We start from the raw sequence: 55,333 nt of genomic DNA on the forward strand, positions 1-55,333 counted from the left end.
TGTGTTATGGAACTGGAGAAGAAGAAGCCAGCCTTGGCTGTTGCTTTATCACTTTTGGGAAAAGCGAGAGAGACCCCGATGGGAATTTTGGTGGAAGACTTGAACAAAGGTGATTGTATGAATATGCTAATAAATACACTTGACTCTGTTTTCTCAAAGAAAGGAAAGGATCAGATTTATGAGGCATATTCCGACTTCGACAAAGTTTACAGAAACTATTCAAAAATATGGCTGATTATATTATTGATTTTGACCTAAAGTACAGTCACATGCACAAATACTAAATAGATCTTCCTGACACTGTATTCACTTTTAAATTGTTGGATACTGCATGTCTGCATCCTTCACTGAGCAGAAACAAGAGTATAGTAAGTGTAGATCCAAGAATGCACAGACAAGGGTACCATTGCTTGGCATAAATCCAATAAACAAGGATGGTTGGACATCGAAATGTGCGGCATCGAAGTAATTATCACTGGGCAAGAAACTATCTGCACAGAACTGAACAAGTTAGGCTAACTGAAGAAAATAACAACTGTAGAAAAGTGCCATATCACATTGTTTGTGAAGGGATCACTTACTAATGTAGAGACATCTGAGGCAGATATTTGATGATAGGATCTGCTGTTATTGATACAGCATGCACAGGCACAGTGTATGGAGAAAAATGACTTGAAAGCTATGTAAGTGAAGTAAACTAAACCAGAATGAAATGCAGAAACTGGTAAACACAGATACACCTAGTACTAAAGCATTCAAATTTGGAGATAGAAAGATTATACATTCCACCAAAACAATGAAAATTCCTGCAAAAATAGGGCAGACAAGATGTTACATTACTCTTGAGAAAAGAAAGCAGGAGCAGTACTGGATATGGAGATTGACCAAGCAAAGATGGTTCATCAGCCAGTATCTCTTGAGCTCACTAGCTCTGGACATCACTGTGTGAACATTCTAGATAAAGACATTATTGAGAATCAATGTGAGAATGAAGTACTAGCTGTCACAGAAAACATGACCATAGATGAGATATGCAAAAACATTACTCAAACTTCATAAGTAGTTTGGAGACACTTCAACTGATGGACTTCAGAAACTGCTCAGAAGTTCATGAAACAAAGATGCCGATTATTTTTTCCATTCTAAAGCAAATCATGAACAGCTGTGAGACATGCCAAAAGTTTGGAAAGTCCAAGCCCGAGCTTCTGGCTGGTCTGTCACTGGTATCTGAATATAATAAACAGTAGTCATAGACCTACATGAACTGGAGCAAGGAATGTGCTATCATTGATGAGTTCACACATTTTAGTTCTAGGAGCATCGTAAATAGAAAGAGACCCCCAGAGGTAGTAAAAAGCTTCATTTATTCCTGGATAAATGTGCATGGTCCACCTCAGAAAGTATTCAGTGATAATGGTGGTGAATTTAATAATGATGAATTCAGAGACATGGCAGAGAACTTCAACATTGAAATATAGACAACAGCGGCATACAGTCCTTGGAATAATGGACTTCTGGAGTGACACAGTAAAATGCTTACTGAAATAATGCAAAAGGTAAAGAAAGGCAATGGCTGTGACTGGAACACGGGCCTGGACTGGGCCCTTATGGTGAAGACAATGTACATGGCTATAGCTTGTATCAGTTTGGTGTTTGGCCAGAACCCAAACCTTCCCTCAGTACTGGCTGACATACCTCCTGCTCTAAAAGGAACTACAAGGAGTGAATGGGGTGGGAAACTTATTTCAGCATTGCATGCTTCGAGGAAGGCTTTCACTTAAAACTGTGCCCTCTCGTGCTAGCCATTTCAGCCCTGAGAAAATGCCTCTGACTATCCATATGATCAATGCCTCTCATCATCTTGTACACTTCTATCAGGTCACCTCTTATCCTCCGTCGCTCCAAGCAGAAAAGGCCGAGTTCACTCAACCTATTCTCATAAGGCATGCTCCCCAATCCAGGCAACATCCTTGTAATTCTCCTCTGCACCCTTTCAATGGAATTGAGCACCGTACTCCAAGTGGGATCTGACCAGAGTCAAATATAGCTGCAACATTACCTCTCAGCTCTAAAACTCAATCCCATGATTGATGAAGGCCAATGCACCGTATACCTTCTTAACCACAGAGTCAACCTGTGCAGAAATGTTGAGTGTCCTATGTACTCAGAACCCAAGATCCCTCTGATCCTCCACACTGCCAAGAGATTTATCATTAATGCTATATTCTGCCGTCATATTTGACCTACTGAAATGAACCACCTCACACTTATCTGGCTTGAACTCCATCTGCCACTTCTCAGCCCAGTTTTGCATCCTATCAGTGTCCAGCTGTAACCTCTGACAGCCTTCCACACTATCCACAACACCTCCAACTTTTGTGTCATCAGCAAATTTACTAACCCATCCCTCCAATCCAGGTCATTTATAAAAATCATGAAGTGTAAGGGTCCCAGAACAGATCCCTGAGGCACACCACAGGTCACTGACCTCCATGCAGAATATGACCTGTCTACAACCACTCTTTGCCTTCTGTGTGCAAGCCAGTTCTGGATCCACAAAGCAACATCCCCTTGGATCCCATGTCTCCTTACTTTGTCAATAAGCCTTGCATGGGGTGCCTTAACAAATGCCTTGCTGAAATCCATATACACTACATCTACTGCTCTACCTTCATCAATGGTATTTAGTCACATCCTCAAAAAATTCAATCAGCCTTGTAAGGCACGACCTGCCTTTGACAAAGCTATGCTGTCTATTCCTGATTGTATTATTCCTCTCCAAATGCTCATAAATCCTGCCTCTCAGGATCTTCTCCATCAACTTACCAACCACTGAAGTAAGACTCACAGTTCTATAATTTCCTGGGCTATCCTTACTTCTTTTCTTGAATAAGGGAACAGTATCTGCAACCCTCCAATCCTCCAGAAACTCTCCAGTCCCCATTGATAGGTAGATAGATAGATAGATAGATAGATAGATAGATAGATAGATAGATAGATAGATACTTTATTCATCCCCATGGGGAAATTCAACTTTTTTTCCAATGTCCCATACACTTGTTGTAGCAAAACTAATTACATACAATACTTAACTCAGTAAAAAATATGATATGCATCTAGATCACTATCTCAAAAAGCATTAATAATAGCTTTTAAAAAGTTCTTAAGTCCTGGCGGTAGAATTGTAAAGCCTAATGGCATTGGGGAGTATTGACCTCTTCATCCTGTCTGAGGAGCATTGCATCGATAGTAACCTGTCGCTGAAACTGCTTCTCTGTCTCTGGATGGTGCTATGTAGAGGATGTTCAGGGTTTTCCATAATTGACCGTAGCCTACTCAGCACCCTTCGCTCAGCTACCGATGTTAAACTCTCCAGTACTTTGCCCACGACAGAGCCCGCCTTCCTTACCAGCTTATTAAGACGTGAGGCGTCCCTCTTCTTAATGCTTCCTCCCCAACACGCCACCACAAAGAAGAGGGCGCTCTCCACAACTGACCTATAGAACATCTTCAGCATCTCACTACAGACATTGAATGACGCCAACCTTCTTAGGAAGTACAGTCGACTCTGTGCCTTCCTGCACAAGGCATCTGTGTTGGCAGTCCAGTCTAGCTTCTCGTCTAACTGTACTCCCATGCAACGATCATAACCAGAAGCTCAGCAATCCCTCTCTCGCTTCCCACAGTAGCCTGGGATACATCTTGTCTGGTCCCAGTGACTTATCCAACTTGATGCTAGATCTCTATCATTGCCTAGTTTTTTGAACCTTTTGTAAGCTCTTCCTTTCTTCTTGACTAGATTTACAACAGCCTTTGTACACCACAGTCCTTGTACCCTACCATTCTTTCTCTGTCTTATTGGATCATACCTATGCAGAATTCCACACAAATATCCTCTGAACATTTGCCACATTTCTTCTGTACGTTTCCCTGAGAACATCTGCTTCCAATTTATGCTTACAAGTTCCTGCCCTATAGCCTCATATTTTCCCTTACTCCAATTAAATATTTCCCTAACTTGTCTGTTCCTATCCCTCTCCAATGTGATGGTAAAGGAGATAGAATTATGATCACTATCTCCAAAATGCTCTCCCACTGAGAGACCTGACACCTGACCAGGTTCATTTCCCAATACCAGATCAAGTACAGACTCTCCTGTTGTAGGCTTATCTACATATTGTGTCAAGAAACCTTCCTGAACACACCTAACAAACACCACCCCATCTAAAGACCTCACTCTAGGGAGACGCCAATCAATATTTGGGAAATTAAAATCTCCCACCACAACAATTCTGTTATTACTCCTTTCCAGAATCTGTCTCCCTATCTGCTGCTCAATGTCCCAACACTATTGGGTGGTCGATAAAAAGATACCCAGTAGAGTTATTGACCCCTTTCTGTTTCTAACTTCCACCCACAGAGACTCCGTTGACAACCCCTCATAACTTCCTCCTTTTCTACAGCCATGATGCTATCTCTGATCGACTGTGCCACACCCCCACCTCTTTTGCCTCCCTTCCTGTCCTTTCTGAGACATCTAAACCCTGGTACTCAAAGTAACCATTCCTGCCCCTGAACCATCCAAGTTTCTGTAATGGCCACAACATCATAGCTCCAAGTGCTGGTCCACCTCTAGCTCACCCACTTTGTTCAAAATACTCCTTGTATTAAATAGATCACATCTCAGACCATCTGTTTGAGCATGTCCTTTCTCTATTACCTGCCTATCCTCCCTCTCGCACTGTAACCAGGCCTTCTTTATTTGTGAGCCAATTGCCCCTTTCTCCATCACTTCAGTTCAATTCCCACCCCCTAGCAATTCTAGTTTAAAGTCTCCCCAATAGCCTGTGCAAACCTCCCTACCAGGATATTGGTCCCCTTGGGATTCAAGTGCAACCGTCCTTTTTGTACAGGTCACACCTGCCCCAAAAGAGGTCCCAATGATCCAGAAACCTGAATCCCTGCCCTCTGCTCCAATCCTTTAGCCACACATTTATTCTGCACTGCACCTCATTCTATTCCTATACTCACTGTCACGTGGCACAGGCAGTTATCTTGAGTTTACTACCTTTGAGGTCCTGCTTCTCAACTTCCTTCCTAACTCCCTGTAGTCTGCTTTCAGGACCTTCTCCCTTTTCCTACCCATGTTGTTGGTAGCAATATGTACAATGACCTCCGGTTGTTCTCCCTCCCACTTCAGGATATCGTGGATGCAATCAGAAACATCCCAGACCCTGGCACCTGGGAGGCAAACTACCATCCATGTTTCTTTCCTGCAACCACAGAATCACCTGTCTGACCCCCTAACTATAGAGTCCCCTATCACTGCTGCCATCCTCTTCCTTTCCCTACCCTTCTGAGCCACAGGTCCAGACTCTGGCAGAGGCGCGGCCACTCTTCCTTCCCCCAGGTAGGCCATCTTCCCCAACAGTACTCAAACTGGAGTACTTATTTTTAAGGGGACAACCACTGGGTTACTCTAGCATCTGCCTCTTGCCCTTCCCTCACCTGACTATTACCTACTTATCTGTCTCTCAAGGCCCTGGTGTGACTACCTGCCTATGCTCCTCTCTATCACCTCCTCCCTCTCCCTGACCAGATAAAGGTCATCAAGCTGCATCTCCAGTTCCCTAACGCGGTCCCTAAGGAGTTGCAGTTCGATGCACCTAGTGCCGATGTGGCCGTCCAGGAGGCTGGGAGTCTCCAGGACCTCCCACATCTAACACCTCACACACATACTTCCTGTTTGTATTCTACACAAGAAACCTACCTCGCCTCGAGCCATTGGGCTAAAGCCTTTCTACTCTGTGGCCCATTCCCCTGATGCCTGGTCTGTAAAGCTGTCCTCTTTTTAAACTCTTCTCTCTGTTCTCTCTGGCTGACCTCTATGCATTTGCATAGTCATGCCCCAATCAAACTGGTGAAGTAATTTCAGAGACTTCGGCAAGTCAATCAAAACAAAGGATTTATTACAGAAATTAACTAGCTACACTAACAAGTGTACACAGAAGAACTCAGTTAGGGTTTCACCAGACAAGGACCCACAGCACACAAGCAAAGAGGGGCTAGCAAGCACTCCTGAAATACACCCTTGAACATGAAGGAATTCAAGACCAATTAAATAGCCCTTGTGTCCAAATGAAGTAATTAGCCCCAAAGACAACAACTACAATGCAAGGCTTTGCAAATCAATTGCAGCAAATTGGATAAAAGTGATAAATCAAAGAGAGCTTATGAGACACCTATAAATGAGACACCTATAACACCAAGTGAAAACCCAAAGCTATACAAAGATATCTATAAGGTTACACCAAGAAAATACAATCCACAATCTAACAGTGAAAAAATCTTATTTTTAAAATAACCTCTGTTTATGACAGCTAGGTAATGAACTGTGTCAGGTGACAGAACTCTCAGTAGGTGAACATTTCAGATACAGTGACCACAACTCCCTGACATTTACCATAGCCTATGACTGGGATGAGAGCAGACTGTATTGAAAAGTATTTTGTTGGGGGAGGGGGAATTATGATACTATTAGGCAGGAATTTGAGAGCTAAATCTGGAATGGAGGCACTCAAGAGAAAAGCGCAATGGAAATGTGCAGATTGTTCAGGGAGCACTTGAATGGAGTTCTGGATAGGTTTATACCATTGAGGCTGGGAAAGGAGAGTAGGGTGAAGGAACCATGGTTGACAAGAGATGTGGAGCATCCAGTCAAGAGGAAGAAAGAAGCTTACTTACAGTTCAGGGCTCGAGGAAGTTACTGTTCAAGGTAGCCAGAAAGGATCTTTAGAATGGACTTAGAGAGGTAGAAATGGACATAAGAAGGCCTTGGGTAGTAGGATTAATAAAAGTCCCAAGGCTTTCTACACATATGTAAAGAAAAAGAGGGATACTAGAGTGAGTTAACACTGATCAAACTAACGGAGATGGGAGTAGACTCTCACATGGTGGATTGGATAGTGGACTACTTGACAGATAGACCTCAGTATGTGCGGTTGGGAGACTGTAGGTCTGACACGGTGGTCAGCAGCACAGGAGCGCCGCAGGGGACCGTGCTCTCTCTGGTCCTGTTCACCCTGTACACATCAGACTTCCAATATAACTCAGAGTCCTGCCATGTGCAGAAGTTTGCTGATGACACGGCCATAGTGGGGTGTGTCAGGAATGGACAGGAGGAAGAGTATAGGAAACTGATACAGGACTTTGTGATATGGTGCAACTCAAACTACCTGCGTCTCAATATCACCAAGACCAAGGAGATGGTGGTGGACTTTAGGAGATCTAGGCCTCATATGGAGCCAGTGATCATTAATGGAGAATGTGTGGAGCAGGTTAAGACCTACAAGTATCTGGGAGTACAGTTAGACGAGAAGCTAGACTGGACTGCCAACACAGATGCCTTGTGCAGGAAGGCACAGAGTCGACTGTACTTCCTTAGAAGGTTGGCGTCATTCAATGTTTGTAGTGAGATGCTGAAGATGTTCTATAGGTCAGTTGTGGAGAGCGCCCTCTTCTTTGTGGTGGCGTGTTGGGGAGGCAGCATTAAGAAGAGGGACGCCTCACGTCTTAATAAGCTGGTAAGGAAGGCGGGCTCTGTCGAGGGCAAAGTACTGGAGAGTATAACATCGGTAGCAGAGCGAAGGGCGCTGAGTAGGCTACGGTCAATTATGGATAACTCTGAACATCCTCTACATAGCACCATCCAGAGACAGAGAAGCAGTTTCAGCGACAGGTTGCTATCGATGCAATGCTCCTCAGACAGGATGAAGAGATCAATACTCCCCAATGCCATTCGGCTTTACAATTCAACCGCCAGGATTAAGATATGTTAAAGTGCCGGGGTTAGGACTCAATGTATTTAAGTAAACTACTTAAGAACTTTTTAAAAGCTATTATTAATGCTTATTGAGAGGGTGATTTTAGATGCATATCATATTTTTACTGAGTTAAGTATTGTATGTAATTAGTTTTGCTACAATAAGTGTATGGGACATTGGAAAAAAATGTTGAATTTCCCCATGGGGATGAATAAAGTATCTATCTATCTATCTATCTATCTATCTGATCAGGGATAAGAGAGAAAACTTGTGTCTGGAGTTGGAGGTGGTGGAGGAGGTTGTTAATGAATACTTTGCTTTTGTAATTCAACAGTGAGAGGCGTTGTGTCTGTGCAAAAACATTACAATGCATGCAGGAAATGGCTTTGAATGGTTGTATTCACATGAGAGCGAGAGAGAGTGAGAGAGAGAGAGAGAGAGAATGAATCATATGTAATGCTAAAGGGAGTCATTGCTCTAAAAGAAATAGATCTATACATTACACTTCCTCCCTCCTTAGATTAATGAAATAAAAACTGTATATCTACAAAACACTCAATTTCCCTTTCACAAGCCATATTCAAGTTAACATATTTTCACAATAACAGCCCATAATTAACTTCACTATTCTAAAGATTCTGTCTTTTGGGTGGTACTGTTTCTTTCCGCGTAATGCCCCTGGACCTGTGGAGTAGCATTGGGTTTAGCAGGTGTTTTGTTAATGACTACATAACGTAATGCCCCTGGACCTGTGGAGTAGCATTGGGTTTAGCAGGTGTTTTGTTAATGACTACATAACGTAATGCCCCTGGACCTGTGGAGTAGCATTGGGTTTAGCAGGTGTTTTGTTAATGACTACATAACGTAATGCCCCTGGACCTGTGGAGTAGCATTGGGTTTAGCAGGTGTTTTGTTAATGACTACATAACGTAATGCCCCTGGACCTGTGGAGTAGCATTGGGTTTAGCAGGTGTTTTGTTAATGACTACATAACGTAATGCCCCTGGACCTGTGGAGTAGCATTGGGTTTGGCAGGTATCTTGTTAATGACTACATAACGTAATGCCCCTGGACCTGTGGAGTAGCATTGGGTTTGGCAGGTATCTTGTTAATGACTACATAACGTAATGCCCCTGGACCTGTGGAGTAGCAATGGGTTTCGCAGGTGTCTTGTTAATGACTGTGTTACGTGGTGCCCCTGGACCTGTGGAGTAGCATTGGGTTTAGCAGGTGTTTTGTTAATGACTACATAACGTAATGCCCCTGGACCTGTGGAGTAGCATTGGGTTTGGCAGGTGTCTTGTTAATGACTGTGTTACATGGTGCCTCTGGACCTGTGGAGTGGCATCAGGTTTGGTAGGTGTATTCTTCTCGGTTGATGGTGTTAGGTGTGTGTCAGTAGCATCATAACTAAGAGGTAATTCCGGAGGCTGTAATGTGTCCATCTTGTTGGATGCAGGCTACACAGGTGTTTTCTTTGGTTGAGTGTCTGTTATCTCTTCCACAGGATGTCTCCATGTATGATCTCCAACATCCATCAGTGGTCCAGTTCTTGGAGCTATCCTAATGGGTGTCTACTTGTCTTCTCAGTAATCATGTGCTAGGATGTCCTAACCAATCTTGAAGCTCCTTGCTGCTTCATTTGGCAACCGGTTGAACTGGTTATTCTGCATTTCCCTCTGTAAATTTGGTTTCAGGAAGCCGGTGCAAGATCTCAGATTCCTGCTCATGAACAGGATGTTCCTGTTTGACTTGTCATCACATGAACAGAGTTCTGATACACAAAAAGTAAATTGTCCATCTTGTGATGTAGAGGAATGTCCTCTGTAATTGATATATTGAAGGTTTGAATAACCCATTCATTGTTGGATGATGAGAAGCTGGCTTGAAATGTCTGATGCCATTTTTCTTCATGAACAGTTGGAATTTCTCTGATGTGTATTGTGGTTCGTTGGCACTCATTATTTGTTCTAGTGAGCCATTCTGGTGAAGTTAGTCCTCAGGGCGGAAACAGTCTTTGCTGAAGTAGTTGGTATAACCTCCGGCCACTTCAGAATCAGCAATCAGAAACACGGAGTCCATGAATGGCTCAGCAAAGTCAATATATACTCTTTGCCATGATGAAGGGGTGCATTTTTGGCAACTGGAACAGCTTTTGGCCAAGTCTTCAATCAGTTTATCTGTTCCTGGCCACCAAACATAGCTCCAGGCGAGACTCTTCATGACTGTAGGCAGGAGTCCTTCATGCAGATTTATTAACACTCTGGTGCACAGTTTTGAGGGAATATCAACAGAAGATCCACACATTTATGTTCTTTGACATACTGACATAGTGTTAGGAGTTGGCCATCCTTACATGGTGATTTCACAGACTTTTGACAATGTTGGGTCATTCCTTGTTTCCCCTTGAATTTTTGAATTTGTTACTGGCAACTGATCAGCCAATGTGGTGTGAAACACTTCTGCTGGGTCACAAAATGAAGACTTCTTTTCTTCAGTTGCCAACAGAGGAAGACATGACAACTGTCAGTGTTGCTGTGTTGTTTGGTACCCTTGAACTCTATAAGAGGGGGCTTCTGGGAAAAGTGCCCAATGTTGTAACCGGGTAGCAGTCATCACTGGAATTCCCTTCCTGGGATTGAATGTAGACACAAGGGACTGGTGATGTCACTAGTGTAAACTTTTGTCTAGAGGAAGTGGTGGAACTTCCTTATTCCCCATACCTAGACTAAGGGACTCTTGGCCGATCTGTGCGTAGTTACATTCTGCGCTCATCAGTGATCTTGAAGCAAGCGCAATCGGACGTTCAGATCCATCTTTCACAATGTGTGACAAAATAGCTCCAATGGGCAGCGATGGGTCATAATGGGTGAGCAGTTCATCCGATGTTATTAGTCTCTTTGTTTCCTTGAATGCTCTTTCACATCTTTCTGACCGTTCTCAGTTTGCTCCTGTCTGTAACAGTGCATTCAATGGATGCAGCACTGTAGCAATGGTTGGGAGAAACCAGTGGTAGGAGTTTTCAAATATGACCTGAATTGTGACACATTTTTCAGTTTGGGTGCCAGTCGCCCTTGTGACTTATATAAGCCATGCTTGTCAATGGCATGTTCAGATATGAGATTTAATTCTTGAAGAGCTCATATTTCTCTTTCTTTGCATGCAGACTATACTCACTCAGCCTGGTAAGCACTTTACCAAGTTTCTGGAGGTGCTCTTCATTATTCTCGCCAGTCTCAATGATGTCATCAGCATTTGGTCCATTTCTCTTTGCCAAATTGCTGGAGCTGATGTGAGGCCAAAGATGAGATGATTATATTGGAACAGTCCCTTGTGAGTGTTGATTGTGAGGAACTTCCTGCTTGCCCCCCCCCCCATCTCCATTTGCAGATAGACTTGTGACAAGTCAATCTTTGAAAACCTCTCCCCACCTACCAAAGATGCAAAATTGTCTTCTGTTCATGGTGGGGGATACTGCACAGAACACAGCACTGGGTTAATGCTCACTTTGAAATCCCCACATATGTGAGTGGCTCCAGCCTTCCCTTTCGTGACTACTGGGACAATGGACATGGCCCAAACACGCTTCTCAAGCTTGGAGAGAATTCCAGATGCCTCCAAACTCTGCAGTTCAGTATCCACTTTAGGATGTGGTGTGTAAGGCTGTGGATATGCTTTGTGGAGTCTTGGTGTTGTTGCTTCATACAGTTCAATTCAAAGGCCTTCATGCCTTTGAATTTACCAATCCCCTTCTGAAACATCTTTCATTAGTATTAAGTAGCTGTAACAGTCTCTGGTTAATACTACCTTTTGGGCTGTAATTGCCTTTTGATGCCACGTTGAAAGCTTTGATTGACCATAGGATGTAGGAGCAGAAGTAGGCCATTCCGCCCATCAAGTCTGTTCTATCATTCAATAATGGGCTGATCCAATTCTTCCAGTCATCCCCACTCTCCTGCTTTCACCCCATATCCTTTGATGCCCTGGCTAATCAAGAACCCATCTATCTCTGCCTTAAATATACCCAATGACTTGGCCTCCACAGCTGCACATGGCAACGAATTCCACAGATTTACCACCCTCTGACTAAAGTAATTTCTCCGCATCACAGTTCTGAAAGGATGTCCTTCAATCCTAAAGTTGTGCCCCCTTGTCCTGGAATCCCCTACAATGGGAAATAACTTTGCCATATCTAATCTGTTGAGGTCTTTTAACATTCTGAATGTTTCTATGCTATCTCCACTCATTCTCCTGAACTCCATAGAATACAGCCCAAGAGCTGCCAGACATTTCTCGTACAGTAATCCTTTCATTCCTGGAATCATTCTCGTGAATCTTCTCTGAACCCTCAACAATGTCAGTATATCCTTTCTAAAATAAGGAGCCCAAAAACTGCACACAGTACTCCAAGTGTGGTCTCACGAGTGCCTTGTAGAACCTCAACATCACATCCCTTATATTCTGTGCCCCTAGAAATGAATGCCAACATTGCATTAGCCTTCTTCACAACCGACCAACCTGGAAGTTAACCTTTATGGTATCTTGCATAAGGTCTCCAAAGTCCCTTTGTATGTCTGCATTTTGTATTCTCTCCCCATCTAAATAATAGTCTGCTGTTTATTTCTTCCACCAAAGTGCATGACCATATACTTTCCAACATTGTATTTCATTTGCCTCTTCTTTGACCATTCCCCTAAACACAGGCTAAGCAGCTATACAATCGAGCAGCGAGACACGCCAGAAGAAACCATAACATCAAACTCAAAAATAGCTTAACCAGTGGTAACCTTAGCAGCAAGAAGTGGTGGAATGTTGTGAACTCCCTCTCTGGAAGAACAGGCCACTCTGACATCCCTGTCATTGAGCACAATGGGCCCGTTCATACAACAGCAAAGGAAAAGGCCAAGGTTTTCCGTCGGGCTTTTGCAGAAAAAATGTCGGCTCACAAATGCTAATGACCAGCCACCAGTTGTCAAGCAGCTTTCTACCACCTCGCTGAACAAACTCATCTTCAAACCTGAAGATATCAGGAAAATTCTGCAACAGCTTCCACCTGATAAAGCATTGGGCCCTGACCAGATTCCAACTAGGGTCTTAAAGGAATGCAGTGAGAACTTGCAAGTCCTCTCTGCCACCTCTTCCAGCTATGCTTCTCGAGTGGTGTATTCCCAGAACAATGGAAAATAGCATCAGTAACACCAGTACACAAGCGGGATTCCAGAGCTGACCCTACAAATTACCACCCCATATCCTTCCTCAGTGTCATCAGCAAGGTAATGGAAGCAGCAGTCCACAAACAAGTTCAGAACAACCTACTCCGTAACAACTTCATTTCAAGTAAACAGTATGGATTTAGACCTGATCACAGTACAGCCGATCCCCTCACCACCTTAAAAACGTGGAACACCTTCTTAGACAAAGGTGTGTGATGAGATCTGAAGGTTTATTCAATATGGACTGTTCCTTTAAAAAGAGAGAGAGTGTGTGTGCTAATTCAGAGAGAGAATTAGCCTTGGAAACTGAAGGGCGGAGCTAGATGATGGACAGCTGGTGTTCAGTAGCTGTGGAATATATACAAGGTCAACTGGTTTTGTAATCAGACACACAAAAGGCACTGACGAAACAGACAGTGGATGAGCTTTGTGTGACCATGACAAGGGTGGGTTTTACTCACAGTGTGGAAAAGGGGTGACCAGTGGAAAGCTTTCAGTGAGTTTAACCCTTGCCTGGGTTGATAGCTTCACCACATGAAAATGGCACTCTCTTTTGTGTGGTCACAGTTGGTGACTTTAACAGGGATTTTGGAGTACAACGGGAAGATTCAGTGGCATCGGCGCACTGGGAAAACAAATCCTCTTTCTCTCTCTCTCCCTCCAATTTTCTCAAATCAATATCACGAACTGAACTGAGTTCATACCTATACCATCGTAAGACTGTACCATTTACCACCTGAGCTTGAAGAAGTTTGAGAACTTTATTTACTCATTTATATACGCATAAACTCTGCCAACCTGTTTGCCTTATCTTGTTTTTTATTATTATTTTACATAGTTACTAATAAAATAGATTTTGATAACAGAAGACTCAGACTCCAGGTGTGTTCCATTTTGGCTGGCCCTTTTAACTCATTACGGGGTACGTAACAGGTGGAGAAGTGTGTGTCATAGCCCTGGATATCAAAGGAGCATTTGACAACTTCTGGCATAATGGACTCTGTTAAGCTGAGATGCAAAGGATTATCTGGAAAGCTGCTTAAATGGCTGCAGAGCTACCTTCATGAACGGACCATCAAAGTTGTCATCTCTGGTCAGGCTTCTGATTCTTCAACCATCAATGCATCTGTACCACAGGGTTCAATACTTGGGCCCCTTCTGTTTTCCGTCTTTGTTGACGATTTGGTTGATGCATGCAGTAACGAGCTATATCTGTATGCATGACTCCACACTATTTGCACCAATTAGAGCAGGAGAGAGTAATACAGTGACAGCAGGCCTGAATAGGGATCTGGACAGGATGAAAGCCTGGGCAGACGACTGGAATGTCACCTTTGAGCCTACTGAGTTCAAGGCCATGGTGATGTCTAGGACGAGGAATCCATCTAACCTCAGCCTGTATTTTGGGAAATGCAAGCTGGATTTAAAGAAGGAGCTAGTAATCCTTGGTGTTAATATTGACAGCAACTTGGTGTGGGATAAACACCTTTCCACTATTTCAAACAAGGCTGGACAAAGGCTTGGAGCTCTGTGGAAAGTAGCATCCAAACTAGACAAAGAGGGCAGAGCCATGGTTTACAAAGCCCAGGTACGAAGTACCATGGAGTTTGCCTGCTTATCATGGATGAATGCCTCACAGAGTGTCCTCAGCCAGCTTGATTCCATTATTCAAAGAAAGGCTCTCAGGATTATAGGTGTAGGTGAAGCCATAGCTCATGAGAGGCTAGCCATCAGTAGCTTACACCACAGACAACAGATTGTTGCAGCTACTGTGCTGTACAAAATGCACACCAGCCACAGCCCTGCAGACCATGCTGCCTTAATCTTGTGAGAGACGGCGCACCACACAATCAAATTTGTCTATGCCTGCTCATGCTGTTTCTATGCCTGATGCGAGAACCTACACACTAGATAAAAGCTTCCTTCACTGTGCTATCAGAATTTGGAACAGCCTTCCAGATGCTGTGGTTGGAAACATCTGCTACAATGGGGTCTAAGCCTTCAAGAGTCGAGCGCATGAACACCTATCATCTCTGGGAGGGAAGTCACATGCTTCTTCATAAGCTATCATAAAGGGGACCAGGATGGCAATGCTTGGTTGTTGGTAGGTAGGGTTAATACCTGACTTGCAAGAGCATTTGTGAGTTATGTTCCAGTTGGACTTAGTCCTTAAACTGCTGGAGAACAGTGCGGAAAGATCAGGTGCTGTTTTCTCCAGGTAGGGATTAGTTTTTAGTTCCAAGTGCTCCTGTCACATTTTGTCACCCTGTAACTTTATCCTTCAGTCTCTCTGAATTATGGAGGACACGACGTGTATAAATGTCTCTCTCCAGCAGACTTCATCATGATCATCATGACTCCAGTATTTCTACTATTTTTTATTGTTTCTTAATCGTACATATGATTTTTTTTAATGTTCTATCACTGAGCAGCTGTGAACCATCTGATTGGCCTATCAGAGTTCTCATTGGGAACTAGTTGACTTGATCAACATTTCTGATTTGGCTATTGTTCACGATTGCAATAAAAAAATCTATCTAAATCTCTCTGCAGACTCTCTGTTTCCTCAACACTACCTGCTCCTCCACCTATCTTTGTATCATCTGCAAATTTAGCCACAAATCCATTAATACCATTGTCCAAGTCATTGACGTACATTGTAAAAATCTGTGGTCCCAACATCGACCCCGTGGAACTCCACTGGTAATCAACAGCCAGCCAGAATAGGATCCCTTTATTCCCACTCTCTGTTTTCTGCCGACCCGCCAATGGTCTACCAATGCTAGTAACTCCCCTGTAATTCCATGGGCTCTTGCTAAGCAGCCTCGTGTGGCACCTTGTCAAAGGTCTTCTGAAAATCCAGGTACACCACATTGACTGCATCTCCTTTGTCTACTCTGCTTGTAATTTCCTCAGAAAATTGCAGGAGGTTAGTCAGGCAGGGTTTTCATTTCAGGAAACCATGCTGGTTTTGGTCTTCTTTGTCATGTGCCTCCAGGTACTCCGTAATCTTATCACTAACAATCAATTCCAACAACTTCCCAACCACTAATGTCAGGCTAACAGGTCTATAGTTTCCTTTCTGCAGCCTCCCACCCTTCTTAAATAGCAGAGTAACATCTAATTTTTCAGTCATCTGGTACAATACCAGAATCTATTGATTCTTGAAAGATCATCGTTATTGCCTCCGCAATCTCTCCAGCTCCTTCCTTCAGAATCTGAGGGTGCATTCCGTCAGGTCCAGGAGATTTATCCACCCTCAGACCATTAAGCTTCCTAAGCACCTTCTCAGTTGTAATTTACACTTCACAAACTTCACTTCCCTGACATTCTTGAATGTCTGGTATAGTGCAGATGTGTTCCATTGTGAAGACTGATGCAAAATACACATTCAGTTCCTCTGTCATCTCTACATCTCTCATTACAATATCTCCAACATCATTTTGTTTTGGCCATTGTAATGGAATCTTAAGTTTTATTCATTATGGAATGCACCTTTAAGAACCATGTCTGTAAGACAGAGAGAGACAGCGCCATCAGCTTGTTTGAGAGAAACGGAAGGGGGGCGGGGGGAGAGGGGGGAGAGAGAGAGAGAGAGAGAGAGAGAGAGAGAGAGAGAGGGATAGCTGGTGTTCTGCTCAGTGATGTTTAAACGACTGTCACTACTTGTTTCACAGGACACAGACACACAAAGGCTGGTGTCCGAAATTGCCACTGAACTTTTAAGCCCCACAAAGGGTAGGGCTGAGGATCGATTTAGAAGGAATCGATCGGTGACTATTAGTGCGTGTAAAGGGTGACCCTGTGGAATCTACCAGTGTGTCTAACCCCTGCCTGAGTTGGTAGATTATCACTTGAAGACGGCGCTTTTAAGTTGGTCACATTTGGCTGACTTGGAAGATTTGGAGGACATCGAGGAGGATGTTTATTCAGACTACAAGTATCTCTCTCTCACTTCAATCCCATGCATCTGAACTGAACGTTTCTTACATACCATTGTAAGACCGTAACTCTTGCCACCTGAGCTTGAATAAGTTTGGGAACTTTATTTACACCTATGTATGCATAACACAATTAACTCTTGATTTACCTGGCTTAAGTTGCTATATGACGTAGTTACTAATAAAATAGTGTTTTGTTAACAGCAAAACCAGACTCCAGGTGTGTTCTATTGCTGCTGATACTTTTACAGGGTTGTGTGTACGTGACATAAATTGGGTGGCTCATCCCGGATATGAACAAATTGTTTGGAGCCATTTAAAAATTGTTGGGGGCTTAGTTGATTGATTAATGATCAATCTGATTGGAGAAATCGGTTTTGATTTGTTTGAGTAGAAAATCAGCAGCAATGGAGGTTGAGGTTGGTAGATTTCTGGCAGAACCAACCCCTGAAGCATTGGATGATGCTAAGAGGGTTATGCTGTGGGAAGTTGCTCAGAAGTTAAAACTTAAGGTGAACACTAGAATGATTGTTTTTTTAACAAACAGTATTTGTTAACCATTATGTGTACTGTGTCTAGATTCCCTGAAGTGATTCCCCTCAGAAATATTAAGGCTAAAACTGTAGTGAAAGCTCTCATCAAGTTTTTTACTATGGTTGGTCTGCCCAAAGAGATTCAATCTGACCAAGGCAGCAACTTTACCTCGGGTGTATTCCAAGGGTGTGCTCTGGGAGTTAAACAAATTGTATCATCTGCATATCACCCGGAATCCCAAGGAGCATTAGAAAGATTTCATTCTACCCTTAAGACTATGATTAGGAAATATTGTGTTGAGAATGGGAAAGACTGGGATGAGTGTGTCTATTTGCTTTTGTTTGCTGTAAGAGATTTGATCCATGAATCCTTGGGGGTTTAGCCCATTTGAAATTATATTTGGTCACAGAGTAAGACCCTGCTCAAGGAACAGTGGTCTGATGGGGAGGTACAAGTTAGTTTATTGAGTTATGTTTTGGAATTCAAAGATAGACTTCACAAGGTTTGTGACCTTGCAAAGCAGAATTTGCAGAGTGCTCAGCAAAAGATGAAGCTCTGGTATGTTCGACGAGCGCGGGAACAGATTTATCATGTGGGAGATAAGGTTCTGGTCCTGTTCCCAGTTTTGACCAACCCCCTCTAAGTGAAGTTTAGTGGACCATACCAGATAATTAAAAAATTGACTCTCTGAATTATGTTATTGGAACACCCGATCATGGGAAGGCCACTCAAGTGGTTCACGTCAATATGCTGAAGTCTTATCATGGTTCAGAGACGGCACCTGTGGGTATTGTTATGAAAACAAATGGGTCGTGCAGACTGGGAATGTGGTACCAGATAATTCTAACAAGCCGAATATGGTTCCTACCAGGCTGATGAATTCTGTTGTTTTGGGAAACATTAACAATAAAGTAAAACATTTGGAGCCTGAGCAGCAACAACAATTGAAGGGACTAATTTTTAAGTATGAGAATTTGTTCCCTGATGTACCAAAACAATGTACAGCTACCGTGCATGACAGAGTTGTAGGTCAAGCTGACCCAGTCAAGCAGCACCCTTACACAATGAATTTAGGAAAGAGAAAATTAGTTGAACAAGAAATTGAATAAATGCTGAAAAATGGTATCATTAGGCCATCTACATTGGATTGGGCTTCGCCCCGCATTATTGTGCCAAAGCCTGATGACAGCGTGAGATTCTGTACTGATTACAGAAAAGTAAATGCTGTGACAAAGACACATGCTCACCCTATTCCTATGGTAGATGACTGTATTGATAAGGTTGGGAAGGCTAAGTTCCTTACGAAGATTGGCTTATTGAAAGGATGCTGGTGTGTACCCTTATCAAAGAGGGCCAGAAAAATTTCTGCGTTTATAGCACCCTCTGGATTGTATGAGTATAATGTTTTACCCTTTGGAATGCTCCGGGGACATTCTAAAGGATGATTAATTCTGTGATTCGAGGATTAGAAAATATAGAGGCTTATATTGATGATTTGGTTGTATGGAGTGATGTGTAGGAAGAGCATATCTTGGCAGTAGAGAAGCTGTTTGATCGGTTTTCCAAGGCCAACCTTACTGTTAACCTCGCTATAAGTGAATTTGGCTATGCCACTGTAACTTATCTTGGCAACGTAGTAGGCCAAGGACAATTGGTTCCTGTTCAAGTCAAGGTTCAGGCCATCGCTGGGGTTCCTGTTCCAACGGGCAAGAAAGCTCTGAGAAGGTTTTTGGGAATGGTTGGATACTATCGTAAGTTTTGTAAAAACTGTGCAGATATCGCTCTTCCCCTGATGAACCTACTAAAAAAAAAGGTGGAAGGTTTGTTTGGAATGAGTCCTGTCAAGAGGCATTTGAACGACTGAAAACTATTCTATGTTATCAACCTGTGATTTTACACACGATTTTACAAAGCCATTTTCTATAGCTGTAGATGCCAGTGACGAAGCTGCCGGAGCAGTATTGTTGCAAAAGAGCGATAATGATGTTGAACATCCTGCAGCTTACTTTTCTAAGAAATTTAATGAGCACCAGAAGAATTATTCCACTGTTGAAAAAGAGCTATTATCACCCATTTTGGCATTACAACATTTTGACGTCTACATTTGCCCAGCACAGAAACCACTTGTGATTTACACTGATCGTAATCCATTAATATTTCTGAATAAGATGAAGAATAAGAATAGAAGGTTATTGAACTGGAGTCCGAACTTGCAGGAATATGACATGGATATAAAACACGTGAAAGTACTGACAACATTATAGCAGATTGTTTGTCCAAGTGTTAAGTTAAAGTCTATGTACTCTTCTGTAATGTGTAACCTGGTAGTTACATATGTATTGCTTTATGCTTTGTAATCTGTAGATGGAAAAAAAATTGCTGATTGATCAAAATCTTTCCCAAAAGGAGGGAGGTGTGATGGAATCTTGTTTTATTCATTATGGACTGTGCCTTTAAGAACCATGTCTGTAAGACAGAGAGAGACAGCGCCAGTAGCGTGTGCGTGTGTGTGTGTGTGTGTGTGTGTGTGTGAGAGAGAGAGAGAGAGAGAGAGAGAGAGAAGCTACATGATGGACGGCTGGTGTTCATCTCGATGATATTTAAACTACTGTCACTGCTTGTTTCACAGGACACAGACGCACAAAGGCTGGTGTCTAAAATTGCCACTGAACTTTTAAGTACCCACAAAGGGTGGAGCTGAGGACCGATTTAGAAGGAATTGATCTGTGACTAATAGTATGTGTAAAGGGCGACCCTGTAGAATCTACCGGAGTGTCTAACCCTTGCCTGGGTTGGTAGATTATCACTTGAAGACAGTCCTCTTAAGTTGGTCACATTTGGCTGACTTGGAAGATTTGGAGGACATTGAGGAGGATGTTTATTCAGACTACAAGTATCTCTCTCTCACTTCAATCCCATGCATCTGAACTGAACGTTTCTTACATACAATTGTAAGACCGTAACTCTTGCCACCTGAGCTTGAATAAGTTTGGGAACTTTATTTATACCTATATATGCATAACACCATTAACTCTTTATTTATCTGGCTTAAGTTACTATATGACATAGTTACTAATAAAATAGTGTTTTGTTAACAGCAAAACCGGACTCCAGGTGTGTTCTATTGTTACTGATACTTTTACAGGGTTGCAAATACGTGACACCCTATATCTACCCTCAACTCTCTTTTACCCTTTACATACTTGAAAAGCTTTTAGTATCTTCTTTGATATTAGTCGCAAGCTTCCTCTCATAATTCATCCTTTCCTTCTGAATAACCTTAGTTTCCTTCTGCAAGATTTTAAAAGCTTCCCGATCCTCTATCTTCCCACTAGCTCTGGCTTCCATGTATGCCCTCTCTTTTGCTTTTACTTTGGCTCTGACTTCACTTCTCAGCCACGATAGTGTCCTTCTTCCCTTTGAAAATTTCTTCTTGTTTGAAATATATCTGTCTTGTACTTACCTCATTTTTCGCAGTAACTCCAGCCATTGCTGCTCTGCTGTCTTTCCTCCAAATGTCCCTTTCCAGTCACCCTTGGCCAGTTCCCCTCTCATGCCATTGTAATTTGATTTATTCCACTGAAATATCGACACACTGGATTTTATTTTTTCCCTCTCAAATTTCAATGTGAAGTCGAACATAATTGCTAAGGGTTCCTTAAATTTAACCTTAAGCTCTCTTATCACCTTCACATGATTGCACAGCACAGCACGTTGTCAATCCAGCACAGCCGATCCCCTAGTGGGCTCAACAACAAACTGTTCTAAAAAGCAATCCCTTAAACATTCTACAGAATCTCTCTCTTGAGGGCCAGTACTGTCCTGGTTTTTCCCAATCCACTTTCATGACAAAATCCCCAACGATTATCATGACATTGCATTTCTGACACGTCTTTTCTATCTCTAGCCGTAATTTGTAATCCACATTCTGGCTGCTGTTTGAAGGCCTGTATACAACTGCCATTAGGGTCCTTTTATCCTTGCCATTTCTTAACTCAACCTATCGAGACTCTACACCTTTCAATCCTATGTCATCTCTTTCCAATGATTTAATATTATTTCTTATACACAGAGCCAAACCACCCCCTCTGTCTACTCACCTATCTTTCCAATAAACCGTATATCCTTGGACGTTCAGCTCCCAATGGCAGCCATCCTTTGGCCAAGTTTCAGAGATGGCCACAAAATCATACTTGCCAATTTGTAGCTGAATTTCAAGATCATACATTTTATTCCTTATGCTGTGTGCATTCAAATACAACACTCTCTGTCCAGTATTTGTTGCTTTCTGTTTTAACTGCACTATGCCTCTATTGTCCTGTAACTCATGCCACTGGCTTTGATTAATCCTCATCTCCTGCCTGTTCTTTCTGTAATCTCTTTTGCACTTTATCTTTGATTTATTTCTGTTTTCCCCTTCCTCAGCCCTATCACTTTAGTTCCCACCCCCCTGTCAAATTAATTTAAGCCCCCCCAACAGCTCTATTGAATGTGCCCGCTAGGATATTGGACCCCTTTGGATTCAGGTGTAACCCGTCCTTTTTGTATAGGTCGTACCTCCCCCAGAAGTGGCCCCAATTATCCAGGAATCTGAATCCCTGCCTCCTCACCAGTCTCTCAGCCACACATTAATACGCCTGATCATGTTACTTTTGTACTTGCTAGCACGTGGCACAGGCAGTAATCCTGAGAATAATACCCTAAGGTCCTGCTTTTCCCTGAATTCTCTCTTCAGGATTGGGTGCCAGTCTTGTTGGATTTTACTCAACCATTCACATCTGAAAAGTGCTGGCTCTCCACTTCTCAATACATAAATTTCTAACTGCTGTGTTTGGCCTCCATATGTCACATTCACCTTCAGTTTGCCTTTGGAAGATACTGTACAGCCTTTGTAGGGATTTAGCATCACTGACGTCTTCTCTAAGGTATCTTAGAGAACAATCTGTTGTAGTCAGCCTCTGAAATTATGGACAAAGCTGACTCTGATCCAGATCCATTTTCAGTTTTACACTAGATACATCTATTGTGATCCATTTGATTTTGTGAGCTGCTTCAGTAATACTATGTAGTTCTAGGCATGGCAGCTCACGTTTCTCAGACTCTGTGTTTTCTGATTCTGTTTTTCATTTGGTAACTTTATGCATTTGCTTCGTTTTGTTTGAAACTTTTCACTGGGTTGTGCAATTGCCTTGCACACTCTCTATGTGACCTTGTCTGTGACACTTTCTGCAAACTTTTCCTTTGAACCAACAGTCATTTGCATCATGGGATGATCTGCCACATCAATAACATTTTGGGCTTTTTGCACTATTCAGGGACGTTTTGTACATTCCACATTATAAACTTTTTTTTCTGTTGTTCTGCTGCATCCTTTGCTGTAGTCTCTGGCGATATTGCAATGGTCGATGCCCATTCTATGGTTAGGTCTCTACTTACCAGTAGCCTCTTTTGAGTCGTACATTGAAACATAGAAAACCTACAGAACAATACAGGCCCTTCGGCCCACAAAGCTGAGCCAAACATGTCCTTACCTTAGAAATTACCTAGCGTTACCCTTAACCCTCTATTTTTCTAAGCTCCATGCACTAATCCAGGACTCTCTTAAGAGACCATATCGTATCCGCCTCCACCACCATCGCCAGCAGCCCATTCCACGCATTCACCACACTCTGCGTAAAAAACTTACCCCTGACCTGCTTCCAAGCACCTTAAACCTGTGTCCTCTAGTGCCAGCCATTTCAACCCTGGGAAAAAGCCTCTGTCAATCCACACGATCAATGCCTCTCATCATCTTGTACACCTCTATCAGGTCACCTCTCATCCTCCGTCGCTCCAAGGAGAAAAGGCCGAGATCACTCAATCTATTCTCATAAGGCATGCTCCCCATCCAGGCAACGTCCTTGCCACATACAAGCCTGTCCCTTAATCCATCAGAAAGTCCAGCTCTGAAGTCACAGTATTGGTAGAGCTTGCACAGTTTTGCAGTGTATTCAGAAATGCTTCTACCCTTTGGTTCCTCTTGTAAAATCAAAATCTCTCCGCTATTACTAGTGGCATAGGGCTCAAGTGACTTTGTAAAAATGTAACAATTTCATCAAGTGTCTTGCTTGCTGGCTTTTCAGGCTGTGTAAGAAGCTGTACGTCCTAGGACCTATTAAGTTAAGTGTGGGGGCTGTTCACATAACAATGCAGTTCCACTCTCTCGATACACGACTCACAGCCTTCGTTAGCACTATCAAATTCATCAAGTTTCCAGACTGAAGCAATCACCATGTTATTTTTGACATGGTTATGGTGCATAGTTCCTTGAAGGTGGAATTTCATGTGGATTGAGTGGTGAAGAAGGCTTTTGGTATGCTGGCCTTTATAAATCAGAGCTTTGAGTATAGGAGTTGGGATGTAATGTTAAAATTGTACAAGGCATTGGTAAGGCCAAATTTGGAGTATTGTGTACAGTTCTGGTCACCGAATTATATGAAAGATGTCAACAAAATAGAGTACAGAGAAGATTTACTAGAATGTTACCTTGGTTTCAGCACCAAAGTTACAGGGAAAGGTTGAACAAGTTAGGTCTTTATTCTTTGGAGCGCAGAAGGTTGAGGGGGGACTTGATAGAGGTATTTAAAATTATGAGGGGGATAGATAGAGTTGACATGGATAGGCTTCTTCCATTGAGAGTAAGGGAGATTCATACAAGAGGACATGAGTTGAGAGTTAGGGGGCAAAAGTTTAAGGGTAACACGAGGGGGAATTTCTTTACTCAGAGAGTGGTAGCTGTGTGGAACGAGCTTCCAGTAGAATTGTAGAGGCAGGTTTGGTATTGTCATTTAAAACAAAATTGGATAGGTATATGGACAGGAAAGGAATGGAGGGTTATGGGTTGAGTGCGGGCCAGTGGGACTAGGTGACAGTAAGCGTTCGGCACGGACTAGAATGGCCGAGATGACCTGTTTCCGTGCTGAAATTGTTATATGGTTATATGGTTATATTTTCACTTTAAATTTGCTAGTTGCATCTTTCACAGTGTACTATGCAGTGTTACTCACGCGTCCCTTTATTACCACCCGTAATGGGCTTCTCTGTACTGTTTAACTCTTTCTTCTCACTGTTTCGTCCCCTATCAGTGCAGTTCATGGTATTTTCTGACATTCAGGTTTATACTCATCACCAATTTGTTGTGCCTGTGCAACTACATAACAATTAAATAAAAACAATTAAATAGCAATTAAAAACAATTAAATAAAATGGAGAGAGAGAAAACAATGCGCATGTGTAGACAACAGATCATACGTAGTGCTAAAGGGAGTCATTTCTCTAAAAGAAATAGAACCACACACTACAAGAGGGATCTTAGTAAATGTGAGGTCAGTGTAGAACAGGCTGATAGGTCAGTATATATTGACATTAAATTAGAAGATGTTCTGGAATTTTTGAAAAACATTGGGATAGATGTCCCTAAGGCTGGATGGGATATACCACACACTACGACAGGAAGTGAGGAAAGAGGTTGCTGCATCTTGGTGATTTTTGTATCTTCATTGGTAACAGGAAGAGAACCAAAAGACTGGAGGAGAGCAAATGATATGCCTTTGCATAATCCTGGGAATTATACGTAGACCAGTGTGAGTTACATCAGCAGTGGGCAAAGTTTTGGAAAGAATTCTTAGAGTCAGGATTTACAAGCATTTGGAGAAGCATCATCTGGTTAGAGATGGTTAGCATGGCTTTGTGATGGACAGATAATACCTCATAAATCTGATTGAATTCATTGAGGAAGTCCAAAGCAAATTGACGAAGGAACATCAGTCGATGCGGTGTGTATGGATTTTCTACCGTCACTCCAGACATCCTCCGGTTCTTCACATACAAGGAAAATGCTTTGGCAATTTTCTTAATCCTACTCATCAAGGCTTTCTCACGTTCTCTTCAAGCTCTTCTAAAGTCCATTCTTGAGCTCCTTCCTGACAAAATTCAAAAATTGTTTCCCTGATAAAAGGGTCAAGAATAAAAAAAGACTCCCTGCACTTAGCAGAGAATAAGGTAGCATTTTCAGTGGTTCAGTCTTGGCACCGAGATCCCAAAGGTGCTAACAACCCAGTGGCCACACATTTTAATTCCACGTCCCATTCCCATTCTGATACGTCTATCCATGGCCTCCTCTACTTTCAAAATGAATCCAAACTCAGGTTGGAGGAACAACACCTTATATACCGGCTGGGTAGCCTCCAACCTGATGGCATGAACATTGACTTCTCTAACTTCCGTTAATACCCCTCCTCCCCTTCTTACCCCATCCCTGACATATTTAGTTGTTTGTTTCTTTCTCTCTCTCTGCCCATCACTCTGCCTGTTCTCCATCTCCCTCTGGAGCTTCCCCCCCCCCCCCCTCTTTCTCCTGAGGCCTCCCGTCCCATGATCCTTTCCCTTCTCCAGCTCTGTATCACTTTCGCCAATCACCTTTCCAGCTCTTAGCTTCATCCCACCCCCTCTGGTCTTCTCCTATCATTTTGCATTTCCCCATCCCCACACTACCTTCAAATCTCTTACTATTTTTCCTTTCAGTTAGTCCTGATGAAGGGTCTCGGCCCAAAACATCGACAGTGCTTCTCCCTATAGATGCTGCCTGGCCTGCAGTGTTCTACCAGCATTTTGTGTGTGTTGTAACAACTTTCGATCCCAGAATTGACAATAATTAACCATGGTTGGACTGTCACCCAGCAGAGGCGATATTTGACCATTCCATAATTCTAGACAAGAAATATATCAAAACCCAAACTTTGGGAAGAAACCAATTATTTGCCCTTTCCAGCTAATGAGGGCACTTTTGAATTGTTCAGGCACAGTTACACAAATACCACAATTACAAAAATCAGGTCACATGAAGAAAATTGATCACTCAGTTAGTCTTCCAATGTCATTCCACTTGTGGGTTGTCGTTTGTTCCAAATACACAAAATCTGTAAGCTATAATTTCTTCTACTTTAAAACAGTCCAGAGTTGGCTGTAACAGAGAAAAATCAAATCTAGACAGAGACATTTTTTTTGCCTCAGTGGCCACTTTATTAGGTACTATCTGTAAACCACCCTATCTAGCACCAACAAGCATTCTACAGTCAAAGTAACAGATCATATTTCTTTCCCATTCTGATGTTTGGTCTGAACAACAACTGACCCTCTTGACCAGATCTGCCTGCTTTTATACATTGAGTTGCTGCCCTGTGACCGGGTGATCTGCATTAACAAGCGGGCACACAGGTGTACCTATTAAAGTGGCCACTGAGTATGATAAAATCATACATGTTTTGCGATTCTCATATATCAAAGCATGCAGCTTTACATGTTAGTAAACTATGGATTAAAAATTGAGAGCTATTTACAATTGTTTGCTCTAGAAATTGCTCAATGTTGTGATGTCATAAACCCTCCTAAACTGAAAGTGAAACTTAATTACATTTGTTTCCAGAAGCTCGGAGGGCTACAGAAAACAAAAACTTGAAACACTCTTGCAAGAACAAAATGGGGAAAATCTATCAGATATTTGTGAAGGGGCTCAAAGGAGAAACAACCACCATTGATATTTCACATTCAGAAAAAGAATTCAATGAGATGAAGGTTCTGACATTCAAACAGAAACTGCTGGAAAAAATGCCAAATGGAAAAGGTATGTAAGCAGGAAGTTAGAAACTTATTCATACTCTTTAAAAAGTATTAAAAATCAGCTAATCTCGGAGTAGAACGATTTTGTGCTATTTTCTGCATGTCAGCACTAGTATCTTTATTCCTTAGCAGGGTTTCTAACACGATTTTTCTTGTAAAATTTCTGATCATGTGCATACTAGATATGACAGTTTCTATTTGTCACTGAAGTAACCAGGTTTCCTGGAAACCATACTCTATAAATTGCTGGCTCTCACACTGCATTCTTTGTTCTCATTTACTTCTGCGGTTTACTCCAGTCACAGCTCTGTTATCGTACTCTCTTCAGAAACATTCCAAAAACGGTACTGCTGCAGTGAGCAACAGAATCTTGGGTGAACTGAAGGGAATGCAGAAAGAATATCATGGATGAGGGTAGGATTAGTGTAAAAATAGGTGCTGGATATGTAGTAAAGACTTGGTGAGTCAAGCAATCTGCTAGACTGTGCTGTATCTCAATTGCTCTTGAATTTTTCTTGCGGCTTCTAGCTTACTGGTGAGGGAAGAAGGTTGTTTGTCAATCTTTGTTATTCATAGTTTTTTTCCACAAATTCTACTGGATTTTTTATGTGCTCTACCTTCAACATCTTATTGCAGACATAGTCATAGAACTACTTTCTTTGTATGTTAGTGGTGAGCACAGTTAAACCAAGAAATGCTGAAAGATGTAATTGTCCTATCAGATATCTGAGGAGATAGTGTAACAAGAACAAAGCATGAACTTTTGAAAATAATAGTATTGAAAATACACTACATCGACTGAAATTTGCACTCTAGTTTCCCCTAACTGTCATAAATCTGCACTTGAGTGTATTAAATCAGAACTGGATTAGAGTGTTACTGAACACCTCAGACTTTGTTTAACTTTGGGAATTCAGCATTCTAGAAATGAACTACTTAATTTTAAAATTTAAAACAATTGCCTAATGTTTGTATTTAAGATGGATGGAGTTGTGGAGGAACTCAGTGAGCCAGGCAGCATCCGTGGACAGAAATGGATAGTTGACATTTTGGGATGAAATTCCAACCTCTGCTGTCTCTTGTATCTTCACGGATGGAGTTATGTTTGTTTTCCTCTTTTGTTTTCTGTTTAGTTCAAGCGGGTGATCTCCGTCTTCTCTTTGCAAATGATGAACTGCAAGATAATAAAACGTTCTCTGATTACAAACTCAAGGATAAATCCACAATAATGATGGTGCTGCGTCTGCCTGGAGGAGAGAGATAATGCCAAGAATGCGTAGAATGCTGGAGCCAACACCAGATCTGCCACTCTTCTATCAATGCGGATATTTACCTCGATGCTACAATGGCAGAATGAAAATCCAATAACAGGCTTCATATCTTTACCAGCATTTTCTTTTAAAAATACTTTAAATTAACTCTGTTTGTACTTTATGCCCAGGTTAATTACAAGCTGTGTATAATCCATCAATTTTATTTAGTTTCCTTATTCAAAAACTGTACAAGAACTGGCTCTTTCAGTCTACGGTCTATTGGTGCAACATGGTACTGTAGTGGTTAGCACAATGCTTTACAGTACAGGATTCCCAGGTTCAATTCCTGCTGATGCCTCTAAGAATTTTTTACATCCTCCCCATGATCGCATGGGTTTCCTCCCACCTATCAAAGATGTACATGTTGGTAGGTTAATTGGTCATTGTAAATTGTCCTGTGATTAAACTCAGACTAAATCTGGGGATTGCTGGGCAGAGTGGCTTGAAGTGTCTATTCTGTGCTGCAGCTCAATAAATAAACAAACAAACAAATAAATAAATAAACAGTATTTGCTTTCCTGGGAAAACCTACATAAAGTAGTAAACATAAATTTATGTTATTGCAAGAAAATTCCTGATGATGTTCCAGCTGTTGTTCTGTTGTTTTGAAAGTAAATGTATCTTTGTAATGCTTTCCATTACTGAAAACGATAACTTTAAGTTTACATAACATGCCTTTGCAAATTGATCTCATGCTTTTATCTCATTGCTAATAAATATGCCTAAAATGCCTAAAACTGCTTCTCAATATATCCTTCCAAAATTATTATAGATAATAGTTAATTGGACAGCAGCTAGTGAAATTAATGGATTTAGGTGTTGAATAATATGATAGAAATCTTTAAAGATTTCTTTCAGGTTCAATGTACATTAATCAACATAAGTCAGTGGCAACAGAAAACACAATCATTTCACCTTCTAAAAGTGCAGATCATTTCACTGTAATTTTCAGGAAATGAATTTGATCAAATCTAATAGACAAACAGATAAATTCATTAATAGATAAATAATTAACTATTTATTATAGTGAGAGGTTGAAGGGGATAATAAATCAGTCATGGTTGAATGGTGGAGTAGACGATGGGCTGAATGGCCTGATTCTGCTCCTGTGTCTCATGATTTTATGGATTTTTAATGCCTACAACACGTGTGCAATTAATTTTCTTTTCAATTAGGTGTAAGGTTACTTAGTACAACATGTTAAAATCTGGAAAAGTTTATTTTAAATTGTTAAGTTGTTCTGTGCTTCAAGCTTCAATCACCACAGTACTATAGTCGTTAATGACTTTCCTTCCTTCTGATGTTCACGTCAATTTCATGAACTAAAATGGTGAAGGCGTCCTTGGATAAAAGACCATTGGCTTGGAAGATTGACAATCCAGCTCTCGTGGTTACCAATGCTGGAGTGGAGTAGGTAACTGTGGGGTAACTGGCTCATGAGGAGACCAGGCCCAGTATCTAATACATTGCTGCAGATGTTCTGCTTCTCCAAGTTTGTTGTTAGCATATCCACTTTTCTTTTAGTCTATTCCCAACCTTCCACAGCAAGGCTGGCTCTACAATGTTAGCATGAGCCAGGATTGTGTGGAATAGCAGCCTGTCTGATGTAACTGGCTAGCAACATTCACAGTATAGATTGACAGCCAGCGAGTTACCATTCCAGGCATACTATCAACCAAAGCTGACACTCAAATTCAATGTTTGTGTTATAGAATCATAGAGCACTACAGTACCTCAGTCCTTCTAGTATGTGCCAACCTGTTTTTCTGTGTACACAGTACTGGGTCTATGATTGGATCCCTGCTCCAGTGCCCTGACAGTTTGATTATAAACCAGGAAACATCCATTCAGCTGAGATGTCTGCATATGCATGAATGCAGCTAAAGAGACAGAGTCCTCAGGGGAATTAACGTTCAGTTTGGGTGTATGGAGTGTTGGTGTGAAGTTCCAGGTGTTTGAAATTTATATGTATTTCAAAGGAAACACTGTAGATACATTGTAACTGTAGAATGGCCCTGTTGTGTAGTATTGGGTCAGGCAGGCAACTTCTTCCAAGAATGTCTCGAGTACGATGGCTGCTTATCTGGCTGAATAAAGGCTTCTGTATGCACTGCTTCAATGTCTCTCTGGTGAATTTGATCACAGTCACAAAAGGCCCAATCAGGTGGGAAACATCATTCACCAAAATCTTGCTTTAAAACAAAAACTCATAAAAGACACCATACCTTATTATAAATACAAGCTTGATCCACTTTTAGAGTCAGGGTCTTACAAATTATATCACAGCCAATCCATTATTACAGATAGGATAATAACTGTCTGGATATGATATTACAGGATAGAACAACTAACTTAATAGGTACGGCCATTCCAAACACATATAACATACAGCAATCAAACACTTCTTGACTTCTGGTCAAGATGGCGCCTGCGTACAACACTCCTTCAGTCAACATCTTCCGGATAGATCATGAATCCATACATTTCACTTCTTTCATGTCTCTTGCTTTCGCTTTTCACCTTGCATGTGATTCTGGAGCTGTCGTAGCCTGCGATTTACTGTTTGGAAATTGTTTGTGTGTTCCAGCACTCTGCACTCTCTGAGAAGATTCTGAGAGGCAGAGGCAGTGTGGACAAACCTCGTGGTGGGCAGGCTGCACGCCAGTGTTTGACTCAACTTTGCTGATTAATGCTTCTATTGTTCACCTACTGAAGTGACGAGGGAGATTGAAACATCGAGCTGAATTCAGAAGCTTGGGCGTTTAAACACTCTACCGTCTCCGAGATGATTCTGGGAGACAGAAACAGTGTGTGCAAACTTATTGGCGAGAAGGCTATGAGGTGGTATGCAAGCCTTGTTCGACTCCATTTCACCGATTAAAGCTTCCATTGTTCACCAATTAAACTGACGAGGGAGATTCAGGAACAAGGTGAGTGCGGGGTTGGTGAGTGCTGGTGCCTATCTTTTGATTGCTCTGCCACGGAGAGGGAAAGGTCTGCCGTTGGGCCTGAAGAGTGTTGGCCAGGTTTTCTGTGGATTTGCATTATAGACTTTTTTTTCCAATCATGGTTTTTATATTCTGTGTTTTTCACCCGATCTTTCTCTTTTTTTGCGTGGGGAAGGGGATTTGTGGTTGATGTGCCTGTTCTGTTTTGTTCATTTTTTTCTGCGTGGAGTGGAGTTTGATGATTGGTGAGGGTTTTCTTTCTTGGTTTCAGAGACAAAGAATTTTGTGTTATATAATTTGATAATAAATGAACCTTTGAACCTCTGAAGTGAAAAACAGCAGAAATATTCTGAATTAACAGAGGACATTGAAATACCATAGAAAATGAATAGGGTATACATTCCCTCAGTAGTAATATCTACAATTGGTATTATCACAAAATCGCTTCACAACAGCATTAAACAATTAGGCCTACACACCAATATCTAAGTGAACCTTCAGACAGCCACTGGAATAGTCGAAAAGTTCCTAGCAATTGAGAAATGAATGTGCTTGGCGATACCCATGCCTCAGGTTCTACCCCAGCTTGAGCTGTGAAAAAAATATAGCAATAATAATAATATAGGGTTTAATTATTGTTGTTATTCATTAATTATTTTAATAATAGTTATTAATAATACTTTTGCCAGGCACTGAACAACTGTGCTAATCAATTGGTTGGAGTGTTTATGGACATCTTTAACTTCGCATTTTGGAAGTCTGAAGTACCTAAATGCTTAAAGCAGGCTTCAACCATACCAGTGCCCAAGAAGAGCGTGGTAACCTGCCTCAATAATTATCATCCAATTGACTCACATACACTAGGATGAATTGCTTTAGAGAAGTTGATCATGAAACATATCAACTCCTACCTCAGAAGTAACCTAGATGTATTTTAATTTGCCTACTGTCACAACAGTCAATATCATTAGCCATTTCATTGGCTTTTCACTCAGCTCTGGAACACCTATGCAATGAAGCTGCATACATCTGGATACTCTTCATTGACTACAGCTCAGATCAACACTATCATTCCCTCAAAACATCAAAAAGCTTCAAGCTGTGAGCCTCGGTACCTCCCTGTACAGCTGGATTGTCAAGTTCCTCACTGGCAGACCACAGTCAGTTCAGATTAGCAACAACATGTCCTCCACAATCTCCATCAACACAGGTGCATCACAAGGCAGTGTGCTTAGCTCCCTCCCCTCCCCCTCATGCACTACTCACTTTATACTTAGAATTGTGTGTCTAAATACAGCTTCAATGCCATGTTTAAGTTTGCTGATGAATCTTCTGTTGTTGGCCAAATCAAAGGTTTTGATGAATATGTGAAGGGAGATTGAAAACCTAGTTGACTGGTGGTCACAACAACAGCCTCACACTCATCATCAGCAAAACCAAAGAGCAACTGCAGGAATAAGGAGCCAGAGGTCCATGAGTCAGTTCTCATTGGGGGATCGGAGGTGGAGAGGCTCAGTCGATTTAAAATCTTTGGCGTTAACATATCAGAGGCTCCTGGGGCCAGCACACAAGTACTATCACAAAGAAGGCACCACAGCATCCTTGCTTTCTTAGAAATTTGTATAGATTTGACGTCACCCAAAACTTTGACAAACTTCTATAGATGCTTAGTGGAGAGTTTCCTAACCGGTTGCATCATGGCCTGGTATGAAAACACTAAAGCCCAGGAATAGAAAAGTGCTGACTACAGCCCTCCTCAGCACTAAGCATATTTACATGGAGCACTGCCACAAGAAAGCAACATCCATCATCAAAGACCCCCACCATCCAGACCATGCTCCCTTCTCACTATTAATATCAAGATGGAGATATAGAAGCCTCAGGTCCACCAGGTTCAGGAACCCTATAACCATCAGGCTCTTGAAATGGAGTGGATAAATCCCTTCATCACATCTCTGAAATCACTTCATGAACTACAGACTCACTTTCAAGGACTCCGTACAACTCATTTTTATTTGCACAGTTTGCCTTCTTTTAGCACATTTATTGTTTGTCAATCTTTATGTATGGATTTCAGTGAAAACCATTGTATTTCACATTTCCTTTTGAATGCCTGCAAGAAAATGTACCTCCAAGTAGTAGATAGTAACAAACATGTGCTTTGATAATAAGTGTACTTTGAACTTTGAATCTAAGCAGCAGAGGGGGTGTGATTTGGTGAGCTCACTGAAATTTCTCCCTCAATTAATGTTAAATGAAACAAAAGAGTCTGATAATGAATAATGAAGGGTTTGGCCTGAAACACTGATTGCTTAATCATTTCTATAGATGCTGCCAGACCTGCTGAGTTCCTGTAGCATTTTGTCTGCAATGCATAAAAATGATGAGAGGTGCATAAAATATTAATATTCTGAACTAGATGGGAATATTATATTTACTTTTAACAGAGAGGTCTAAATTACAGGACATCAGTAATTAAAATGGAGGTAATGCAGTGAAAGATTAGTAAAGCACTGTGGAAACTCAGGCAAACATGAGGAAATCTGCAGATGCTGGAAATTCAAGCAACACACACAAAATGCTGGTGGAACACAGCAGGCCAGACAGCATCTATAAGGAGAAGCGCTGTTGACGTTTCGGGCCGAGACCCTTTGTCAGGACTAGTCCTGACGACAGTGCTTCTCCTTATAGACGCTGCCTGGCCTGCTGTGTTCCACCAGCATTTTGTGTGTGTTGCGTGGAAACTCAGGACCTACTTAAGATGAACACATCCAGTGTCAAAATCTTTCGGACTATGAACTGAAAAATAAGAACTCAATTAATTGTAAACAGACTTCTGTTTGTTAGAATGAGCAATGAGAGATATTATATGCCTATAATGGAAGTTTTATAACAATATGAATCTGAACATAATAATTATCCTGTCACTATCACAATGCTCTTTGCGGGTGAGACCTTTCCTTGTACAAGTTGGCAGCTGTAATTCTCACATAAACACTATACTTCAAATGTGTATCACTGACTTTATAGTGCCAAAATGTATGTTTTCTATCAATTTAGAAGGAGGTTATTTGTCTCATTGAGTCTATGGCAGCTATCAGAGAAAACCCATTGATATACATTTCCCCAAATATGACATACTTCCTCTCACATGCTCATTAACTCCACTCCAATTCTCTTACCCTTCACATAATGTTGGATAATCTACAGTAACTAATGAACCCCTTCACCAACATGCCTTTGCACTGTAGGGTGAAACTGGAGTACCTTTGGAAAACTTTTCTGCAGGGTGAAAGTAGCATAGGAGTTGTCCTTGGCAGCATCTGAAATGTGGAAATGAATTCAGAAAGGGTGTGTCTTACTTTCAGCTGTTTTTATTTTTGCTGTAGATATCAGCATCTGCAGTCTCTTGAGTTTCCACTTTACTACCAATCTGATTGGAGCTGATAATGGGCCAGTATTCACTACAGCAAAAATAAAGAAACAGGTCTGTCTTTTTTGGTCTTGTGGCACCATCTATTACAAAATCTCATGCAGTTGACATTTTGCCCATTGCTATTGAGCAAAACATTGGCTGCCTATTGAAATCTGTGATTGTGATAGCAGGACAGAGTCTGAGTAGTCGGTACTCCATCTGTTGAAGCCCTCTTATAATGCTCCAAGAGCACCAATAGATTTACCAATTTCAGCTTCATCAAACAGTTAATAGGAAAAAGAAAAGAAAGTGAAAGGACCCATTACAGTTAAACCAGTTCAACATGCACATAAACATTGGAGCTCATTCTGGAGTGGTCATGGGTGTATCTCTTTACTCATTGCGCTGAATTCTCATTCCCAGCTGCAGGTAGAACCTCCATTCTTGGAATCCTGCGCCTCTTGAAGTGCTCCTTGCCATTGGGTCTCCCCTTGGGATTGGATCCTCTGGATGTCTCCCCTGGTGCTCTTCTCTGTGCACCTCCCACAAAAAGACCCCAAACCAGACTACTGTCCTTCAGAAAACTCTTCCACCCAGATCTCTAAAACCTTCCTTCATATCCCACAGTCCCAACTGACTGACACAACATACCTAAACAGGACAACATGGCTCCTTAACTTTAGACAAAGCCAAAACACTCTTTCCAGCAGAGCACGCCACCTTTACAGAAAACTGCTAAAGCAAAGCACCTCACTGCCTAGTAGAAATCTTATCCAGGGTATTACACAAGACAGGAAGCTGGAGAAATACTTGGGTGGATGGCTGGAGATGTATCAACATGTCAGCAACATCAAGAGGCAGAAAAGTTCACATAACTGGCATTCTTAATGTTGGGCATAACATTTATCTCCTCCATTAGAAACCCTTGCATGGTTACAATGTTCACAATGCATGACAACAAGTCCCCAAAGGGATTTGGAGGTACCAACCTCCTGGTTCATTGCTATGATGCAGAATGACATGAACAGTAACAGCCCTGGGCAGGTTGCCCTTCAGGTCTTTCACCTACTCAACATCGTCATTCCTTTAACATCACAGGATCCTAAAATTCCCATTGGCCCTTTTTGGGAGCACCTGTAACATCCATTGACACACATTCCTGGTGTAATTAATGTCAAGCAAAGACGTGCATGTCACCAGGGTCACCCATGGAAGCAGAACTCCTACATAAAATCATAACCCATCCCTGAACAGAGTGAAGAATTGGCTGTAAACATTACCATGTGGAAAGGAATGTGTTAATGTATTCAGAGCAGATTCCTTTCCTGAAGGGGTGTGCCTTACATCCTGCAAGTAAACACGAGGTGCCAAAGTGCAGTATCATGTGATTGATAGTGGTAGTTGTCTTCTTCCGGGATTGTCGGTGAAGGGACTTTCCAGAGCAGGTTCTATTACAGAAAGTTTCTGCTCCACAGCTCGGAAGATGACAACTGCACCAGAACAAGGAGAGAAACGTTACGACCAAAATGATCACACCCTAAAATTTGTGAAAGGAAAAGATGAAATCACAGGTAATTTAAATACGGTTTTTTTATTACCAGATGTATTTTGGAAGTTTGGAACAGTTGAATTCACTGCCAGATTTAAATCACATATGTAGTTTAAATCTGGAATAAACAGGGTCATGGATCAACTATGATAATTTTTGTTTCATGGTGCACTAAGATTTTGTGGTCACTGAACCTCTGGCTTTCAATATCTAAAACCTGTCTAAATACTGTCAGCAGTCGTCCATATGTACAAGTGAATTTGAGAGTGAAAGTGCATGTAGTGGTAATAATGGACAGTGTATATCGGAATCTAAATACTCTTCCTTACAAGCATGAGCAAGAGTTCTAAAGAAGCCTCACTATCAACATAAAAATTCCTTAGTTTGACCCTGGAGTTGATTGGTTGGCTCAGGTACTGATGTGGGAGAAATGGGTCACAATTTGTGGCGCCCTGGACACAGACATGGGGAAAAGTGAACTGTTCCATTGGGACAGCCAATACCTGAATTGGGCTGGAGCCAGGCACTCAGCAAATCAAACAGTCCATTTAACTGTCTGTATTCTCATCTCTGATATGTTTTAACAATGAATGGTAGAACTGACAATTCCTTGGGAAGACCAGAATGAGGAGGCATTTGAACCGAAGAAAGCCAAATACCAAGGGCAAGGAGAGCAGTACCAGAGGCATGGGTGAAGGGAATGATGTGAGTCTGTAGAGTTGGGGTGTAAAGATTTTGCTGGGCATTCGCTGGGCAGAACTTACTCTCTCTTTGGAATTATGGGGGCTGAAATGAAAAGAGCCATCAGGACCATCACAGAGTCTGCTGAACAAACCTCCAGGAGGCTTTGGATCAAGAGGTGTGACCGGTGGACCAGTGCCACTGGGACAGAAGCCAGGGTCTGATCAACCCTGGCTGGGTCACCTGGGTGAGAGTCTGCTATCGAAAGACCCGAAGCACACAATGACCCCAGGTTGCATCATTTTTGATGTGTCCCAGCATCAAGGAAATTAATAAGGGTGCTCAGATAATATTTTCACGATGCCCACAGCATTGTTCTAGACCATTGATATTTAAATCGCTGTTTCTCCAGGACCACTGTGAAGGATATTCCAATTCTCTTCAGTTAAGCCTATTTCAGGCATTTCATTCCGATTCACTCACAACTGTCAGCCAATATGTGAAACATACAGGTGGATGGAAATCAATATTCTGGGAAAAGGGTCTCAATTGCGAGTTTTCCTTGAAAATATTTATAGTTATTCCATACAATTGGAAGGTACTACTGAATAGAATAGGATCATTAGCAGAAACAAAATTTAAAAGAAGAAATCCATTGTGGCTTTTGCTTCTCATGGCTATTTTCATATTTAGATTTCCAAGAAACATAGCAGTCTGTGGATTCAGTTATTTTTCATTTTCTGACTGGAATTTAGATGCAAATACTCGGCGACTCACCATTTCCATAGGATGAAATGACTGCATCACTTGTTATTTCAGGAGACTATGATCCAAATATTTTGCGGGCAGAAATGTCCTGCAAACACGCAGTAGATCCAAACTCTCTGACTGCATGGTGTCGAAGCCTTCTGGATCGGGTAAGAAATTGAGATTTGTGAACTTAAAAGCTCCATATAACTGTAAAATTGTAAATAGATCTACACTGCTGGTTTATTTTCAATGATTTCTTTGATTTTACATTTTATCAGGAGAATCTGTTGCTAAGATGTGAGAGAGAATGTAATAATCTTTAGTGCCCCTACCAAGGAGTACCTGACCACACTCTATCTGGTAAAATTATTGTGGGTGCGGGTGGTGTCGAGAGTGTAACTTTTAAAAAGTTTACTTTCAACCAAGTCAACCTGTTTGTGACTTCGATCCCTTCTCATTTTTCTAAGCTCTAGTAAATACAAACATAGTTAACTTAGTCCCTCTTCATGAGGAATAAACAATGTGGTGAATCTTCCTTGCACTGGATTGGACATCAGTGTTCAACACTCCTGGGCTCAGACAGTGATTTGAGAGAGAGAATGTGGCAATGAAGAGTTGGGTAAAATGACAAAGTTATTTCTTCCATTCTCATTATCTAGGACGAAAGCAACTTAAACCATTCAATTTTAATAAAATTTGAAATTACAGGGTCAGTACAAATTCTACTGCCCAGCGGTGAAAGCTGATGGACAGGCATGCGGACAGGAATGGCCCTACCATGAAGTTCGCAAGCTGGCAGTACTGACCAGAGAGGAGCAACTGCATTTTGAGGAAACAGTTGCTGTACTGGCTGCAGCTGAGTACTGTGAATATAAATCAGTAAGTCTCACAATCTGATCTCACAAATCAGTAAGTCTTACAAAGTGTGCGTTTCAATGTTTGTGTCTGCACTACATTTGCTTCATAGAAAATACTTTGTTGTCAGCATATAATGAATATTTAATTGAGAGTTACCTCTTTGATTAGCATGTCCAAGTTGATGCAATAGATTCACATAGACATATAGACATATGTCCATGTCTACATTCTGTGGGTAGAAACCATATAGTGTATGTGCAATTTAGAATCAGTAAATTTCTATGAAATAGCAAATTTATTTTGCTCCTATGCTCAAAATTCTTATCACAATCAAATTTCTCTATTGTCTTCTAATGACCAAAAATGCATTTTTAAATAATTGTAATCTATTCATGAGCCCCACAGTTTAGCGGGATATGAAGGAAAGGTTTAAGGCCTAACCTAGTAAGCATACAAATGCAAATTCTCAGAAAAGAAGCGGACTTCATCAGGAATTAAACAAAGTTTGATCATTTTGTGGTAAAGTTAGTCACAGAAGCCTATGACATTTGAAGTACATATATTTAGTTGCATGCATTAAAAAGGTTATCAGTGTGAAGTAATTAATTTCATCAAATGTTGTTTTGCTTATCTTTTATCCACAGTGTCCTGGATGTGAAACATATGTTGAACGCTCAGACCTGAGTAACTTGAGTGTCCACTGCATTATCTGTACTGCAGAAAAGGGGAGTGTTTACGAGTTCTGTTGGCAGTGCCTGAAACCATGGAAGGGACGTGGCCCACGTTCTGACCGATGTGATAATGAAGGGTGCACCAATATGGAACTGGACACACTACGCACTTGCCCATTAATCAACCTCTTAGATACTGTAGTGAAGAATTGCCCTTCCATTCGAGCCTGCCCAACATGTGGTAAGCTGCTCGAACACAACCAAAAGGGATGTAAAAATATTATCTGTTGTAGGTGCCAAGTTGAATTTTGCTTTGCCTGTCTGGAGCTGACAGAATTATGCCAGGCAAGAAAACCAGAATCATGGTTTGATCTCTGTGCTAAAGGAATTGCACCAAGGCAAACTTCAATCCCGACATGGAATCGACATAGTTCTCTATAAATATATTGTATAGAAAATGCACATTGCACATTGGACAATGCATATTCCACCTGTGTATTGATATCACTCAGTTTTACCTTACGATAACTCCTCAAACCTTTTGCCTGTCTTTCAATTGTTGGACTTTTTGTTTGACATTCAAATCTGAGCTTTCATCCACTGTTCAAATATTGAGCCAAACATCTTCAGCCCCAGCAGAGACATCACTAGTTTGCCACTGACTCTAAGCTTCTCCCTAACAGTGTCTAAACTAGATTATTTGCAACATTGCTGTCATGCCTGATTCGAGTTGATTTTCAGATCTCATATCTCTATGCCACCATTTCCGTCACCTACTTCCACAATTGTAACATGACACATTTCTGCCTCTGCCTATAATCCATGTCTTTGTGACGTGTAAGATTCACTATTATAGTGAACACTTGATTGCAACCTTCTTCTCTCAGTAAATTTGTACTCAATGAAGTCTCTGATGCCGATGTCCCAACTTGCACCAGCATTATTCCCATCAACTGCATTGCAATTAAGTTCCTTAACTTTGAAGCTTTCATCATTTTCAAATCTTTTCAATGATCTTGTCCTCTTTCTGTAACCTCCTCCTGCCTTACAACCCCCCAAGATATCTGACTTCATTTTAAAATGAGCCTCCTGAACATTGCTGACTTTCATCACTTCCTCACTGCCAGCTCCCGAGTCATTAAAATCTGTAGTCCATCTCATTCTTGCTATCTGCCAAGCACCAACAGTGACTACACTTAACTAAATACACTTCTGGCATTATAATGACTTCCAATGTCACATCTGTTCCTATAGAAATGGAAAGCATTTTTCTTCTTTATCTCGTATAGTTGGTTGCACATTAAGAGCAGATTCAATGCAAATATTATGAAAAACAATGCAAAGGAAAATATTGCTTATATTGTAACTTATACAGCCAAAAAAATTCACTGTGAATGATTTGTTTATAATTAATGAGATTATGTTTATTCAATAGCATTGAAGTATCATTTTGATTATTTGATGTTAAATCTTGACATTATTTGAAGAACTTGCATCAACTGTGCATTTTTACACATCACATGATTCTGCTGAACATTAAGAATTTAAAGTACTGCCAGTCTACCCCATCAGTGATTTGCTCACTGGGGGAGAAAATGAAGGAGCTTTGCATTGTGCCACTGCCTGAGTGGAAGGAGATGTGCAGTCTATGAGTGACCATCTTGGTCACTTTTCTTGTGCCTGCAAGAACATTTGGACATTGTTAGTATGAAATGCTGCGAGTTCGATTCACTGATTTATTGGTGGAGGGGGTGGGGAGCTGCATGGGCTCGTTCACAGCAAGGACTAGGCCTCACGCCACCGTGTCGCCTGTTCACTGCCACCAGGAGAGAGGCTTTGGAGCCGGTATGCTCCACCGAGGCGCAGCATCCAGGCTGGAGTCAGTGCCGTCCCCAGCATTCACTCAGCACAAGACAAGCTCACTTGTGGTTGACTGCAGATTTCTGCGGCATTGACGGCTTGAGTTTGGGCTCCTTTATTACGTAGCTGTATCTTACTGATACCTTTATGTGCTTGCTATCTTATACGTGCTATGGGTGCTTTGCTGTGTGTGTGAGACTGTTGGAACTGTGTTTTGCACCTTGACCCCGGAGTAATGCTGCTTCGTTTGGCTGTATTCATGTCTGGTTGAATGGCAATTAAACTTGAATTGAATTGAATAATTGCTGTTTTGAATTTCTAATTAGTTAAATTGAATGGAGTATAATATGGTTACTTTAAAAAAAAACTCCTCTCTTTAGATTGACTACCCTTTCTACTTTGCTTGCTTTCTAAAGGTGGTCTATAATAAATTGACCAAAGTCCGTGGAGGAACCACAATTAATTTTCCTTTCCAGAACATTTAATTTATAGATGCTAATTAATGTTGCTTAAATTTCACTGGAGTTTATTAGTCTTTTTCCAATTAGAACCATATGAAAATTGGCAATTTTATTACCTAATAAAACACATTTAATGTTAAGAGTATCTTTTTTGTAAATGAAGTTCCTTTATAAAAATCCTTTTAAAAATCCCTTTTTATAAACTATGTCCTTCCATCTCTGGTAGGTGACTGAAATGCTGAAAGCTGTTGGATTAATGTGTGTCTGTAACTGGCCAGGATGGTTCTTAGATGCAGCCTGGCTCCATTTTCTCAACTCAAACCATTCTCCATTGTCCTAAAGAAATATCCCTCACATTAACACTGTGATTCAAATCAATTAAAATGCTGACGTGACAAAGAGACAAGGTCAACAACAATACCATTGGACAAAACTATCAGTGGAAAACTAACAGTGACATGGAAACAGATTGAAATGGCTAAGGCCCAAGGGGCATATGCATCAGATTGGATCGATGGCAGACTGTGAGTAACATGAACACAAAACTTACTTGGCCCCCATCCCTCTCAATCCAGCTCTTTCACCTGTATCTGTACATGACAGTATTGCTAGGAGTGATCACTTTGTCCTACTGGTGACAGAGTCCAATTTTCCAAATGAGAACAAGCTTCCTTACATAGTCACATAACTGTTGCTAGAAGCATACATCTGCCAACTCAACACAGGATATCCATGGGACTCCACAAATAGCTGTAGAGATATATATAAATATAATCTGTAACTTCATAACCAAACATATACATGAATCTAACATTAATGTTAAGCCAGTGAAACCACGCTGACTCCAAGAGGAATACAGAGGGAATGTGATACACCTAAAGGTGAGACATACATAAAGCTGCAGTATTGACCGTGCCTGAAATGCAAGCAGATGGACTTTCTCAACTCAAATTAATTTTACTGAGGAGCTGAAATGGAGTTGAGCATTATCCAATGATTAGTATACATTGCTGCTTCTGAAGTTATAATGGAAGGAAAGGCATCGATAAGTCTATTAAAAATTATTGGGCCAAGGTCAATGCCCTGTAGAAATCTGGCTCAGAACATTTGTTCAATATCTCCACTCCAGATTCCTCCCTGACCCAATGATCCTGTTCATTGTCTCAATTCCAATCCTCTTCCCCCCCCCCACAGACCTGTTTATCCTCTCCCACTCTGAACTCTTCCCTGAACTCTATTCTCCTGTTTATTTCCACCCTGCTCCCCCTGTCTTTCAGTTCTTTTATCCTCATTCCAAACTCCTCCTCATACTCTAGTATCCCTTTCGTCTACAACTTCACCACACCTCCAATCTCCTGCTCCCTCTCCTCACTCCTATCCCTGGTTATGTCCCTACTTTGCCGTCTCTCTCTTGGGTTCAAAGTTCAAAGTACATTTATTATCAAAGCATTTATGCAGTATGCAACCCTGAAATTCATCTTCCCCATGGACAATCACGAATCAAAGAACCATAGAACCAACCCATTTTAAAAAAATCAAACATCAAAGCCCCTCCCCTCCAACCTGCAAAAAAATTGAGTTGATCATGAGCCCGTGCTCCATCTCCACACTGCACACTTTGGTTGCAGCCTCCCAGAAGCCTCTCAGAGACAGCGAAGTATCAGATCGCCTTATTGACCCAAAATACACCATCTGAAGATAAATTGCAGGATCTAACAGTAGCAGAACTGCATCTGATATAGAAAGAAGAAGTGAAAGGAATTGCTTCATGACCTGACTTGAGGACGTTGCCTTTGGTAGCTTTGTTCGCTAGTACCATTATCTTTAGTACAGTATCCCATACTAAAGCTAATATACCATATTGAGCTGGGAAATTGGAAGAAGTTGATGTGTTTAAATGAGAATTTGGATGTCCTTCACAGCATCTGTATGGAACAGCTTTTATCTATTATAACTTGCTCAAGCTTGCACCGAACCCCTTAAGATCAAAGATGGGCTCATCTTGGTGCAGTACATCTTCTCCACTCTCCCATTTCCCCCTCCCCCTACCTTTCCTCACTGTTTATCTTCAATCCCTGATGGACCTTGACTGTTCATGCACTGATCACCTACCACAGCTCTGATCAACCTCCTCACAAGGAAAGTTTGGGAATCTCCACCCAAGTTCCAGGTGACAGGAGCTTTCAGGCAGCAGTTCATGGGTTCATAGTGGCTCATCTTGTGGAGCTTCTGCCTCAACGTTCTAGTGACCTGGATCTTGGAAGATGTCTGTGAGGGTTTATCCCTGTGACCGGGCACTTCCTCCAGTTTTCCATTGTCTCCAACATCCTCAGAATATGCAGGTTATTAGGTTAAATAGCCACTGTAAATTGCCCCAATATTTGGGTGAATGGCAGAATCTGCTGGTGGTGCTGGGGGTGGGGGAGGGAGAGGAATTGTGGGTAGAATGAAAAGAGATTAGAACAAGATTAGTGATAATACAGGTTCACAATCCCTTATCCAAAATCCTTGGGGCCAGGATTGGAATAAATGTAGAACATCACTGTCACTTTAAAATTCAGTAACTTGTCCTTCTGTTTCTTTAAATCATATACAGTCATAGTTCCAACACCATATTCTTCAGAAAGATGCCGCACAGACACCCACGATCAAGCTTCTGCAATAACTCCACTTTCTGCGTTATTGATAATGATAGATACTTCCTTCTCTTTTTCTCATTGTTACCCATAGGGGGAATCTGCAGCTCTTTTTGACATTTTCACAGTGAAATTAAACACAAAGTCAACAGTGAACACAAAATATCAGCGAACGGCAAATGCATGTGTAACCAGTACGAGCGATGAGCCACAACTGACGTCTGGTGGCCTCTGCTAGTGCTGCAACGTCACACCTGAGTGATGTCAGCTGTCGGCGAAAAAATCTTCGGTTTTCGGAGCTTTTTGGATTTCACAATTTTGGATAAGGGATTGTGGACATGTAGTTGTTTGATGATTGACATGTACACGATGGGTTAAAGAGCCTATCTCCAAACCATATGTATTTAAGATGCTATGATTTTACTGTGCTAACTTTTTTTTAAAATGGAGGATGTGAAGTAGAAAATGAGAAGAAAATATTTGTTATGCTGATCTAACTTGTCTCCTGGAGTGCAGTGAAAGGGTTAAGGAGTTGAATTGCACAATTTTGCATGCACAACAACCCAAACTCAGTTGCTGTAATTCATTGGCAGTTCTTGGAAAACAAAACTGAAAGTAAATCTGTATGATGGGTTATGGGAATTTCAAAACAAGTTTAAAGGAAACATTTTGTTTACATACTTGAAAGAGTACATGAAAATGAAAAATAATTCCAAGGTGGTTGGATTGGGCATGATGGTGCTAAATTTCCATGTGTGAGCATGGGTGAAAGTCATCTAATTTGTTATCTATGATTACTAGCTGCAGGGTGAAATAAAGCAAAATTAATCACTCAAGAGCTAGTAAACTGAAGTGACCCAGTGCAGGGTGGGGTTATTGAAAACTAAGTAAAACAACATCAGCTGCTAAATGTCAAAGAGGAATGAAGAAGCTTGTCCTACCTTGTATGAAAATAAGGCCATCAGCAATTTGACCAAATCAAACTTCCAAATTCTTGCTGCCTTTTCCATGAATTGCAACGGCCAGCTGGCTGAGCCCCTCATGGTAAAGCCCTACATAAAGAAAAGACTTTCTTCGTGTTGTGATGATATCACCAGAGAAAAGGGGGGTGGGTGGGTTTAGACACTTCCTCCACAGAAAAGGCAACACAATTTGTGACAGTAGACACGCCCATGCCCAATGATTTAGATAAGGTGTCAAAGGCTTGATATTCATATGTTCATAACAATTAAGTAACCATCAACACCATTAACTACTGGGTGATAGGCCTTTCATCCCTCTATAAGTGGTACTGCGTTTCCAGACGGTGTCCGTGGTGCTCAGTGTGAGTACCTGCCAATGTTAGCACAACCCTCCCCACCACTGAAACATCCACATGAGATGCTGCCTCATCGATCAACAAGAACCCCACCATATGGAATATGCACTTTTCCAGCCGCTACCACTGCGAAGGGGTCACAGAAGCACAAAGTCTCACAACACCAGCTTCAGGAATTTCCTACAACCATTTGATTCTTGAAGTAAATTGCACAAACCTAACCCTACCTCAACAATGGTACAGCATGCAATACCTCTTGTACCACCATGCACTGTAAAGATCAAAGTTCAAAGTAAATTTATAATCAAAGTAGTTACGTATCACTATCTTGAGATCCTTTTTCTTGCAGTTACTTACAGTAAAACAAAGAAGAACAATAGAATCAAGGAAAAACTACACACAAAGACGAACAAGCAACCAAAATGCAAGAGAAACTGCAAATACAAAAAACCCAAATAATAAAAAATAAAGAAATAGTTCTGGGAACGTAGGTTCTAGGGTCCTTGAAAAGTGAGTATCAGGTGTATTCAGTGAACAGTTCAGTTTTGCTCTGAGTGAAGTTATCCACACTGGTTCGGAGCCTGATATTTGGGGGTAATAACTGTCACTGAGCCTGGTAGCCTGGGACCCAAGGCTCCTTTGCCTCCTTCCTGATGGTAGCAGCAATAAGAGAGTATGCCTTGAGTGTGGCTTATTTTGACTGATGCCTTTTCTTGCACTATCTTCTTTTCTTAACAGTCTCGTATAACTTACAGTACTGCACAAAAGTCTTAGCCATAGATACAGAGCAAGGGTGTAACTGTAATTTATAATTTGCATTAATAACTGAAGAGTGTTTCTTGCTTGAATTAATATCTGCTATATTCACATAATCCAGAATACTCCTAATGCAAAGTCATCGAGCTGGTTGGAATTGGTTGCATTTCTTGACATAATATTTTTAAGATATTCAATTAATGCAACACGAAAGTCGATGTTTTAATTGTGTCAGTAAAAAGAAACCATAGTTTTTACTTTTAACAAACTCATGTATTTTTCATAGTATGGTGATTCGTCCCCACCTCACTGGCAGAAGGCGATATACCATTTGCAAATTATGTTTTCATTTTTAATTAGCTAAGTGTTAGTACATTATGCACGTGCTATAATTGTTTTAATTGTGTAGTTTATTAACCAAATTATTTCCATCTAAAGAATTTCTGTTATCTTGAGTATGTGATAGATTTTTCAGAGGTGCCACCTTCTCCATCTTCTTCTTCAAATTGAATCTATTGCATCTCTGCTTTGCTTCTCAGCTCCTCACTTAGTTTCAAATGCTCTGTACCTTTGTTTAAACTTTAAAATAAATTATATATGTGTCTAAGACTTTTGCATAATACTGTATATTTCATGTTATCACTTAATCTACATGCCTTCACCTTGTAGATCATGTACTTATGTCATGACAATAATCTCACCTTGATTTTACTTGACTTCATTCTGATTCGAGGGGAGGGGAGGGGAGGGGAAGAACCTTGGTCAGGGTTCAGCTTCTGCAAGTCAGCCTGTGGGCTGGGTCCCATGAAGAGAATGTGCGTGTGAGTGTGGGAATGAATATGAAAAGGAATTCCAAATTGTGGATGATTGAATGCCTGAATGTAGTGTGAGCCCCTGAGCCAAACACCCTGAGGGTCTCCCGTGGAGTGCATGTTTGTGCATTATGTACCAGTGTTAACCATGCTGAGGAGTGGATGGAAACTGTGGGGTGGTCTGTGTTCAATGAGATGCAGAAACGGTTGAAAGAGTTCTGCAGGGAAGTGAGAGAGAGAGGTGGGGTTGGGCAGGAGTAGTCAAGAATAATAGTGTCTATCTGAGTGTTTGAAAAGCAACATCTGGTACCAGAGTCGAAGGGTGAATGAGATGATGATTAAATGTACCCTGAACTAATGTTTCCCTTGCACTGTCCATTGGCTTTAGGACAAAGTGTCACAGAAAAGACAGCAATGATGTTAATGAATACATCGAATGCATGTGTACTGTATTTCACAAATATTCTAGATTAACCCTCTTAATAAATGTTATTGTAAATGGGTTGAAATCTAGGTTAAGGGAAATGAATACGTGTATACCAGTGTTTGGTTTGGAAAGAAAACGGAACCTGGGGCCGGTGTAACAAGAAGCCATGCATGTCCATCAGTATTGTCGCGTGAAACACTCAGAAAAAGGAAAAATCGCTCACGGGCCAGATAAGCAAGGTATCCTAATATTTGCTCCCGGGCCGGATCTGGCCCGTGGGCCATAGGTTGCCTACCCCTGGTTTAACTAGTTCTGTCTATGTTGCAAAACACTCACATTTCTACTTCACTTTTCTCATCCCACACAAGTAACAGTATTCACTTCCCTTAACCTAGATAGCCGAGGGTCAATGCTGGAAAGAGTATTTGTATTGTATGAAGAGGTGGCAATATTCCTTGAAAGCAAAATTGAGGATGCTTCACATTTTCATGATCCTGATTGGCTTGCAACCTTGGCTTTTCTTGTGGACATTACATCTTATTTAAATAACTTGAATTTACAACTTCAAAGAAAAAAAAATCAGCTGATACATGAGATGTATGGTCATATTGTGGCCTTTGAAAGAAAGTGGCAGTTGTGGGAGTACCAGCTTCAAAAAGGAAATTGTGCACATTTTCCCACTTTTCAAAAAAGTAAAGCACAAGATCCAGACATTTTTTTGAATATGGTCCAAGAAAAGAGTTTTCATCTCATTTTGCTGATTTTTGCTTGCAGGCAAATGAGTTCAAGCTGTTTGCTACTCCATTTGATGTGGAAGTGGATGCTGCATCAGAAATTTTTCAAATGGAATTGATTGAGATGCAGTGTGACGACATATTGCGAACGAAATTTCATTCTGAAGATACGTCAGTGCTTGACTTCCATATATATTGGCTGCTTTGCTTTGCCACTGCCTGTCTCTCATGTTAGAACCACTGTAACATACCCTTCCTGTCAGTTGGACACATACAGATGGAAGACTTTCTCATAGTCAGGCAGAGCTAATGCTGGGGCTGACTGCAGCTCCTGTTTAATAGTATTGAAAGCTGTCTCTGCCTCTTCATTCCACTGTAGGATATCCTTCAAACTTGTGTGTCCTGCTTCCTTCATTAATTTCCTTAATAGTGTTACGATCTCAGCATATTCCTCAATCCAATCTGAACTATATCCTGTCATTCCCAGAAACGTCATCATCTGCCCTACTGTCTGGGGCTCAGGAGCTTTAGTTATTGCCTCAATGTGCTCCAGTGCTATCGCCTTCACTCCCTTAGATATTACCCTACCTAGGTATTCTACCTGTTGCCTGCAAAATTGCAGCTTCTTTCTCGACACCTTATGTCCCCCATATGCCAGTTTCTCCAAATTGACCATGGTATCCTGTTCACACTGTTCCTCACTCTCGGAGCAAACCAACAAGTCATCCACGTACTGTATCAGTGTGCTTCTCAATGACATGCCTTCCAGGTCTGCTTTCAGCCCCTGATTAAAAATATGCGGCGAATGTTTAAATCCTTGTGGCATTCTAGTATAGGTATACTGGCTGCCTCTGTAGGTAAATGTAAATAAGTACTAGCACTGATCGGCCAGGGGAATGCTGAAGAAAGCCGAACACAAATCAATCACTGAAAAGTGGCTTGCTTCCGGCGGCACATTAGTCAAGAGCGTGTGGGGGTTGGGAACCACCGCTGGCCAGTCTTCCTCTACCTCATTTACTGCTCATAAGTCATGCACCAGTCTCCACTTAGATTAGTCCTGACGAAGCGTCTCAGCCCGAAACGTCAACAGCGCTTCTCCCTATAGATGCTGCCTAGCCTGCTGTGTTCCACCAGCATTTTGTGTGTGTTGTTGTTTGAATTTCCAGCATCTGCAGATTTCCTTGTGTTTCCACTTAGATTTGTCTGCTTTCAGGACAGGCAATAACGGGGTACTGCATGGTCTGTCTGTCCTCTTAAGTACTCCTGCTTCCAACAGTCCCTGTATTGTTAGTGCTATTCCCCCTTCTGCTTCTGGTTTCAGAGGATATTGCGGTCTCCTGGGTGGAATTGCTCCCTTTTTCAGCCTTATTTCCACCAGACTGGCTGTTTTTATTCTCCCTACATCCATGTCATGTTTTGACCACAGACTAGATGGTAGCTCATTCAGCCTGTCACCTCTCTGCTGTCCTCTCCCTTTTCCCAACAATGGCATATGTGGTTGAAGAGTTACTTCGACCTCTTTTATGATTCCTGTCATATCTACATCTACCATTGTTTTAATGTAGTCGTTGTCTTCTGATATCCATACCTTCAGCATAACTCTCCTCCAAACTGCTACGGTCCCAGCGTGCTTCACTAAAGGTCCTAGGTCTTTAGACTGGTGTCCCTCATTTAACAGCAATGTTATATGAGGAACTGCTCCCGGTATCCTGTACCACTTTTCCAGGAAAGCATTCCACTTAACTTGCAGGGCTGCCCCTTGCTTTCCAACTATTATAGCTTCTCCTTTTAGATGCTGCCATGTATCTGCCTCCATGTGCCATCTCTACTCTAACTCCCTACTTTGAGTTTCATCAAAGATTACTGCGCAATGTAACTCAGACTTGGGCGTCACAGCCTTGGGTAATAAAGCCTGCACGCCCTTCTTCCATTTTTCCCAGGTTTCCCAGATCTGATCCTCTATGTCTCCTATCCAAAAAACATTAGCTTTCTTGTCTTCCCGCACTAGTAATTGAGCACCTGCTCTTTCCACGCTCAGCCCATTTCTAGTGCATTCTAGTTTCAATTCTAGTCCTAATAGGGCATCTCTACCTAGCAAACTAATCGGGGTTCCTTTGGATACTAATACTGGCAGAATTATTCCCTTCCCTTACTGCCCATCTTCAACCGCACTGGAGCTGTACATTGCGTCAACTGTGTTTTCCCCGAGAACCCTATAGTCTTGATGAATTTTCCTGACATTGGAAGGTGGAGGGCATACTGTGGCTGTACACAAGTATATGTGGCTCCAGTATCTATCATCATTGGTGTCAGTTGCCCTTCTAACATAACCTGAACAATGGGTTCCTCTTCCGCCTCCCTCAGGTAATGTCCCTTCCCATCTGAGTTCTCGGGGCGCACCTAGTATCTTGCATAGGGGTTCATGGGTCCACTTGGGCCTGAGGGGGCTGGACCTTGGGGACCTTGGCTAAACTGCGGTTCTCTTCTCGTTGGCTCCTGCTGGTACGCAGTGGGCCATGGTTTAAAGGGGCATTCTCTCCTCACATGTCCGGGCTGGTCACATCCCCAACACAATCTCTCTGTCTCTCTCTCCCCCGCTTCCTCACTGGTTCTCTCTGTCCATAGCCTTTCTGTCCCTCTCCTTGGGGCTTCCAGTCCCTTCTGGGCTGTTGTCTAAATTTATTCTGTCCCTGATAGGGCATCTGTGGGAATGCCCCTCCGAAGACGTTTATTATTGGCATGGGGTTTTCTGGCCCTTGGCTGACAGTATGATCGGTCTCTCCATATAGTGGTGCTCAAATCAGTCATTGCTGGCATAATCTTTTTGCCTTTCTCTTTTTCCTTCTTTTTGAGCTCTTCAAGCTGCATTTGCATTAACTTTCTTTGCACCTCCTCCTGCTGTTCGGCCAACTTTCATTTGTCACCTCGATATTTCTCAACTGCATGGACTACATGATCTCTGAATTCTCATGGGGGCATTGACATCAGCCTGACCACTTCTGCAAGTTTAGATTTAACTTGAGGAGGCATTGCATCCAAAACAGTAGTTTGGAACAGTGAGGTCATAACCAGGTTGCCTTCCACCTCTTGCTCAGTTTCCAGCCTCCACCTTTTCACTTGATTTTCTGCATAGGCTGCTGGATTCTTGGTATCTCCCAGTGGATCCCCTTTCAGGGCTTTGGGGTCCACTTTGGGTGGGTAAAGCTTCCTGAGGGCCTGCCATACCCTCTGTCTCACCGTGTCGAAGTTGGCCCCATCAGTCAGTGGGCTGTGCACATTCCACAGACCAGCCTCTTCCATCAGTTCTTGTAATTTGGAGGTTCCCATCAACCTTATCAGCAGTGCCTTCAAATCTCCCATAGCCAATAATCGTCCCATAGTTTCTTCCTCAAAAGCTCTAATCCATTTCCCTGCCCCCTCGTGCAGACTGAGCAGAGTGTTCTTCAGCCCTTCCAGGTCCTGGGACCCCCAAGGAATATACTGTACTCAACCCGATCCTTTCACCAACAGTGGCATTACCTTTTCTCCTTCCCTTTCTTCTTGACCTTCTTCCTCTCCTGACTCCCCATCCGACCACGTTTTTACTTGTTGCCACACAATTCTCTCTGGGGTTCCCTCTTCCCTTCGTCTTTCTACTGTCCCTTGTTTTCTTCGCGGAGTTCTCCCTTTCTGACTTGGTTCAGTCCTTGCTTGGTCTCTCATGTCCTCCTCATATCTCCTAATCTCCTCCTGCACTTCTGATAGTTGCTTCTCCACTTCCTCTGCTTCTTCTTCAAAGCTTCTGCCTCCCAGCTTCCCCCTACCTTCTTGTGCATCTTCTCTCTTGCTACTCGACTCTTGTTCTCTTGCTGAGTCACCTTTCCTCCTAACCCGATCTGTTCTGTGCACATACAACAGGTACTCCTCATACTCCTTTTTCCTTCTCAATTCCTGTAACCTTTTAACTTCTTCCTCCATTTCCCTCCTTTCTTGTTCGATTCTTATCTTCTCTTCTTCTACCTCCTTCCATATCGCCTCTCTTTCCCTATTGTAATTTCTTTTTTCTTCCTCGCTATTCCAAACCTTAACTTCTTGCATCTGTACTGTTCCTGAAATCATAGGGCACTGCTTAGGGGTTTCCTCCTCATAATATGGAGGGGTCTTTCTACTTCTTTCAAGTCCAGGTATGGAGCTGAAGCTGAGTCCCTGTTAAGCTTTTCCTCTCCCCTACCAGACTGTTTTTCCTGTTGCTTGGTGTCTTCTTCGCTTACTATTAATATCCTACCTGTCTTTCTCAACCTCTCTCCCTCCATCTTGAAAAGTTTCAATACTTCTATCTCCTGTTTTCTTTTTTTCTCCCTTTTCTTGGACATCGTTTGGTTTATAATATTTAATGAGTGCTTCCATCTCTTCACACAAGCTTACATCAAACATTCCTTCTCTTGGCCATTTTGTGACCAGATTTTTGGTTCTTTTCTCCCATTTTTCTGAAGTTTCTGTGATCTCATCTTGACTTACTGGGAATTTCTTGGACAGTATTTCTACAGACGTTCCTTTTTCTTCTGCCATGTTGTTCTCCTCTTTTTTCCCTTTTTTCTTAGATATTCTTAGAATCTCACAACTCAACTACTTTTCCTATTCTATTTCTATGCCTAACCCTATAGTTTATCATACCAGCGTTTAAGCAATTTATTAAACTATCCTTACCTTCTATTTCGTTCTGCCTGTGCAGACCCCAACCTAGGGCGGTATCCACAGAACTTTCTTCTTGCACCTCGTCTATTCAGACCCTTACATCACTTAAGGCGGTATCCATGAGGACTTGCTCTTTTTCCTTTTCTCTCCCTGCCCGTTCAGACCTTCATTTCATGCGAAGCTGTATCCACAGAGACTTACCAACACCACGTGGAATTTTTTCTTTACTTAACTTCTTATTACCTTATTCGTACTCACCCCCACTGCAGTGCTCTTGATCAATCCTCTGAGCCTCCTGTTAACCCCAATTTTACCAGATTCTTTGGATCGGAGAGACCCTTCAGCAGTTGTTTCACACTTCTGAGTCCCCGAGTCCTCCCCAAAACCAACAGAATTCTTAGTCCATATTGTCGCAAAAAGTGCTTATCTTTGTTTGGGTGCACCCTTAATTCTGTCAGCCCTGTGAGGGTCCCCGAAGGACTGGGAAGCATCCTCAATCTGCTGTTTCCTCTGTTCACAGGTCTCTTTCCGATTCTGCCAACTACGCCAATTTTGTCATGGTTTCTTGTGTTTCACACACACAGGAGACATAGAAGGTTCTTCAAGAAGTTTTAAGCTTTAATTTGCAAATCAAAGCTGAGACAGTCAGTGAGCTAGTTGCTGAGTGCCCGCCGATCTTTGTAAATGGCATTTTTTATAGCAATCTTCTGACTTAGCTTACATTAACATATCCAATCACTCTGCAGCTACATATCACCAATATATCACCTTCTGACCTGTCACTATTATCTTCATCCAATTAGTCTAATTGTGTCCCAGTTTACATTTTGGGCCATGTGTTCTCCTGTCCCTGGCCACAGTTATCTCTCAGTTAGTCTTCCATTAACATACCATTGCCTGTTTTATTATCCTGTCTGCCACTGTTATCTTTTCACTAGCTAAGCCATTCCATAATGTATAGATTACATTTCAGCTATATACATTACATTTCAGCTAATTGCATTCCTGCTGGTAATACATAGATGTTATTCCATAGTATATAACCATGACTACTGAGCGTTTACTATGCATTATACATTTACTAGATACATTGTATTCTTAGGTATATACTATTTATGTAACACTTACCCAACAGGCTGGTATACGTCTAGGGGAAAAGGAGATCCAGCCACTCACCAACCCCACCTCCCGTACACGCAGGTGCTGTAAGAATCAAGTTTATGCCACACACGCACCATATCAAACTCACACCAGATACCGTTATGGAATACACTTTAAAGATTTTACTAAAACTAAAAGAGTACTATGCAATACAGTATATATGAAGGAAAAGAAAATAAAATAAAAGGCGCCAACTTATCAAAGTTCAGTCAGTTTAGTGCACGTCGTTGGAGCTCAACCATCGAACCATTTGACCCCTCGTCACTTTCCTCCGACCACCACATCCTCGCACCTGGTAGGCCCATTCCCATCCGCAGGTTTCACCCGGTAAACTGGTAGATTCGGCATCTGGCTCTCTATTACATAGAGGGGTGGCCGCCCATCGATCTGCCAACTTGTGTTTACCAGGGAGTCCCAAATTCCGTAAAAGGACCCGGTCGCCCGGCAATAATTGAGCAAACTTCACCTTTTGATCATATCTCATCTTATTCCTCTGATTTTGTTTGGTAGCCGCCGCCTCAGCCAACTCGTACGCCCGCTGTAACTCCCTCTTCATGTCGGTCACATACTTTAGATAGGGCTTCCCGGGTACTTCAGCCCCAAAACACAAGTTGATGGGCAACCTCGCTTCCCGCCCGAATATCAGATAATAGGGCGAGTACCTTGTAGCATCATTGCGAGTACAATTGTAACAGTGAACCAATTGTCCAATATGATGACTCCACTTACTTTTCTGCCCAATCTCCAGCATCCCGAGCATATCCAACAGGGCCCTGTTGAACCTCTCTGGCTGAGGATCACCCTGTGGGTGATAAGGGGTAGTCCTGGATTTCTCAACCCCAAACATAGTCAGTAATTCATGGATAAGGCGGCTCTCAAAGTCCCACCCCTGATCACTATGGATTCATCTGGGAAGGCCAGAATGAACAAAATACTTCTCCCAATACTCCTTCGCCACTGTCGTCGCCTTCTGATCCTTAGTGGGAAATGCCTGCGCATAGCGAGTGTAATGATTGGTGATGACTAAGACATTTGCGGTGTTGCTGGTGTCAGGCTCAATCGACAGAAAATCCATACACACCAGGTCCAGAGGTCCCGCACTCTGCAAGTGCGACAGTGGAGCCGCCAACGCGGGCAGGGT

The 55,333-nt window shown here is 41.8% G+C and overlaps 2 protein-coding genes across 2 annotated transcripts; both read left to right on the forward strand.

Moving 5' to 3' along the window:
• The first annotated feature begins 26,933 nt into the window (after positions 1–26,933).
• LOC140725425 (uncharacterized) lies at positions 26,934–29,218 on the forward strand. Its single transcript, XM_073040867.1, has 2 exons — positions 26,934–27,172; positions 28,308–29,218. The coding sequence occupies exons 1-2, from the start codon at positions 27,028–27,030 to the stop codon at positions 28,430–28,432; spliced, it is 270 nt and encodes an 89-aa protein (XP_072896968.1). The 5' UTR covers positions 26,934–27,027; the 3' UTR covers positions 28,433–29,218.
• A 120-nt stretch (positions 29,219–29,338) lies between these two features.
• Positions 29,339–41,515, forward strand: LOC140725424 (uncharacterized). Its single transcript, XM_073040866.1, has 5 exons — positions 29,339–31,411; positions 36,320–36,415; positions 37,894–37,991; positions 38,533–38,703; positions 39,327–41,515. Exons 2-5 carry the CDS (start codon positions 36,328–36,330, stop codon positions 39,792–39,794), a joined length of 825 nt encoding a protein of 274 aa, XP_072896967.1. The 5' UTR covers positions 29,339–31,411; positions 36,320–36,327; the 3' UTR covers positions 39,795–41,515.
• Positions 41,516–55,333: the final 13,818 nt, after the last annotated feature.

Source organism: Hemitrygon akajei, chromosome 3, assembly GCF_048418815.1.
Source record: "Hemitrygon akajei chromosome 3, sHemAka1.3, whole genome shotgun sequence".
NCBI classification, from domain to species: Eukaryota; Metazoa; Chordata; class Chondrichthyes; order Myliobatiformes; family Dasyatidae; genus Hemitrygon; species Hemitrygon akajei.

What these genes read in the sequence shown, in the direction of transcription:
- LOC140725424 (XM_073040866.1), top strand. Translation starts at nt 36,328, where the DNA reads ATGACAACTGCACCAGAACAAGGAGAGAAACGTTACGACCAAAATGAT. An exon ending in GTCGAAGCCTTCTGGATCGG is followed by an intron (nt 37,992 to 38,532) that starts GTAAGAAATTGA and finishes TTGAAATTACAG; the next exon opens with GGTCAGTACAAATTCTACTG. An exon ending in AGTACTGTGAATATAAATCA is followed by an intron (nt 38,704 to 39,326) that starts GTAAGTCTCACA and finishes TTTTATCCACAG; the next exon opens with TGTCCTGGATGTGAAACATA.
- LOC140725425 (XM_073040867.1), top strand. Translation starts at nt 27,028, where the DNA reads ATGGGGAAAATCTATCAGATATTTGTGAAGGGGCTCAAAGGAGAAACA. An exon ending in AAAAATGCCAAATGGAAAAG is followed by an intron (nt 27,173 to 28,307) that starts GTATGTAAGCAG and finishes GTTTAGTTCAAG; the next exon opens with CGGGTGATCTCCGTCTTCTC.